This window comes from Bos taurus, chromosome 25 (assembly GCF_002263795.3).
Source record: "Bos taurus isolate L1 Dominette 01449 registration number 42190680 breed Hereford chromosome 25, ARS-UCD2.0, whole genome shotgun sequence".
Lineage (NCBI taxonomy): Eukaryota > Metazoa > Chordata > Mammalia > Artiodactyla > Bovidae > Bos > Bos taurus.
Window position 1 is genome coordinate 33,274,447 of NC_037352.1, and position 69,722 is coordinate 33,344,168.

Consider the following 69,722-nt stretch of genomic DNA (forward strand, 5'->3'; position numbering starts at 1 on the left):
GACAAAGGAGCCTGGCGGGCTACAGTCCATGGGATCGCAGAGTCGGGCACGACTTAATGACTAAACGACAACAACAAAGTGTGCTGTGTTATGTCGCGACATGACAGTGGGTGTTGGTCACGGGTGCTTGGAGAAAGAGAAGGCAGGGCCTAGTGTTGGAGGAAGGTATAGCTCGAAATCCCCAATCAGGGACTGAACCTTTGCCCTCAGCAGTGAAAGTCAGGAATCCTAACCACTTCAGTTGCTTCAGTCATGCCGGACTCATGTCTCCTGCTTTGGCAGGTGGGTTCTTTACCACTAGCGCCACCTGGGAAGCCCCAACCACTGGAAAAGAAAGTGAAAGCCGCTCAGCCATCTCTGACTCTTTGCAACCCCATGGCCTGTACAAGTCATAGAATTCTCCAGGCCAGAACACTGGAGTGGGTAGCCACTCCCTTCTCCAGGGGATCTTCCCAACCCAGGGCAAACCCGGGTCTCCCACGTTACAGGCGGATTCTTTACCAGCTGAGCCACCAGGGAAGCCCAAGAATACTATCCCTTCTCCAGCAGATCTTCCTGACCCAGGAATTGTACTGGGGTCTCCCGCACAGCAGGGGGATTCTTTACCAGCTGAGTTACCAGGGAAGCCCCTGGACCACCAGGGAATTCCCTAGAGTTTGCAATTTCAGAAACAGGGTCAGGGGAGCACCTTCTGAGAAGGTGACATTTGAGTCAAGACCTGAAGGAGGTGAGGGTGCCAAGCACGTCGATAGCAGAGGGAAGGACGTTCTGGGCAAGGGAGACAGCAGAGGTGCTGGCCGGAGATGGGGTGGCCTCTGCCCGCGAGGAATGGGGAGAGGGCAGGGTAGTTGGGTGGCTGGTAGGGGGCCAGGTAGCAGGATGCAAGATCAGAACAGCTGGTCTAACTCAGTTAAGAGGCTCCTCGGCCATGGACGGGCCTCTGGCTTGGGCAGACGGCAGCCGCTGCAGGATTTTGAGCAGATGCATGACCTGAGCTGACTTTACGTTTTAAAAGGATTGTTTTGGCTGCTGTGTGAAGCGAAGGCTGAAAAGGAGCCAGGTCAGGATGGGGAAGCCCAGTCTGGAAGCTGTGTCTGTTGTCTAGGCAAGAGTTGCTGTGGACCAGGGCCTGGACCCTGGAGGTTGGGAGGGGTGGTTGGACCCTGGTCACCCTCTGAAGGTGGTGCCCTGGGGTTTGCTGGTGAATCTGGTGTGTGAAATGGGAGGAGAGGAGGATTCCTAAGCTGCAGCCTGAACCCCTGGAACTGAGATGGGGAAGGTGCCGAGGGGCAGAGGGGAGCAGGTTATGGTGGGGGTGGGAGGGGGGAACCCATGCCACTCAGGGTTATGAGACTTTCAGGTGGGGATGTTAGGAACTGGCTGTGAACGTGCAGGTCCAGAGTTCAGGGGAGAGGTCTGTGCTGGAGGTATCAGTTTGGGAATTGCTAATGCGTACATGGTATTTAAAGTCATAAATTATGAGAAACCACAGCAGGGGGCCCCCAGGGCTGAATGCTGGAGCCGGCCAAATTTCAGAGTCTGGAGAGCTTGTGGAGTAATGAGCAAGGGATCTTTTCGATGAACAAATAAGTGATGAATCGATCTCGTTTGCCACTGCTCTTGGGCAGGTTGTCCCTCCTCACTGATGGTCACCGCAGCCCCTTGCGGTCTCTGCGAACGCACCCCTACCCCCTTCTGACCCATCCTCCGTTTTTCCTGGGCTCTGGCCGCTCCGGCCAGGCACTGCGGGCCTTCACGGGGCTGCTCTTCCTCCCTGAGAGGCCTGATCCTCCCTACTCTCTGCACTATTCTCCGCCTGGTAAATTGCTTCCTGCGCTCTGCTGTCCTCTGGAACTGGGTCCCTGAGCATCGCCCCACACCCGTGTCTTTCCAGCCAGACTCCTGGCAGCGTGAGGGCCCTTGTTCTCAGATGTGCGGATACTAGCGTCTACACGGGCAGACCCCACCTGCACTCCCAACACAGCTCCTCCTTGCCACCCTTGTGGCTTCCCCGGGTGCCCACTGGCCCTGGGGTTGTCTCTGGGGAGGACGGACACTAGCCCATACGGGCCCTGGACGTGGACTTGGTGGTTTGGGGAGGGGAGTTTGGAATCTGGTACCCAGAGTGCTCTAGAAGGGAGGGGTGGGCTCCGGGAGGGCGCATCAGATGGATGAGTGGCCCGAGGGGAGGGGGACGGCCCTGGGGAATGGGTGCAGTCAAGGGTGGTACTCAGTCTCCTGTTGAGCCAGCAGGGTGTCCCTCTTTATAATTTGTCAGGAAGCAAAGTGGTGCCTTATGCCAGGTGTGACAGGGAGGGAGCGTTGAGAGGGAAGCATGCTCCTGTTTTTCTTCGGCTGGACCATTTCTTCTCTCTTGGCTGTTCACTAAGGTCAAGGTTTGGTCTGGACAGAAGGGTCATTTTTGTTTCCTCCGCTCATCCAGCTGCAGCCACAGCATCCAGAGGCCAAGGACTTGGGTCTGAGGGGTGAGGGCTGGGGAACGTGTGTCTGGGTGAGCCCATCTCCTCGGAGGGATGAGTGCGTCAGACTGGCTTCCCTGCTTCCCCTAAAAGGGATTATCATTTTTAAAGGACAGGCTGAACTTGAAGAAGGATCCTTTCACCAGAAGTCAATGGCAGATGATTTTGGTAGAGTGAAAGTGTTAGTCGCTCAGTCGTGTCTGACTCTTTGCGACCCCATGGTCTGTAGCCCACTCGGCTTCTCTGTCCATGGGATTCTCCAGGCAAGAAAACTGGAGTGGGTTGCCATTCCCTTCTCCAGGGGATCTTCCCTGACCCAGGGATCGAATGTGCGTCTCTTGCACCTCCTGCATTGGCAGGTAGATTCTTTACCTAAGCGCCACTTGGGAAGACCCAAGTTTCCCCGAGTTTCCCTGAGCCCTGTTCCCTACCTGGACCGGCAACTGAAGGCAGATGAGAGCTTACAAAGGAGGCCAAGACACAGTTTCCTTTAAAATGTTTTCATTTATTAGTCTTTTCTGAAGCAGTTAATTCTTTTTTTTTTTAAATGTATGTTTCATCCAGAGCTATACCAAAGTGATTAAAATGAATTTTCTAAAGGGGATATAGCTCCCCAGATCAGAAAAAAGAAAGGTTTTTTGTTTGTTTGTTTGTTTTTTTCCAATAAACCACACAAGTAAAATGAAAGAACATCAACAATCAAAAATAATCCCCAAATGTCCAGGACAAAAAATAAAATATTTATTGATCTATCACAGCGAGACACATAGAGATGGGCGGGGCGGGGGAGAAATGCTCTGAAGTACAGTGGCTCGAGGAGGGGACGGGGATACAGTACTGCGTGGGGGGAGATCCAGGTTTGGGCGGAGATTCCTGCGGCCCCAGCTGGTACAGCTCTTCACACCCAGAGGCTCGGGGCCCCTTCGTAGGGGTGTGTGCGATGGGGTGGAGGCTGGGCCCAGGCTGCCATGACAGGTTAACCAAGTCGATGGTGGGGGTGCCCAGCCAGCTAGGGGTGCCGGGCGGCCAAACCAGGACAAGGATGGACGGACGGATGGACAGATGGGCGGATGAATTCCACAAGAGCAAGAGGGCTGTTCCCAATATGGGGGCGGGGGGAGTCTTCGGACATAGGGAACAGCAATGGGTCGGGGAAAGGGGGGCCAAGGAGGCCAAGAGATGGTGTGACCCAATCCAGCGTGAGGGTTTCGATGCTTGGGTACCAACTGGACTGCAGCCAGAGGTGGGTCCTGGTGGGCAGGGGGAGGCGAGACTGCCCAGGAAGTGTCTGCACCATCTTCAGAGGAGCCCCAGGGAGGGGGGGTCCCTAAGGGGCTGCCCTTCCCTCCTCCCTCCCCGCAGGAAGAGTCAGAGCACCAGCATGTAGCACCAAGTTCCCCTAGAGATGGAGAGTGTGTGAAGGGGGAGTTCCTGGGCGGGAAGGGCGTCGGGGCAGGGGGCCAAGCCCACCCACCCCTTGCCTCTGAAGGAGGGGGGGCCTCCCGGGGCCCACTTGGCCACCACTCTCTTGCCTCCTTGCCCTGTGGATTTCCAAGGCCGCCCGGCCTGCCCTGTTCCCACCCGGGGTGGGAACTTAGGAGGGGGCATGGGAAAGGGGGGTGGGGTCACAAAGGGTTTACATTCTCCACCAAGCAGTAGCACCAACGTTGATGAGGTCGTGAGTCAGGGGTCCCGGGAAGCTCACTTTCTCTTCCGGCCACAGGATTTCCCCAGGCAGGCCCCACCTGGGTGCAGGGGAGGCACGCCCCCCAGTCAGTCCTGGCCGCTGGTGCTCAAGCCCTTGCCCACTCTGCCCAACTCCAAGCTCTTCTCACATCCGCATTATCACCACGGGAAACAGAGGCTCCAGGAAGCCAGGCGGAAGCCTGGCCACCACCCCAGGCCAAACTCCGCGCCCTTTCATTGTGCAAACTCCCACTGGGCAAGTGGATGGTAGCAGGGCTCTTGCCCTCTCCTGGGGAGGATCTGACTGGTTAACCTTGTTTCAAATCATCAAGCCACCAGGGTCGGTCGTGGGGCCTGGACTAGCGCCTACCCCTGCAGGAGCAAGGTGTGGCTCGTTACCGCCACCTGGTGGCAGCGAGCTGCCTAGTGGTAGAGACACCATATCTCTGCAGAGCTCATCCAGGGTGTTTGTTGGGAAAGAAAGCAAGTAGGGTCATGGGCCGCAAGCACCAGCTGGTGCCTGACTGAGAGCTGGGCGCCTTTAATGAGGTCAGACTGCTCTGGCCTCTGTTCCTCCCTGGGCTGCCTCGTCTCAGGGTGAGGGGGGGGGGCGGTGGGAAGCAGGTGCGGGTGGAAGGGGATCCAAAGCCTGAGCGACTGCCAGGGTGGAGCTGGGGCTTTTCTGAGTCCCTTTCAGGCATCTTGGGAGAGGCCTTGAGGGTGGTGATCAGACACTGCCAGACACATGTCTGCCCCTTGGAGCAAGGGCGTGGCTCCAGGACCCCTGCAGGGTCTACCCTCCAGTTCCCTGACACCAGGGCTCCCTGTCACCTCCATCCTCTCTCTCCTCCTCTGTCCCTCCCAGTCCTTCCTCCTCCCCCCACCTTTTCTTTCTCTCGGCTTCTCCCTGCAGGAGTCGGGGTGTGGGTACCAGGCAGGGAGGGCTTGCCAGGCCTGGCCTGGGAGAGCCAGGAGGGTCCCTGGCCCACTCTCAGCTCTGAGGATCTGTTTTGGAGACAGCAGCTCCAGCCTGTCCCCCCACCCTGCCCTCTTCCAGGGGCAGAGTCTACTCACCTGGGAATCCCAGGGCTCCCAGGGCCCCTCCGAAGGGCTTGGGAGGTTTGCCTGTGGAGGGAAGGCAGGGGGTTGGGGAGGTGGCCAGGCTTCCCCACCTCTACCAGCCCGCCCCACTAGCCCGCACCCATGCGCCTGTAGCAGCAGGTTCCGAAGGCCTCTCTGCCCCCAGCCTGACCCTCCCGCCCAGCCTCGTTCCTTGCAGCCTCTGGAGGTCTGACCAGCTCTGTGGCAGCCCCTCCCACCACAGTCAGACCCCAGGCCACATTTCCCAGGGACAGCCTCACCCCCCAGCCGAGGGGCTCCAGGCTCGGCCTCCTTGACCACCTGCTTGAATAGGCCCTGTTCTTACCCAACAATATCTTTCCTCTTCTATGAGACCTCGTCAACCTCTCTGGTTAGACCCTAAGACCTGGGGTGACCCAGATCCCCGTCTCACTCCTGATGCCCAGTCAAGTGCCAGGCTGGGAGCTCTAGGAATTGGGGTCCCCACACCCCAAGGCTGGCCTTTTCAGCTTCTGTGATTCTCCCATGGGCTCCATCAAGCCCCCACACCAGAAGGCCAGCCTAGGGCTGTGGCTGCACTAACCGTTCCCTCAATAGGATGGACCCTCCCCGCCCCACACTGCGAAGGAGCTCAGGGCCCTGCTTGAAATGAGGCCCCGACTTGTGAGATTGGTAGACTCACCACCAACTCCCAGGCCCCCAGCTCCACCTGCAAGGCAAGCAGAGGGGTGGTGAGGGTGCGCGCCTCTAAGAAGCCCACCAAGCCCTCCCCGGCAGCGTGGGCCTCGTCTGAGAGGGGCCCAGTTCTGGGCTGGGGTGTGGGGGGCCCTGCCAGTGACTGTGTGACCCTGGATCCTCTCTGAACCTCAGTTTGTCTCATCTGAACATGATGTTTTGTAAAATCCGATGCTCCCTGATGTTGCACGGGAGGAAGAGAAGAAGAGGAGGCCCAGATCTGTACTATCTAAAGATGTAGGGGGCCCCCCAGTCTGTAGCCTGGCTCAGCCCTTCTGGGCAGGGGAAGAGGAGGGCTGGGGCTCCTGGCCGTACCTGGGAAAATAGGAGAGAGTCCGAAGCCAGGCCTTGCTGCGACTCCTGCAGGAGGGGTTTGGGGTTGGCGTGGGGGTGTGGGGGCGTGGGGTGGTGTGGGGTGGGGTGGGGTGGGACCCTGGGACCCACCACGGCCTGGCCACCTACTCCTCTCCGCCTAAGATCCCCTCCTCCCACTGCCCCTCCCCCACTGGCAAAACAGCTTTCTTAACAAAGTCTCATCAGCCTGGTGTCTGAGGCCCACATGTCCCCCCAACCCTGCGGCCTTTCCCGGACTGTCCCCTCCGCCCTCTCTCTTGGTTCCCTGTGCTGATACAGCCCTGGAGTCCCTGCTGCTAGCCAGCCAGGCTCAGCTGCGGATCTCACAGCAGAGGTGGCCCCTACCTCCAATTGGGAACGGCTGGCCAGCTCCTAGGACACCTCCGAGGCCAGCGGCACCTGAGAAGAGGGCAGATGGGGGTCGGGATGAGGCACAGCGTAAGGGGCCCTGAGCATCCCCTCCAGGGTCTGGGACGTGATTTCCAGGAAGGATCCTTCACAGGTATTGTGAACAGGACTGAGGCCTGAGCTGGTTCGTGGACAGGGCAGTGAGGGTGGGGTATAGGCAGCTTGCAGGCCTGGGCTCGGGGGGGCTGTGGGAGTAACTCACCGAATTTGGCTGCTTTAGCAGCTGCAGCTGGAGACACACCTGGAAAGATGGGGAGCAGGAGGGCTTAGGAATATCTCCTCCCTCCCAGAGTCGTGTCCTCCTCCTGACCACTGCCATCGATCTGCCCCTGCCCACTGACTCATGCTTTCACCATGCCTCCACCCCGCCTCCATCCATCCATCTTTCCAGAAATCTTTATTAAGCTCCTACTGTGTGACCAGACTTGTGGAGCACACGGGGTAAGAAACTTCAGGCTGGGTCAGAGACACAACGATGACCCGAGAGAGACAGAGACGTTAACACAAGGTCCACCACGATGGCAGAGACTTTGGGAAAGGGATTTTCCTCCAGGCTTTGCTTCCCTTCTCTGAACTCCCACTGGAGGTGGTTGGGCGGATTGAAAGAGAGAGGAGAGGGAGAGATTGGGACATCCAACTGCAAGGGGCAGCCCTCTCTAAGCCTGCCCTGTGCTCAGTCGCTCAGTCGTGTCCGACTCCTTGTGACCCCATGGACTGTAACCCGCCAGGCTCCTCTGTCCGTGGGATTTTCCGGGCAAGAATACTGGAGTGGGTTGCCATTTCCTCCTCCAGGGGATCGTCTCGACCCAGGGATCAAACCCATGTTTTCTGCATTGCAGGCAGATTCTTTACCCGCTGAGCCACTGGGGCCCCTCCAAATGCTGCACGAGCCCAGAGAAGGGGGGAGGGCTCAGTATAATCTTGAGTTGCTGATAAAGTGTGGGCAGGGTCCAGGCAAAGAGGACCGCCTCAGCAAGGTATGGCCAGATGGGAAAGAAAGTCAGTCTCTATCTCATTCATATAGGCTGCTGCTGCTGCTGCTAAGTCACTTCAGTATGTGCCCGTGTATGCAAACACAGACACACATCCCACGCCATTCGTTCACTGATTCCAGAACACACTTTACCTCCAAGGCCCACAGCCCCTGGGACAGCTCCAAGCCCACCAACTCCCAGGCCTCCGACTCCCCCCAGGCCTGTGGAGAGAGCTGTGTATTAAACCCTGAAAGTGAGAGCAGCTGGCTCTGTCCGCAGAGGGGTGGGGCTATCATCCCAGGTCCCATGTGGAGCCTGGGCCCCCAAGGGCCTTGGAGGGCTGGTGGGGCCAGGAGGTGGGCTGGACCCCCAGAGACAATGCCCCTGAAGGCCTTGGGGAGCAGGCCAGGAATATATGCTTCATGGCATGTAGTCAGACACCCTCCACCCCAACTCCCAGGGCAGCTCCCACCTCACACCCGTGCTCACCAAATTGGGCGGCTTTGGCGGCAGCTTTGGCGGCGGCCGCGGCAGCAGGTCCGACTCCTGGGGACACAGAGGGAGCTCAGGGAGGGAGTCTCCACAGGTCAGTCTCCCTCAATGCCCAGCCCATCCTGGGGTTTCCACTAAGGTAGGTACCATTAGCCCCATTTCACAGATGAGAAAACTGAGGCACAGCAGAGGTTAAGCAATGTGCTCAAGGCTTCATGGGGTTTCAACTCACCTGCCACACCACCTGGAATGCCGGCTCCACCAAGATCTCCAACCCCTCCAAGGGCCCCGACCCCTCCTGGTCCTGTGGAGAGAGGGCGGAAAGTCAGTCCTTCCCCCCCTTCTGAAGGACGAGGCTTCCCCACCCCAAGGTCACTAGGCAAGTAGACAGGTGGTGAAGGCCACGTGACCCAGTGGAAGGAGCAGAGGACAGAGGTCCATTCCCAGACACACGGGTCTGAGTCCCGGCTCTGCCCTGACCCACTGGACAAAGGCAGACCCCGTCTTGATCCCTGACCTGCCCACCTCCTCTCCTTCCTCCCAGGCCGGCACTGGGAGCCGCGGGTGGTCCCAGTGGTGGCTGTGGCCACGAGCTGCCAAGGGTGGAGGACTAGTCTCAGGCCCTGACAGCCCTGGGTTTGAATTCTGGTTTCTTTGCTCATCAGAGCTGTCACCTCTCTGACCCTAAAGGGGATGACGATCCTTTCCCTGTTCACCTACAAGTGTTTGGAGAGTGAGAGGACGCTCTCTGTGTGAAGGCCCTCTGAGTGTGAACCACTGTCCAGTACAGAGCTGCCAGGAGTTACAGCTAGTGCTTTAGGGGCACACTCATGGTCAGTGCTTCATGCTCGTTAGCCGGCTTATTGTTTCAGGCAGCAAGGAAGGTAGGTACCGTTAGCCCCATTTTGCAGATGAGAAAACTGAAGCACAGCAGAAGTTAAGCAATGTGCTCATGGCTTCAAGGGCAGGAAATGACTTGGGAGCCAGAGCCCTTAGCTGCTCCGTTTCCCTGGCAATGGCTGTCGAGCTCAGACCAGCAGGGCCGCCAGCAAGGAACAGGAGAGAGGCCTGTGGGTTACCAGGCCCGCCACGGATGGAACACTTTCCAAGGTGGAAAGTGGCCCCAAGTGGACCGGCCAGACCTGGTTGGCAGTTCCCTGGCAGAGGCCCCGGCCCAGATCCTAGGAGGCCGGAATGCAGGGGGACACAGACAGCATGGGTCTGGCCAGGCTGGGGCTGCCTAGGTGCCAAGTGTCGGGGGGTGGGGGCAGGCAGGCCTGCCACGTCCTCGTGGCGGGCACGGTCCTGCTGACAGCAAGGCAGGGGCCCAGATGAGGAGTCCTGGCTTTGCTGGGACATCAGCCCTGGTCCCTCCCTGGCCTTGGGCCCCATGAAACTGTCATGGTCTGAGGGGCCTTAACGACCATGGTCCTCACCAACATGGAACTGCCCCCCCGGGGGGCTGGAAACGTGAGGGGCGGTTTGGGTTGTCCTGGGGCTGTAGGCACGCTAGGCATTTAGTGGGTGGGAGCCGGAGTCTGCTGAGCTGTCATTAATGTGTCCTAGAAACTGCCTTTTTCCACGCTGACCATCACAGCCCTGTGATGTAGGCTGTAGGCACTGGGTCCTGGCCCAGGGGGAGAGGAGACAGGTGACCAGGTGTTATCAGGGATGGTGGGGCAGCAAGGGTATCAACCACTGTGGGTGGTGGGTTGAGGGGCTCTTACCGAACTTGGCTGCTTTAGCTGCGGCCAGGGTTCCAGGTACTGGGGAAAAGGGCAAAAGGAAGAGTTGGGGAGGTCAGTAGCTGAGCTCTGTGCCTGGGAGTTCTGCTTCCTCCAGGGAGCCCTCCTTGACTTCCTCAGCTTTCTTTGTTTCTCTCAAAGCCCTGAAGCCGTGGCTTCATAGCTAGGAGCTCACTGGGCCAGGGACAGAGCTCTGGTATCTAACTGTGTCTCTACCAGTCTGGTCTGGGGGTGCTTGAGGGATTAACTGTGCCTCCTCTTTCCATTCTATCCTCTGCTGGCTCCTCGAGGACCAGCATGGTCTGTCTGAGGCTGATGTAACTAGAAGATGAAGAACTAGAGTTCCCCGTGGCCCCCTTTCCTCCACACACTGCTGAAGGGGAGCTAGGTGGGCCCAACCACTTCCACTGACCCCAGGGACCCCCAGCCTCCTTCCTTGGGCGGTGGGCTTCCTTTCAGCTTGGAGCCCTTCACCTGGCCTTTCCCCTACCTCTTATCCCAGTTGTCTCGGACTGCTCAGGAGGATCTAACAGAGCATGTATCACACGCCTCGGTGCGAGAGTGCTGGAGGACGTGTTGGGGAGAGAGCCCTGCCTCCTTTGGGCTCGGGGAGCATTGCTCTTCAGCCCCCAGAAGGCCCCTTACCTGCCCCAAGTCCAGGAACTCCGGCCCCGACTCCAAGGCCAGGAACACCAACGCCCACTCCAAGGCCAGGAACTCCAACGCCCACTCCAAGGCCAGGAACACCAGCGGGAAGGCCAGCAGCAGCCCCTGCGGGAGATGGGGGGGTAGGGTGACAGCGGCAGGCAGGAAACAGGCCCTTTTGGGGGTGTCCTGCCCAGGAAGCTGAGTCAGGGCCCAGGAGAAGGGGCCCAGTCTCTTGCAGGGGCCCCTATCCCTTTCATCTTCCCTCTACACCGCCACCAGTTCTCCTAAAACTCACACTGACCGCCAAGTCCAGCCCCTCCCCAGACCGGCTGCACACGCTGGACACTGCTTCCCTTTTCATCCTCACGTCCTGTCCCTCCCTCTTGAATGAACTCATTTGATTCCCCTAACAAGCCTCCCTGGCATGTACCCTCGGTACCACACAGGGACATCAGAGGTCACTCGGCTGGTGTGGGGCTCAGGACACGAACGCGGGTCTCCCTTATGCTAAATCTGTTTCTAATGCCCATGTCTGCCGCCTGGGGGGCCTCGGGAAGCTGGAGGGCAGGTCTGAGAGGTTGCGTGTCCAGGGACCCAGCTCAGGCTGGGGTCACACCAGACCGAGAAGGCAGGCAGGACACTCACGGAACTGGGCTTTGGCGGCGGCCTTAGCAGCAGACTTGGCTGCAGCTGGGACCCCTGCTCCTGTAGGGAAGAGGATGAGGTTTAAGGACGGCACCCATGGAGGATTCAGAGCACCCTCACTCAGGCCCACTTATTCACACGGCTTACCTATGACACCACCGGGGCCCAGGCCAATGCCGGGAGCCACGCCGACACCGGGAACCACACCGACGCCAGGAACCACGCCAACGCCGGGAGCCACGCCGACTCCAGGGCCTAATCCTGCAAAAGCGAGCAGAGCCAGTCCTTAACCGAATCCTAACCAAGGAGGACAGAAGCTGACGGAAAGAGCAGCGGGCTGGGGGGTCAGGAACCCTGGATCCTTGCTCCAGCTGGGCACAGACTTGCTGTGTGACCTTGGGCAAGTTACTTTCTCTTGATGGGCCTCAGCTTCTTCATCCCTAATAAGAGGTCTGTGCAAGATCAGGAGCTCAACTTTTGGAGTTCCAGGGACCCCTTTGAGACTCTGAGGGTGATACAGGCAGACTCATGCAGCAGCTAAACAACTGCAACAACGTGTAGTAAAGGGAGTTTGGCAAGACAGGCAGGCCTGGCTTCAAAGCTCAGCTCAGCCACCATTTAGCTACGTGAGTATGGGCAAGATACTTAAGCTCCTGGAGACTCAGTTTCCACATCTGCAAAATGGGTGCAACAGAACCGATCTCATAAGGCTGGTGTAAGGATTACCTCAGCAAACGCTGAAAGTGTTAGTAGCTCAGTCATGCCTGACTCTTTGTGACCCCATGGACTGTAGCCCACCAGGCTCCTTTGGCCATGGAATTTCCCAACAAGAAAACAGGAGGGAGACTCCTGGCCCAGAGATGGAACGCACATTGCAGTCAGATTCTTTACTGTCTGAGCCACCAGGGAAACTCTCAGCAAATAGTAGTTTTACAAACATGAGTTGCTGTATCTGAGTTTAGGAATCACTGGTGGCTCAGTGGCAAAGAAGCTGCCTGTCAAGGTAGGTGACGTGGGTTCGATCCTTGGGTTGGGAAGATCGCCTGGAGAAGGAAATGGCAACCCACTCCAGTACTCTTGCCTGGGAAATCCCATGGACGGAGGAGCCTAGTGGGCTACAGTCCATGGGGTCACAAAGAATCAGGCACGACTCAGCGATTAAACAGACCTGAGGTTAAGATTTCTCTGGCACGCAGCTGGGCTCTAAAGTGAGCTGTTTGGCTGTGCCGTATTCAGGAGGGTGTGGGAGCCTGGGGCTGCCAGGGTGGCCCCCGGCTGAAGCAGGAGATGCAGAGCCTGGTCAGGGAGTGAGAGCCCTGCTGTCGCTCAGGGTGGGCAGGAGCTCAGAGAAGCCCAGCGTTGGCTCCAGAAATGGGGCAAGGCCCCAGCTGGACCGGAAGGCAGCAAGGGCTGTGGGAAGGGTAGGGGTGGGTGCTGGAGGGCTCTCCGGCATCTCTTCTCTCTTTGTCTTCCTGCTCAGAAACTTCGCTCCCATCCCTCAAAGTGCTTGGATGGGCCGAGACCTTTGAGGAAGGCCCAGGCCCAGAATGTGACAGCTTGGAGAGATCACGTTGGAGAGGGGTGCTGTCAGACTCCAAAGCAGAGATATGAGAGAGCAGTGCTCTGGGATCAGGCTCGGAGGCAGAATTGGCAGGGGGCTTCCCAGGTGGCTCAGTGGTAAAGAATCCATCTGCCAATGCAGGAGATGTGGGTTCCATCCCTGGGTCGGGAAGGCCCCCTGGAGAAGGAAATGGCAACCCACTCCGGTATTCTTGCCTAGGAAAATCCCATGACAGAGAAGCCTGGCGGGCCGCAGCCGTGGGTCTGCAAAGAGCTGGACACGACTGAGGGACAAAACAACAACTCTTACCAAACTGGGCGGCTTTGGCGGCAGCTTTGGCGGCTGCAGCTGCTGGAATCCCGACCCCTGGAAAGGCGAAGATTAAGGATCCGGAGCCGTCCCCAGCACCCCTCCCCTCTCTCTTCCATCCCCCATGGTAGAAAGACTTCGTGGAGTCCACATCTCGGGAACTGCCCCCTCTCCCAGGCCCGCACTGTGATGGCCCGCCAGCCGCTCTGGGCATGCCGTCTCCCTGAGAAGCAGCTCTGACTCTGTGGCTATTGGAGGAAACGGCTCATTTCTTGGGGAGAAACGCAAGAGAGGAATGTCCCTCCCCCCGCCCAGAAAGAAGAAGAAATGCAGAAGAGAAATCTTCTGGTGGGGAAAAAAACCACAAACCGACAAGGAGGATTGTAAGTTAATCTCATTTCCTCCCTCTGGAGAAAGAGTGCCGGTAAACAGAGACTAACACAGGCCCTCCCACCCGATCAGAAAGCAGAAAGGCCCCGTGGGGTGAGGGATGAATGAGGTCTCCCCAAACCCCAGCCAAGCGGAGTTCTGCTGGCTCTCAGGCTGACATCCTGAGCATCCCTGAGGGCAGGGAGGAGACTTTCTGGGTTCACTCAGCGATCTGGAATCCCATGGAGACACTTCCCTTCAAAGTATGGGAAATCCCTTTTTCTCTACCCCTGTCTCTGGGCTCAGTCTTGCCATCTGTAAAATGGGACCCTTGATCTACATCAATTCCAGGGCCCCTTCAATGAGATAAACCAAACCCACGTCTGGGCTGGGACACAGCTCACCTGGCACCCCTCCAACACCTGGCACGCCTGGTATTGCTCCTGGGGCGCCTGGCACCAGCCCTCCCAGGGCTCCTACTCCCCCAGCACCTGGAGTGAGGAAGAGCATCCAGCTTTGCCCTTGAAGCACCCTCTTCTTGGGGGAGCCGAGGGTGGAGGTGGGGGTTGCATCGTGGCCGGGTATCATCTGGGCACCTTTAACTCACTGGTGTGGGATGGGGGATGATGAGCCAGGTACCAATGACCCCAACAGTGGGCAATTGCAAAGGCCAGAAATGTTCACTGTGGCTTTGGAAAATGGGGCCAGGGGCTTCTGACTTAACCCAGGCCTTTTCGGCCCCAGAGGCCAAGAGTATGAGGTTGCTCTGATTTTTGAGCCTTGGCCCCCACAGGAGAGCCTGGCTGTGGAGGGGAGGGGGCAGGGCTTGGCCGTGGGGGGAGGAGTAGGGGGAGGAGGGGAGGCGGAGGGGGCAGGGAACGCAGGGCTGGGGCACTTACCGATTTTGGCTGCCTTGGCGGCGGCAGCTGCCTGAGCTGCTGCTACGAGGAATCGAGAAAGAAAGAGATTCAGAAACCTTGCTGGATCTCAGCTGGGCTGTGCTGACAGTGCACCTGCCCCAAGGGCACCGGAGGCCCACCCTGTGCTCTCCCCCACGTCTTCCCTGAGTTCCCAGAGCTCAGTCTACCCTCCCCAGCCTCCCATAGCCCGACAGAAGATGAGCCTCCATCCCTTTCCCTGTCCCCACCACCCCCCACCACCTGCCTTCATGGAGCTAAGGCTCACGGGAAAGGCCAGCTCCTAGAATACCTGCGTCTCCGATGCCAGGAAAGCCCCCAGGGCCAACCCCAAATGTGGGAATGCCTCCAACTCCCACTCCGCCTCTGGCCCCTGCAGAGGGAAGAGAATCAAGTGGTAAAGGGTCTAGTGGGAGAGGCTGGGGCAGGCTCTGGGGGATGCTGGATGGGGGACAGGATGCGAGCCTCCCCCCAAGTCTGGTCCATGAAGGACAGGAAACCATGAGATGCCTGAGCCCCACCAATTCCCTCCCTACTGACACCCCCTAGTGTGTCCCCAGCCCCTCTCTTCTCTGAGCAGTTGGGGAAGGGTCTCTTTGTTGGTGATGGGCGGACTGTGCAGTCTTATCCTCCGCCAGGCTGAGGCTCTCCTCTGAGTGGGTCCTGGCCAGGACAGGGAGGTCAGGGACACTGTCTCCACTGGGAATGACATACTGGGACTCCACTATTACTCAGTCCCTTGGCCTCATGGTGGGAGACACCTGGGGGACACATCGTCCTGAGGCCCAACAGGTCCAAGTCCCAGCTCTGCCAGTGACTTGCTGTGTGGCCCTGGGCAAGTCCCTCCTCTTCTCTGGGCTGCACAATGGGGAGTAGAAGATGAGGGTCCTGGAGTCCAAGTAAAGGCCAGAACAGGGCGGGGCGGAGCTATCCGCTTGGCACTCACCGAATTTGGCTGCTTTGGCTGCTGCTTTAGCAGCTGCGGCTGGGGACACGGCCCCTGGAGAGACCAAGAGAAACACAAATGCTCAGGGGAGAATGGAGTGGACACTCAGGATATGTATATATATCCCTCTGTCTTTCAGTCCATCTTCTATCTATTGAGCCAACACAGGGTTGTCCATCCATTTACCCACTCATATCTCCACTTACCCATCTGTCCATCTGTCTACCCAGCCACCCATTCATCCATCTGCTGACCTTCCCAAATGTCTGTCCATTTGTCTATCTTTCAATCTCAATCTACCCACTCAACCACTCAGCTCTCCAGCCACCCACACATGCATTATCCATCCATTTATCCACCCGCCTGCCTATCTATCTTTTCATCTAAATGTCTAACCAACTATCTATTTTGTATTGGCCTTCTACCCACCCATTCATCTGCTCATCCACCATCCATTCATTCACCCATCATTCTAATCACTTGTATTGTCCCCACCTGCTTATCCATCTCTCTTTTCATCTACCCATTTATCTTGCCATCCACTATTTTGCCCATCTTATTTATCCATCCATGTAACCACCCATCTTTGTATCTCTCCATTCATCCACCCATCACCCACTCTCTCATCCATCAATATGCCTACTCATCCACCTGGCTGTCCACCTACTTCCCCAGCTGCCCATTTGCCCATCCATCCATCCATCCATCTCCCCAGACATCTATCCATCCATCTACCGACCCACCCATCTATCCACCATTTACTGAACACATATTCTGTGAAGGGCTGGGAACACAGAGATGAAAAAGACATGGAGCATACTGACAACCAGAAGGTAAATTGAAGAAGATCAGAGGCTGGCAGTAGTTAATTATAGCCCAAGAGAGAGAAGATGACCAAGGGTATGGAGAGAAAAGGATAGAAGGGTGATGTGTTAAGGAGAATCGGAAAGTCTTGGCAATAATTTCTAACATCTCTCTCTTGCACACACAAACACATATGTGCACACATAGCCAAGCTCAGCTGGTCCACCTATGATATCCGAGCACCCAATACCTGGAACTCCAACACCAGGGACCCCAACACCAGGGACCCCAACACCAGGGACTCCAACACCTGGGACTCCAACACCTGGGACTCCGACACCTGGAACCCCGACACCAGGGACCCCGACACCTGGAACCCCGACACCAGGGACCCCGACACCAGGGACTCCAACTCCTGGGAAGCCTCCAGCAGCACCTGTGGATGGAAGGATTACTGTTCTGGCCTGGACCCTGTGGGAACCTCAGGGGGGCCTTTGGGAGCATGACTTTGGGGAGCTTCAGGAGCCACAGGTCCTGTGTGCAGGATGCTAGCCTGAGGGGCATAGCCTCTGCGTGGATCCAAGTCACCCGAGAGGAGGTGAGGGAACTGAGGGAACCCCGACAGAGCTCTAGGGGTTTGTTTGGATCTGTGGCTGGGAAGAGCAAGGACTATGTCTAAAGCAGATTCATAATGCTCTACTAGGCCCAGGCAGTTGGTACAGCAGCTGTGATTGGCCCAGGGCGTAAAATGGGAGGAGTCAGCAGGGTCCCTGCCCACAGCGCTGGGCCAATCAGTGCAGAGCAGTGGACAGAGCCTCCTGGACAGAGGCAAGGAGGCATGACCATGATGCTTGGGGGGGTTGGGGGGGAACAGTGCCCCAGCTGGACAAAGACAAAGTCCATCCAGCCTTATAGGCCTGGAGCCTTCCAAGGTGCATGCTGAGGCTGGGGCTGGCTGCAGCCCTGGCACTGCCCATTCCGGGGACACTCACCGAATTTGGCTGCTTTAGCGGCGGCGGCGGCGGCAGCAGCAGCATCTGGAGCCCCGACCCCTGGAGGGAAAGCGGCAGAGGGTGAGGCCCTTTCCCTGCGACCTTCTCAAGGACACCCCTCACCGCCTGCTGGGATGGACCCTACCTGCAATGCCTCCGATGCCAGGAATTGCGCCAGGCGCACCAGGAATGCCAGCACCACCGACGCCAACGCCAGGGAGAACTCCGGCTCCTCCAGCACCTGTTTGGAGTGGGGACAGTGAAGAGGTGGCTCCCAGGGGCCCCTCCTGAAGCCAGGCAGGAAGGCTGCTTGGACGCTGGTGTTTTCACCGCTGCAATCTCCTCTGGGAATGAGGCCCAGGCATCTCCGGCCGGGCCTGCTTGGGAAGGGGCCCCCACCCCACTGTTCCTTGACTCACCCCTAAAGTGTCCATTTCAACAGCCTCATTAAGTGACTCGTATGTTTTCAGACAAATCCCATCCTAATCACTGCCACATACTGAGAAACCACAAGCGGCCGCTCCCCGGGCCAGAGGGGCCCCTGCAAGAATGTTCAAGACTTCCTCTCTCTGTGTTCCGAACACGCGGCCAAGTTTGTAATCCAAGCGCCCAGCCGCCTGGCTCTCGCAGCCCCTCGCTGCCCCTCGCCGCCCCGCTCTCTTGCTCCCACATTCCAGCCATCCCCTCCAGCCTTGGGGGCCTGGAGGAGGACCTCTGTGTGGCAGGCCTCCAACTCACTGCTTCCCTCCACATTCTCGCCCCCTTGGGCTAGTGGGCAGGCATCTTCCATCTCATCATGGCTGCAAGAAGGGGCTCCCTTGGGACTGGGGCTGAAGGTGAAGACTTCACCCCCATGATCTAACTCTGAACTGGGGAACCGCCAGGGGCCCACTCGGCCCATGCATGGGCCGAGGGAAGGCCGTGCCACATCGACTAGCCAAGGGATCGGGGCTTGAGGAGCTAGTTAAAAGTTTTATAGTACATATTAAATTGATACTCAACTATTAAACTGTTTAAACGCTCATACATGTACCACCTAAAATGATCATTCTAACCACTGCTGTACCCACTCCCTCTGCTTGCTCCTTCCTATTTTAACCGCCTGGCAAACTCTCTACCTATATTTTAAGGCTATGAATCAAATATCATTTTCTCTGAGAACCCTTCCTGATTATCCCCAGGTAGAAGCAACATCTCCCTCTTCCTGAGCCCCATGACAGTGCTGACATTCTTCAGCAGAGCCCTTATCTGTCCCTGGTTTCTGAAACGGAGGGCGGGACAGAGGAGGAAAGGATGGAGGGATGGATGAACAGATGGATGGAGGGATGGGTAGATGGATGGATGGAGAGATGAATGGGTGGATAGATGGACAGAGGGAGGGGTGGATTCATGGCTGGATGGAGGGAGGAAGGACCGAAGGAGGGAGGGATGGGTGAATGGATGGGTGGAGGGGTGGGTGGATGGATGGAGGGATGGAGGGTGGATCGGATGCACAGGGGGAAGGAATGAATGGAGGGCGGGAGGGAGGAACGGGTGGCATTGAAACAGCCGGATAAACAGGAGTGTGGTGAGGAGGGGCCACCTTGGTTAGTTATCTGGGATAACTACGCTCTCGGTGGTAATAGGCATGGTGAGGCTGGAGGGCTGGCAGCTAGCAGGCAGGGGGTCCAGGCGTACTTACCAAGCTTCGCTGCTGCTTTAGCCGCTGCTGCTGCAGCCTGGGGGCCAACCCCTGGGGGAAGAGGAAGGGGAGAGCCTGGAAAGTGTGCCCCGGGATCTCCGGAGCCCGTCTCTTCCAGGCCCAAGAAAACCAACTGGTTCATATCTGGGTGTGGATGTGGGGCATATAGCAAGCAGAGGCTGGGAGAGCTGCCCCAGCTTCCTGCCTTGCCCCACCAGGGTCCTTCTTTAGACTCAGACCAGGGTCTGGATATAGGCTAGCTTTCTGGAGCCTGAGTTATTTGGCTGGTGGAGGGGTGAGGCTCTCCTTACCTGTCCCCGTTGGATACCCAGCCTTGCCCGCGGCACCAGCCACTCCTCCAGGCCCAAAGCCTGCGAGAGGAGAGGCTCAGTGGGCATCCGTGCGATCTCACGGTGGCTGCCCCCTCCCCTGCCCTTCAAGGACCAGGCCACCCAGAGCCTCCACCTGTCACCCCCAGCCAGAGTTAAATACAAACATGTGTGGAATGGTTATTCCCATTTTACAGATGAAGAGACTGAGGTTCTGAGAAGAAAACCTGTTTTCTCAAGGCCTGGTGATAAGTGCGAGGGCCAGGATTGAGAACCAAGCTGTCTTGAGTCCCAGTTCCACGTCCCCCTTCTTAGGGGGCTCCCATTCTGAGACTCCACGCCCACCCTACCCCCCAGTTGGTATTCTCCTAGCCCTGGACTGGGGCCATAGCTCCCTTGCCAGAACCCTGCAGCTGGAAGGAGCCAGAAGCCCGTCAGTCTAAGAGGGCCTTACCATAGGGCAGTTTCCCCGTGCTGTAGGGCAGTCCATAGCCACCTGAGGAGATGGAGCGTGGGCTCAGCGGCTGCCCCCTGGCGGCCCCACGCCTCACCGGGCCCCCGGCTACCTGGGCAGACAGACCTAGTCCCCACACGTACTGAGGCCTGAGGCCTCCTTCTGTCCACCAGGGTCCTGAGCTGCTTCCAGAGGCTCTCAGGAGAGCCAAGGCCTTGGAGGAGGAGAGGGGAGAGGATGCGCCGCTCCAGGGCACAAAGGGATGGCCATTCTTCTACCTGCCATGGCCCCCAAGCCTGAGGGTCTTCCTTAGTCTCTTCCCCAGCAGGAAATAGCTCATCATCGTGTGAGCTTGACAGCTGGGGTGAACTGACATCAGAGGTTTCTTTCCAGTGAATGGTGTTTCTTGCCATCAACATATATGGCTTCCCATCAGGGCTATGGGTCTCTGTGCGTGTGTATGTGTGTGTGGACAGGGATGCATGTGTGTGTGTGGGAGGCCAGCACCTGCAAGATGTTGGTCTGTCCCCGCTTTCCTTCTTTTTTAAAAAAAATATTTCTTTATTTGGCTTTGCAGCATCTTGGTTGAGGCATGGGGGATTTCTAGTTGCAGCGTGCCCGCTCTAGTTCCCTGACTGGGGCTTGAACCCGGCCCCCTCCCTGCATTGGGAGTGTGGAGTCTCAGCCGCTGGACCCACCAGGGAAGTTCGTTCCTCCCTGCTTTCTTTTGCTGGTGACCAGAAGTGGGCAAAATTACTCAGGTTTCCTGACTACCCTCTCCAGCCACGCCAAGATACAGGTGGACAAACAAGTCCCCTCCCAAACTGACCTCCCAGCAGGGAGGCCCAGTGAGTGGTGTCTCACAAATCCTCTGCCTGCCTTACCTGGCAGCTTGGGTGCCTTGATGGGGTATCCCAGCGGGACTCCAGGCTGCTGCCCTCCGAAGGGTCCAACTCCTGCGGGAACAAGGAAAGCAAAGCAATCAGGCCCCAGCCACGTGGGCCAGAAGCCCCTGCGAAGCCTCCAGCCTCCAGTCCCACTTTCCGCTCAGGCTAGAATGAGCTCCCATGGCATGGGAATATGGAAAGCATCCTGCCCAGAGGGCCTTCCTGCCTCTTTATGTCATCAGTCAGCTGAGCAACCCCCAGCGACGGGCCGCTTCCTCCAGGAAGCTGCAGGATGCACCCCTTCCTGTGGCTTGGGCTACACTCGGAGACCGCAGCCTTCTCGCCATTTGGCACAGGCTGCTGCATTTTCTGGGCTCCTCTGGGCTGCCAGACAGGAGTGGGGGCAGGGGAAGCAGGCCTGTGACGGATGCCACTTTGTGCGAAGCCAGTCCAAGGCCTGGAGCAGTGGGAGTGCTCAGCTCCTCCCAAGGCAGGAATCCCTGCCTGGCTGCCCGCCACCGCCCCCCAGGCCTGCCCACCCTCCCTGGCGTGGAGGGACCCAGCCTTGCCTTACCTGGGATTCCAGCAAAAGCTCCGCCCCCACCTGTAATGACAAGGAGCCATCATTGCAGCTTGGCCACCACAGGCCCAGGGCACCCTGGCTCTGGTGAGGGGAGTGCTGGCCCAAGCCGTGGCCAGTTCTGCCCAGACCTCCCAGCTCATCACAAACACATCAGGGATTTCGCACCACCCATCTGGGCCAGCTGAGCCCAGGTTCCCCACCCCACTCAACCCAGGACAGAGGGGACTGAGGGTGATCGGAGAGTCCCACATACCTGGGGCCTTGGGCTTGACTCCTGCTCCAGTGGGAACCCCGGGGAGCACCCCTATACCCGGGAACCGAGCTCCTGAGAGAGCAAAGAGGGGGCTGGTGGTGAGGGTGGGGAAGGTACAACCTGGAAGGGCCAGCCTGGCACTGCACCCACCCTCCATGACACAGCTGGCTTCCTTCGATGTCAGCTACTGGCGTGGCTCATGGGGTGGGTGGAGGGCTCCTCTGGTGGTGACTTCTCTGCCCTGTCTGCCCCAGGGTCAGAAGTTTTAATCCTATTTCCTGTGCTTCTGTTGGCCTGTCTCTTAAACTGGAGTTAATTTCCCATCGCCCTGCCCAGCCTCATCAGAGAAGGCAGGCAGACAAGGGAACAGGCTGCAGGTCGGGGAGGCCTGTGCCCTTGGCGGGGAGGGGCTCTCAGTGGATGTGATTCACAACCAAACACGAAACCATCATCTGCTCTGGCTGGGAGGTCTCCAGCGTTTAGTGCTGCCACCTCTCCTTTCTCCCCACACCGGGGCTGGGCCACCATAGCAGGCAGGGGCTCGGCAGGGGCCACGGGGGACCCTCTGCCAGCCAATCCCACCGAGCCAGCCTGAGTCTGGGGTTTTGGGGGAATTCAGGAGGTCACATGTTGCGTAGGGTGGCCAGGCCCTGGCGGGGAAAGGAGGTTGAGAGGGCAACTCCGAGGGTCTCCTGTAGGGCGGATGTGCTGGGCGGGCCCCCCGGTGACTCATGGCATTTGGGAAACCGCTGGCCACTCTGGGGACTCGGTCTGTCCCTGGAGACCCACCGCAGGCTGTGACGTTGGTCTGGGTCTGGGCCTAGGCTTGGGGTTCTGGGGGGGCTGGGGGGAGCTTGCTGGTCTTCCTAGGGGAAAGACAACCAGAGCTATCTTTGGTCTGTGGCCTGAGCTTTAATGCTTAGGGCAACAGTGCCCGTCAAGACTCCGGTGGCCACAGTTTGGGGGAGCTGGGGGCCCCCTGGGAGGCTGCCAGGGGCTGTTCTCCTCGCTCTAGGGTCCCTCTTTTCCTCTTTGCTCTCACCTGCGCCTGGAAGCACTCCGCCCGGGTACACACCTGGGAGCCCCACACCTACGGCCAAAAGAAAACCGTGTGAGCAGCAGCCGTGCCTCCAGGAGCCTCTCGTGGTCCTTCCCTTTGCGGCAGTCCCAAGGCTCCCGAGCTAGCCCCCCAGAATCGCCCTGGGGAAGAGCTGGGGACATGTGTGTGGTGGCTGCAGGCCCCCCTCCCACAAGTTCCGGAAGTCATCTGCAGATCCTTCTGTGCGTGGATTTGTCCCGTCTCCTGGAGCCTGTTTACACGGCCGGACACGGTCGGCCCAGCCCAACTCGGGGCTAACAGCTTCCAGATGTTCCCTTCCCGCTGTGCGGACTCAGGCCGCCTTCAGTTGAACCTGAAGTCACTTCCTTGAGGGCTCGGTGCAGAGGGACGGGCACCGGATGGGGCTTCACCCCAGCCCTGCCGGGACTGGGCGGACCCTGCTGCACTGACTCCCTGCTCTGCGCCTCAGTGTCCCCATCGGTCACCCGAATGCCTGCCACAGAGCCTGTCTCTCAGGTCTGCTCCAAGGTCCTGGAGGAAGGGCCTGGAAGGACGGCCGGAGTCCCTCGCCCCTGTCTGGGACCCGGCATCACGCTCTGGGCCTGCCTCTGCCCCTTGACCCCTGCCCCGCTGCAGCCAGGCCCTGACCTTCCTGCCCCTGGGGGGAGCTTGGGAGCTCTTGCCTCTCCCTGACCTCTGCCCTCCAGCCCCAGGGACTCCATCCACTGACCTGGCACTTTCCCAGGCTTCACTCCAGCCCCGACTCCGGCTCCAAGTTGAGGCACCACTGCACCTGGAGGGGAAGGGGCCACATCAGAGGGGGCTCCCCTCCTCCCACGACTTCCTCCCGGGCCACCCAGGTCTCGCCTCCATACCTGTAGACACTCCTAAGCCGCCAACACCACCAATGCCGCCGACCCCGAGACCAGCAGCACCTGCAGAGGCAGAGGCGGGTCACACCAGGAGCCGTGAAAGGCAGCAGGACACTGGACTGAGGTCTGGCTCCGCCTCTGCCTCACTTTGAGACTCAGACATAGCTAGTTGCCTCCCATCACCCCCAGGAGACTGGAGCTGAGGATCCTGTTCACCTGCCCACCCGCTACCCAACTCAGGAAAGGTTTTTTGCAAGGTGGAGAGCCCACAGAGGCCAGAGGGCTTACGGCACATCCCAAAGGGTAATACTCACCGGCCTTGGCAGCGGCTTTATAGGCTGCAGCAGCGCCAGCCGGGCCACCGGGCACCAGAGCCCCTGGGAAGGCGCCGGGCAAAGCCCCGAGCCCTGCAGAGAGGAAGATAGGTGAGCTCCTGCTCCCAGCCCGGCCCTGGCCCACCCCGTCCAGGAGGTACATCTGAGGCTCTTCTGCTCCGTGCAAAGATGTGACTGGGTTCAATGTCAGAGATGCAGTACGGCCCAGGCTGCTCCGCTCAGCCTGACAAGCTACAGGGATCTTTTGGAGTCAGACTTCCACACCTCCCTCCTTCAGGAAGCCTTCCTGAAGCCCCGCTGAGTTGGGTGACTTCTTTGGGCTCCGGGGGCTGCTTCCTTCTAGCTCTTCTTGCTTGCTGCCTGCTAAGTTGCTGCAGTTGTGTCCGACTCTTTGGGACCCCATGGACTGCAGTCCACTGTAGCTCCTCTGTCCACGGGGTTCTCCAGGCAAGAATCCCGGAGTGGGTTGCCATGCCCTTCTCCAGGGGAATCTTCCCGACCCAGGAATCGAATCTGCCTCTGTCTCCTGCATTGGCAGGCGGGTTCTTAACCACTACTGCCACCTCGTCAGTATGTTATAATAGCGCCAAGACCCAGCTGTCATTCCCGGGGCCCCGGGCAGGTGGTCTTAACATCACACCCTACACCAGTGCCCAGAAGAGGCCTGGTCTGCACCCAAAGGAGCATCTTGCCTGGATGTTAACACTAACCTGCTCCAAGGCCAGGGCCGGCAAGCCCTCCGACACCTGTAGGGAGAAGAACACAGAGCCAGGTGAGGGAAGGCTGGTGTGGGTCATCGTTCCTGGGCCCAGGGTGGGAAGGGACTCTCGGAACCCGGCAATGCTGGGATCCGTGTGTGGCCACTCAGGTCTCTAAGCTGAACTCAAGTTTTCGGTACTTGGAGGCCAATCCTGGTAAGATAGTCACCACTGCTTAGTAACCAACTGCTTTGTGCCATGTGGGTGCCACTGTGTTGATCCCAACCAGACCTCTCAGTTTCCTTAGAAGTCCCGCCAGCTAACGGGGGACCCAGGAGGGCTTTCCCTTGAGGCTGGAGCTGAGCAGAAGCTGCCAGCAAGGCCAGGCCAGGCCCTGCCCTGCTCCCACGTCAGCCCCACCCCAGGCCTTTCTTCGGCTTCCTTGCAGGAGTCCCCTGGTGCAGCCCACGCCCTCTCCCTTGTATCTGGAGCCCTTTTTGTCATCCATCTAGCCTGCCCTGCAGTCTGGGAGCCTCCTTGCCTGCAGACAGATGCTAAAATGTTTATAAAAAGCCAAATGGGTCCCTCTGGCTCTCTCCTTCCCACATCTGGGCTCGATCTCTGCTTTTCTCCCTCCAGGAGACATTCCACGGCTTTGGCCAGGACCGATGGGCAATCAGGTTGGAGTTCACAACCGTGCCGGCTTTGTTTCCAATTATATGAGAATCTCTCCCACAAGCGCCAGTCCTGGTCACCAGGGTCCCAAGCTCAGAGGCGGCCTCTCTGGGGACCGACCCCAAACAAGCAGGACAGCTGAGTCCCGGAGAGTCCACCTGCCTTTCTCTGGGTGTGGTCCCCTGGCCTCACTTCCTACTTATGTGAGCTGGCCCGTCTGAAAGCCAGCCAGGCCCTCTGTGAGATGGGCCTCTGCCTCCAGCCCATCTCCCTTCCGGGCAGGTGTGGTGTGGTCTGGCCGGGCCTGGGGTGTGCCTGGGTTCACTTCCCAGCGCTGCCGGCCCCACCCCGCCCCAGCTCTGGCCTATTTCCTGAGGTCCAGCAGGGCAGCAGACACCCTCTGGCCTTTCCTGACCACAGAGGGGCCGGGAGGAGAGGATGGGGACCGGCCAGGAAGCAAGAAGAGGCTGGTGGGTGGGGTGGGGCAGGTGGCTCTCTGCAGCCATCTGCCCTCTTCCAGGGCTCCCCTCCAGGGTCGCCCCTGAGCAGAGTCCCACCCCTGCTCCCCTTCTTCCCGTGGACTTCTCTGGCCCAAATGCCCCCAGGAGTCCAACCCCTGGAAAGAAGGAGAGAGGGGTGAGGAGGAGAGAGGGGTGAGAATGGCCAAGATTGGGAGCCCCGAGAGGCCTGGCTTATCCAACCGTCACTCTCCAGAGTCACTGAGCTCTGGATTTAAATCTTGCTGCCCCATGTTACTCCTTGCATGAAACAGCAAGTCACTTGCCCTTCACTTTCCCTCAGTTTCCCCACGTACAAAAAGGCTGGTGTGTCCCCAGCCTTCCTGGGACCACAGGGCTTGTGAGCAGAGAGCATGTTGTGTCTGCAGCCTGTTGGGATGACCGCTGGATGTCCCCCCCCTGCTCTTTCCTAGGCTCTTGGGTGGGTGACTGGCCTTCAGCCGGTGCTGGGGGTGGGGGTGGTGCTGGCTCCCAGCTGCCTGGTCCCCCACTGAGAGCCCAGGCGGGGCCAGCTCCCGAGGCCCACGAGCAGCAGCTGCCAGGCCACCCACCCTCTACTCGCCAAGGGATTAGTTGTTCCCAGGCATGACACTCGCTGCCTGTGCCCAGTTCCATCTCTCCTGGGTATGCCTGGATGTGGGGAGCTGCCCTGTGTTGGGGGGCACTGTGGCCCAGTCCAGGCCTTTGGAGCCCGGAGACCTAAGGCTGAAAGATAAGCTCTGGGAGGTCATGGAGTCCAGTCCCTTTTCATCAGTCGAGGTCCTGACTTTCCTCTTGGTCTACATCTTCACTCCAAGCTGGAAGTCCTTTTGGAAGTCTACGCTAAATCTTTCATTACTCAAAGCTTCACTTTATCAACTGCGACTGTGTGCAAGTTTCTGTCTTCTCTCTGGTGTTTCATCACCACCGACCGTGCGTCCCCGGCTGCCAACGGGATCAACCAGTCCCTCCTCCAGCTCTGCAGTCACGACTTCCTCCATTTGGGTCTTCCCAGATACGTGCGATCCTAATTCCACACCCTTGCTTATCTAGCCTTTCCTCTCTTCTCTCTCCACCATCAAAGATGCTTTTAAGATCACTCACTCCTCTGAGAAGATAGGAAACAGGTTCTGGCGGGAAAAGCAGTGGATCCCAAAGGGCTCCCAGCCCTGCAGACTCCTACAGACCCCAGTAAACCCCTTGCCCAGGCCTCCTGCCCTCCTGTGTCTCTCTCTTGCCTGGCCCCAGCCCTAGAGTTTCACAACCCAGATGGGGTTGCAGGGAAGGGGAATCTGGGTTTTGTAGATTCATTTGCACTTGAATCATCGAACATTGTTGGAGGGGGGGTGGATTTCGTAAGAGCTGTTGGACATGCAAACTGTCCTGGAGTCTCAGGCTTCAAAACAAGGGAGACACGGAGTGGGGCGGGGTAGGGGGGCGGGTGGGGGGAAAGGCTATATCTCGTGTTGATCAGATCATAAATCCAGACAGAGACACCCCTTCCTCCACCTGCTCCTTATCCACCAGGACTTCCTGGAGGAACCCACCTTCCCTCTTTCCTTGGCGAGGGGGGTGTGGTGTGTTCTCTGGAGCTTAGTGGACCTAGCGGTGGATTGGAGCCCTGTGGGCCAGGACACAGCCAACCACATCTTACTGGAAAACTCCATGGTCGGAGCACAGCTGAAAGGGGCCTGGGATCAGGAAGGAAGCTCATCTGGGGTCAGGGTTAGGGTGCAGCCTAGGGTTAGGTGCAGGGCTTTGATCTGGGGTCAAGGCTCAGCCTGGGGTCAGGATAAGGGCTCAGAATGGATCATCAGAGTCAAGGATAGCCAAGATCTTGGCCTGGAGTAAGAGAGGGCTTCATTTGGGAGTCAGGGATCATTCAGGCAGAGGCTGGGGTCCAATTATCTGTGTCTGAGCCCAGAGTGACATTCACAGGCTTGGTGGCCACTGGAGCATCAATTCTGACCTTTGACCCCAGCACCAGGGCTGTTTTCTGGGATCTGGTGCAGAGGGGACTCTCGGGGGGCACAGAGGCCTGGGCAGAGTCGGTGCCGGACACCCCACCTTCAGGGAGGACTGTAAGCTGCCTCTAGCCTCCTGACCCTGGAAGCCCCAGAGCTCGGTCCTAGCCTGGTCCTGGGAGGCGTTGACTAGAGGGGAGGGTCCATCCACCACCTCACTCCCTCCTCCCATCCACAGGCCCGGTTCAGGGGTCTGTGGCCCCTTCCCTCCCCTGCCCCCTCAGTGCTCAGAGGCTGCAAGGCTTACCTGGCTTAGCTGGTTTGACTCCAGGGCCCAGTGCTACAGAGGGAAGGAGGGAAGAGATGGTTGTTAATGGGGAGTCCTAGCCCACCTGTCCCACTACGATCCCCACAGGGCACTGTGGGGTCTCACTGTGGGGTCAGTGTACAAGGAGCTGCTGGGAGCCCAGCACCTAGATGCCTGGGTGGGGGCCCAGGTCCCTTCCTGACCTGGGGTTTCCCCCTCTCTCACTGTTTATCAGGCCTCTGAAGGGGGTGATGGTTCCCATTCAGCTGGATTTGCATGGATATTACTAAGGATCAAAAGAAATGTGAAAGAAGGCAGGGGCCCCCAGGGAGAAGAGACTAGGGGCAAGGGCTTAGGGGGCTGAGGGAGATAGTTTTTAGAAAAGTCCCTCTCCACTAGATGCTCAGTCTGGGAAAAGAGGGACCCCTTAATGCCTGAGTTTTCTGAGGTTTGAGGTCCAAGGATATGTGTGGGTTAGGCTGAGACCCAGACCCCATTAGCGAGGAGCCAAGTTTGGTGTTTGAACTCACCTCCTACTCCCAGGCCTCCAAGACCAGCCCCTGTGTCAGCAGGATAGAGAGAGAGAGGGAAAGGCATCAAGGTCCCTGCCAAGAAGCCATCGACTGACCCATGGTCAAATCCATTGCTGCCTAGCCACATGATCTTGGGCAAGCCTTGAGCTCTGCGAGCCTCTGTTTCCTCATCTGTCTCATCTGGCAAAAGTCTCCTGCCTCTGTGTGTGCCTGGGAATGTGCTGGTGGCTTCTCTCACTTCCACATGAGTTCTGAACGCTCAAACCCTTTTATTTTTTGTGGGTTTTTTTGGCCATACTGTGCGGTATGAGGGGTCTCAGTCCCCTGGACCTGGAACCCATGCCTCCTGTAGTGAAAGCGTGGTTTCTAAACCACTGGACCATCAGGGAAGTCCTTTAAACACTTTTTAAGTATTGAAAATATTATCTGTGATTTTTCAATCTACGTTAAAACATCAAGCTTTTTTTCTAAATTAAAGGAAGGGATTGCCTCCCCCTCTATCCCCGCCCCCACCCCCCCCACAACCCCGGCCATGCCATTGAGCTAACATTCTGCCCTTTTTTTTTTCTCTTGAGGTGGGGCTAATCTTCATCTGCACCTTGTTCTTGCTTTTATATTGTTTTTACTTGAAAATCACTTGACCGTAAGAGAGCATATTCATACTTTTTAGTAGTTGTATAACCTTAGATTACTTAATCACACCCTCCTGTCAAGCGGGTTTCTTGTTTTGCATTTTTGCTAGTAACATTCTTATGAACCTTGGGGCAGATGGCTTTTTTTTTTCTCTCTCTCTTCTTTTCAATGATTTCCTTTGAATGGATTTCCAAGAGTGGGGTTAATGGTTCGAAGACTAAACAGCAGAGGATGGGTGAGGCGGCCACTTTCCTACCGTTTTGCAAGCACTGAGTTTCATCTTTTAGAAAATTTATGCTCAGTAGTTGTAGAACAGCATCATGTAAACTGCTTTTTAATATAGGAGTGACTGATGAGTCCTCTGCGGTGGGCATGCCAATGTTTTTTCCTTTTTAAATGTCCAAATGTCTGTCTCTTGCAAATTTAATCAGCATCTGTCTTACCTGGGCACGTGCAAATTTCATGTACATTACCTGGGAAGAAGACGCCTCCAGGAACTCCACCAGGAACAGCTCCTGGGACCCCTGGAAGGAAGGAGGCAGAGTCCCCCATGAGCCAGAATGAATAAAAGCGTAATGATAAAAGATAGTCTTGGTGAGTCTTAGTGAAGTCGCTTAGTCGTGTCCGACTCTTTGTGACCCCATGGACTGTAGTCTACCAGGCTCCTCTGTCCATGGGATTTTCCAGGCAATAGTCCTGGAGTGGATTGTCATTTCCTTCTCCAGGGGATCTTCCCAACCCAGGGATCGAACCCAGGTCTCCCGCATTGTAGACAGACGCTTTATCGTCTGAGCCACCAGGGAAGTCTAAAGTCTAAGATAAAAGATAGGGATGATGGCAATAATCCTGTGTGTCTACAAAGTAACCAGTGTCGCCCAAGCACCTTATGTTTGCAAAGCATTTTCTCTTTCCTGCTCCTCAAAATGGTCCAGTGAGTTTGGAAGGGCAGGGATTATTAACTTCAATTTAACAGATGTGAATTCAGGCTCAGAGATGTTAAGACACGGGCCGGGGGTCACACAGCTGCAAATAGATGTAGGCTGGATTCAAAGCCAGGCCAGTCCTCTGAGCATAATGGCTCGTGCTGTGTTACCTGGGGAAGGCCTGGCCAGGGACTGGGTCTGAGCACCTTTGGCCACGTCTCTCCAGTCCTGAGCAGCGTGGGCAGGACCCAGCGTCGTGGGAGAGCAGGCCTGGGCTGTGACAGCAAGCGGTAAGGAAACGCGGCTGCTGCCAGCCGAAGCCCAGCCATTCCCACACTGATAGGAAAGCGTGAGGTCAGCGTCCTTAGCTGCTGGGCAGCAGAGCTTGGGTGGGGCTCTGGCTGTCTGACACAGAGCTGTCTAAGGAGGCGCGGGGGCCCAGAGGGGGACACCATGAATGAGCAAAGTGAATAGTTTCCTAAGGAAAAGCTAATTCACTGGCTGGGCCAAAGGGGCCGTCTGCCCAGCCCAGATCACGAGTTCAGTCCCCATGGACCCGTGAAGCTCTCACAGGGGAACACTGGGAGGCCGGGCCCCAGACCCAGCCTGTGTGTAGTCATGGCAACAGACAATCCTGGTGCAGACCAGGCCCTGACTCCATCACCACTGAATGGCCCCTTGACAAGCTGCCTTGCCGGTGCCCCAGCCTGAGCCCCGGCACCACCCAGCTGAACATGGCTGAATGAATGGGGTAAGGGGAGAGTGTAGGGCAGCTTCCCGCATGCCCAGCAGACATCTGGCCTCTGTGGCCTGGCTGTGCTGCACAGCTGGGCCTGCTGGCCCCAGGGCCTGGTCAGCCTCAGCCACGGCCCAGCAGGGTGGAGGATGCCAAGCTGTCATGGTCACCCTGTGCCAAAGCCCCGGCGCCACCCGCCCCTCCCCCCCACCCCCCGCCGCCGCCCCAGGCACTGTGATCCAGGCCTGGAGTGTCTAAGTAATCTGCTCAGAGCCTTGAGGGGCTCAGAGCCGTGGCCCAGGAGGCTGGGCCTGCTGGGAATGGGCGCTCGGGCCCTGTCATCGACTGCCAAGCGCACACATGGTCCTTTGATGCCTTCTCTGGCTCGGGCTTCCAGCTCTGAGCACTGGCTCGTGTGCCTTTCCCTGCCTGGCCTCTCTCCCTCCTCCCCTTCCTTCCCCTCCCCCTCCTCTCCTCTCCCCTCGGCTCTCTGGCTCCAGAGTTGGGGGAGGGGGGCGCTGGGTGGCTGCAAGAACAATGTGGTGGGCGGAGGGAGCAAAGGGCTCAGGACAGACCCATCTGGTCTGTAATCCCGGCTGTGCCAACTTCTTACCATCTGTGTGACCTCAGGCAAGTCACTTAACCTCTCTGAACTTCAGTTTCCTTTGTAGAAACGTGGGGCTAATAACTTCTGCCTTGCCAGGTTGCTGCGGAGTTGTCAAAGAGTTCCAGAGACCTGCCCTGGGCCTGGCGCTTGCTCCGTAATTGCTCCAAAATAAGTAAATTAATTAATGACTGACACTTTGTTTCTACTTCACAGTACATGGCCTGGGGCCAGGGAGACATAGGTGCTCAATAAAGGATGGGTGAATTTGGTGGAGGGGAGCCAAGGAAGTTGCCTGGAGGTCTGGTCTGACCTCTTCCATCCCCAACGGGCTTACGGGTCTCCCCACCTCAGGCTGGTCTGATTGAACCCCCAGTTCCTCTCCTGGGGTTCTGTTCTCCCCCCAGCGCAGGGGCCAGGCCCGTCCTGTGATCAGCCAGCTCCTCTTCTGCTTTCACTCTCCCCAGGGCCTACCCAGCTCTCCCCAGCTCTCTCTTCTCCCCACTCTCCACCTCCATGATTCAGAGCCCAACAGTGTCTGCCAAACTCCATGCCTGAACCATGACGGCCCACAGAGCCAAAGGTTTTGATCCCCATTCTGCAGTGAGGAAACGGAGAAGCCTTAGTGGGCGTAAAGGATCCCCGCCGGGCCCCTCTTTGAGTACAGGAGAGGGGAGAACAGAATAAGACTGGTGGTGATCAAAGGTTTTTGAAAAGGCAGCAGTCTCCTCTCCTGCCCCTCATGCGAAGGGTCATCCTGCTTCCCACCTCCCCTCCTTGGCCTGAGCTGTTCCTCCTGCCAGGAATGCCCTTTCCTCTCTCCAAGTCCTACCCTTCCACCAAGACTGGGCTCTGCTTCTCCCCCCTGCCGTCTCTGAGCCTGTGGTTCCCACTGCTCAGCTGCCCAAAGCAGTTGGCCTGGAGCATACTTGTCTTGTTTTATGTGGGTTTGGCTTGTTTCACCGGCTAGCCCAGGGTGGAACTTGTCTCTTGCATCTTAGAATCATGGTCCTAGACTCTCAGGGATCATAACAGTCTTTTGGCCTGGGTTGAAATTCCTCTGCGAACATCCTGTGTTTCTGCTTGCACGCCTCCAGTGACAGGCAAATCACCACCTCCTGATGCTATCAGCTCTACCAACAGAGATCTCCCTCCTACTGAGATAGAATCTGCTCTTCTGTCTCTCCAGTTCTGCCCCCTAGAGCCCCAAAGACCGAGGCTCACCTCCCATCCACAGAAGCCCCTCAAACATTTAATTTTCTTTCAAGATTTAACTCAAATGTCACCTCTGCCATGAAGCCTTCTTGGATTTCCTCTGCACCACCCTCTCTCCCAGGCTTGTCACCTTCCTCCGTTACTGCATCTCTGTTTACACATGGGCTGCCTCCCCATTAGACAAAATGTGGCGTGAGTAGCAAGAGAAAAATTAAACCTTATAAATGTGTATGAATTACAAAGGTTGATATTAGTTCACACTAGCAAATCTCCAGTAAGAGAATATATGGTTTTTAAAATTTGCATTCCCATAGTCCTCTTGATGCATTATTTGCAATATGACATTGCTGGAGCCACCCACCGGCCCTAGGAGATATGCTGGGCAAGGATCTTCTCCCTATTTTACAGCCAGGGAAACCATCCATAAACCAGAGAGATGAAATGCCTGGCCAGGTACTCAGAGCTGACCCCAGTCACACACAGGGCCTTCTGCCTGGGCCCTGGGCTCCAGGTTCAAAGAGCTGGGAGACGGCTGTTCGGGAGCAAGCAGAGGGCCAGCGGGCCTTGGCAGGGGACTTTGCCAATTTCAAGTCCAGGGGGGCCGGCCTGGGGAGCAGATAAGACCACACGAAGCTGTTTGTTGTTTGCATGGAGAAAGGCTGCCAAGGGCTTTTCAAAAACAATCCGCCCTTCAGTGACTGAGTCTGTCCCCTCCCTCCCCTCGGGCATGCCTGCCTTCCTGCCTCGGCCCCAGCAGACTCAGAGAGCAGCATCAACCCCTAAACTGGGGGTCCGAGGCCCTGGAGGCCCCTCAGAGTCACCTGGGCAGCAGCTTTAACAAGACCTACATGTCTGGGTCCCTCCTCAGACCAAGTAAAGCAAGAATTTGGGGGTGAGACCCCATGTCAGAATGGTTTCAAGTTCCAATAGGCTGAAAAAAAATCCCTGTTTCAAAACCATCTTCAGTTCCAAAATCAGAAAAACAAAAATGAAAAACCACCCAAAGCTAAAATGATAAAATTTCTGGGGGTTTGGGGCAGCTGGTCCCAATTATAACTGATTTAATTTCTCTCTCTCTTTAAATGGCAAGGGAGTCTGGGGCAAATGATCTTCAAAGCTACTTTTGACCCATCTTAAATGGGTCCAGACAACCCTTCCATCGCAGAGCCTTCCTGGGTTGTCCCGTTTTTGTCTCCACTGGCAACGTGGTTCTTTGGGACTAGGGGACCCATAGGGGTGACATCCTTCAGGATAGCCGGGCAGGTGTGAGAGTGTGTGTGCTTGTGTTGAGCCTGTGTATGTGCGAGGGGGCCCCTCCTTTGGGAGGCTCTGGGCACAAACCCCAGAAGAACGCATCAGTTCACACACCCCTTATTTGGACCCGGCTACTCTACCACCCAGGACAGAGCTGAGATTTATGTTTGCAAAAAAAGAACAGGGCCAGCGGAGCATTTAACCCGGTCATTGAGGGTGCATTCTTCTTAGGGCAGGCCCACCCTGGAGTACTCAGGCCCAGGCCTGCCCCCTCCCAAATGCCACTTGGAACCTGGCCCCCACCTCCCTCATCCTTTAGCCCAGGGACGAGCTGGCTGGTACTCACCCCCTGGTGCTGCCTTAGCCTGTCTCAGCCTCAATCTCCCTGTTTGTGGAGTGTAGATAAAAATTCTCTACTCTCAGGGTTCCTGCGGAGGCTAGGCGTCATGCTCTAGCGAGGAGCTGTCTCTGGGAAGGCAGGTGTTCAGGGGCCAGACTCCGGGGAGGAGGTTCAGATGGGACCCAAGCTGCCATCTCAGGCCCGGGGACGGCTGCTCCCTTGGGATGGTCTCTCTGGCCCCTACGGGACCCCACCTGATGCTGTGCCAGCATCCCTCGGCTTTGTCCAGACTTGGGAGCTGACCTCTGTGCAGGAAGCCCCTGCTCCCAGCGGTCCTGCCCTGCCGGTCAATCTCACGGAAACAGCTGCTGCCTCTGCCCAGCTCCTGCTCCTGCCCTCTGGCCTGGCCCTGCTCCACCCAGTGGCCCCCCCATCCCGACACTGGCCCCCACTGGTTCTCACGGCAAAGAGGAGTCTCCTGGAAACCAGACCCCACCCAGGCTACCCCACCAAAGCTTCAGGAGCCTGCCTGCACCTCTCTCTCCCCACGGCCAGGAGCACCTTCAGGGGACGCGGGGGGACCACTCCCAGAGTCCCCCCAAGGTGCGTAGCACCTGGAGAGGGACGTCCTCCGGGACCACGGCAGGGAACATGCCAGGTGGCCCGGGAGTGCCCCCAGGTTCGTGCAAGCCCCCAGCACTCAGGCCTCTCCCTCTGCCAGGAGACGGATACCTTCCCCAGCTTCCCTGTCCTCGCTGGTGTTCCATAGCACACACACTCGCACGCACACACTCACACGCACACACATGCTCAATGACGAACCACACCCAGTGACGCACCTGGACACCAGATCGCCTCTGGGATGCGCCTGTTGGGTGGCAGGCTTTTACACATGCTAACAGGCACTTTCACATATCCTATGAATATATCCTATAACATGCTTCCCTCCAACACACACACACACACTCTCACGCACGCATATGCACAATGACAAACCACACCCAGTGACACACCTGGACACCAGATCGCCTCTGTGTACATGCCTGTTGGGTGGCAGACTTCTGCACATGCTAACAGGCACTTTCATATATCTTATAACACCCCTCCTTCCAACACACACACACACTCACACACAAACACACACACCTGTCCAGGGATGAACCTGTGAACATTCATCCCCTTGCAGAAACCTCCTCCTTTATCTGATGACACGATTGGACATATACAGACCATGCACACCTGTACAAGAGCATGTAACACACTCGTGCACACACGTACACTTCACATACTTACACACATGCTCAGAAGTCCCAGCCTTTCTCACCAGGGACAGACCACAGCGGCAGCTTTCCAACCCGCAACCCTGTAATCAACTTAACCCTGACATCACCCAGAGCAGGTCCCGACTTCCCAGGGGACAAGGAACCTGCTGAGGTCAGAGAGCTCACTCCTGCAGAGCTGGCCTCCAGCCCAGGTCCCCTGTCCCTGGGGCACGTGTACACAGCCACTGGGTCCACAGGTGTGCAAACCGCTGGTGCTCACAGACCCGACCGGACCTCGCCGGCCCTTCCCCAGCGTGCTCAGGATCCCCATCCTGGGAGAGCCCCCCAGGACAGAGCAAGGTTCATCCACTCTGTCGGGGCAGCAGAAGCCGGCGCTGATCTGGGACCATCACCGTTCTTAGTCTCGGGGCGAACGTATGACAGGTTTCTGCTCCGCACGGCTGGCTCCCGGGAGGGGTGGTTCCGAGGGTCCAGTGGCTGAGGGGCTCCTGCCTGGGAGCCCCCTGGAGGGTGCTGGGAGGGCAGGGAGCCCTCTTGTCGGTCGGTCCAGCCACCTGAGCGGGCGGCCCAAGGGCTGCGGGCCCTTGGGGGGAACAGGGGGAGGCCTACCTCCGGGCTGCGAGGGCTGGAGGATGCACAGCAGGAGCAGAAGGACTCCGGGCCGCCGAGCCGCAGCCGTCAGACCCGCCATCTCGGGGAGAAATGCCCCAGCCCGCTCTCTGCGCCTCGTTTTATCCCCAAAGCGTAATTGCTGCCTCGTCGGCTGCGAGGGAAGGAGGGAGGGAGAGAGGGCGGGCGGGAGGGCGGGAGAAGGGGGAGGCCTCGGGGAGGGGGCCACGGGGAGGGGGCAATTACGAAAGGCCGGCTCGCAAGCCTCCCAGGCTGGGTCTGACTGGACTGGACTGTGGGCTCTTTTTTTTTTTTTTCCCTTAAAACACACGCGCGCACATACACACGCGCACACACACACACACACAGTTTCCCCCCATCTCTCTCCCGCTTTCCCTCTGCGGCTGTTCTTTCGCTGCTGGCCCTGTTCCCGCCAGAAAGTGCGAGGGGGGCCTCTGCCAGGACAGCCCTCGGGAGAGGAAGCAGGAGGGAGGGCCCTGCAGCCCGGCCAAAAATCCGGCTCCAGCCAAGGCCTGAGTGGCCAGGCCCCCGCCCCTCCGGCTGGGCCCCGGGCCCAGTGTGGGGACACAGGCCAGCTGTCCTGCGCCTCTGCCCCCCCACCCCAGCCCTCCAGACTCCCTCACCACTCCCAGACCCGGCCAGAGACAGGCCAAAGCTGGGGAGGGGGCTGGGGTCTGGGGTCCATCCAGGCCAGGGTCTGGAGAGGTCAAGGGACTGTGGGCAGAATGGCTGGGAAGGTGAGACTGTGTTGCTGCTGCCCCCGTGGGGCATCTGGGTGCAGGGAAGGGGACCCTGATGCCCTGCAGGGCTCCATTCTCTGTGGGTTAAGGTCACAGCCTCCTGCCTGAGGCTGGGGAGGGGGTGATGGGTTGGTCTAGGATCCGGGTCTGCAGAGGCCAGGTGGCTGCGGGCAGTATGGCTTGGGGGTTGAGACCCTGTTGGTGTCATTCCCTGGGGCATCAGGGGGTCACATTGGAGACTCTGATACATCAAGGGGCTCCGTCTGTCATGGATGAAGATATAGCCCCCTGCCGTTTATGCGGGCCACGGTGTCTGGTTAAGGTCAGGCTGGATCCCCAGGTGCCCTGCAGAGAACCAGGGGGACGAGGGAGCCCACTCAGACTGATAAGTGGCCCAACATCCCCCACCTTTATCACTTGGCCCCCACCTGTCCGAACACCGAGCATCCCTAGGACCCAAACCAGACCTGGTAGCCCTCAGACTACCAGGCCTCTCCTTGCCCCAGGAGAATGCCTGGGGCTGACGTTCCTCTGGCGGCCAGGAGGGGGAGGCCCTGTGCTGAAACAACTGGGACCAGCATTTCCAGAAGGACTTGGGCTGTCCTTGCCTGACTATGGGATCGGGACCCTGGGGATTGAGGGGTGAGATGGGGTGGGAAACGAGGGGGTCATGCCTCCCCACCTAAGTGGGGAAAATTTAGGGGCCAGAGGATAGGAGAGGGAGACGGGTACCTGACTTCATCCCAGCTTTCGACGGGGAAAAGTCAAGGCCGTGAGGTCTGAGAGCTTTTCCCTGCCCCCAGAGGGAGGATAAGAGGAGAACACAGTCACAAGTCCGAGGACAGGAGTTAAAGGACCCCTCCTCCAGCCAGGAGCACCGAGGCAGTCGGCAGGGCCAGTGGGGGAGGCCGGGGTGGCAGGGGCCAGAGGCCAGGCATTGGGCTTGGTGGGACCTAGGACTAAAATTCTGGCTCGAGCACTTTCTATCAGGGTAACCTCTTCAAAGGACTTCGGTTTCCTCATCTGTCATATGGTGATAAATACTCCTGCCTGGGAGGTTATCGCAAAGGTGAGTGAGATGAGGTCATATATTTCTGTACCGTGCTGCAGTTCCGAAATGCTCCGTGCCCTGGTCTTAGCTGCAGTGCTGCTGCTGTTAACATTAGTTCTGCAAGCCCCACTCCATGTAACTATTAGACCTGGCTCTCTGCTGGGTCACCCTGGGACCCCGGGCTCTCCCCTTCCTCTCCCTGCTCTTAGGCAGTGGCTGCTCTAGGAGTTTGGAAGGTGGTGGGTGTGGGTGCTAGAAGAACTGTCTTGAATCTGTGCATGCACAGTAAGTGTACAGCTCTTACTTCCTGTGTGTGTTACTTGGGGATCCTTTCAGGGGGCGTCGCTGATGAGATGATGAGCCCAAGCCAGCCCTTGTTGTTGAGGGTAGGGGGTGATCAGGGTTAGGGGCTGAGGCTCGGGGCCTGAGATGTGCCTGCTGGGGGAAGGGAGGGGAAGCCAGGGGGTAGGGTGGATCTGAGTGCCTGCCCCGTCCCGGGGAGCGGGAAGGACAAGGGTACTGGGGAGAAACTGGGCCCCACTCCTCTCAGGGCAGTGACGTGGGCAGGAACCGGCTTTCAGACTTGCAAACCGCAGTCTGCTCAGAGTCTTTATTAATTCCAGGACTGGGAGGGAGGCTGGAGCCAGCGGGAGAGGACTTGCTGCAGGGGTAGTGGTGGGGGGGGGGCCAGGAGAGGTGTGGGGGCGCCTGCAGGGTACGACTTGAGGCTGCCGGGCCCAGCCTCTCCGCTGTGTCCTGTCCCCCACCTGCATCCCTGAGTCCCCCCTTTTCCTTAGCATCCTGTATCACAGCAGCTCCCTGAACTCATATCCCACAGGCTTTCTGTACACCTCCAAAGAATCAAACCCAGTAGACTGATTATCCAGTGCCACTTAGTCCAATGCATTCAAGGCATAAAATGTAAGAACTGGGGGTTACAGTGATAGACCAACATTCATTCATTCAAGAAACACAACAGTCCTGAATTGCTCTCTACCCACCTGCCGGCATAGCTGTACAGATAAGCAATGTAAAAAAAAAAAAAGAAAAGAAAATGTCAAACTGCCTGGGGCACCAAATGTTGCAGGGGCTTGGCTTTACTGTTACCACCAAGTGTTACCCACCCACTTGGTCCAGAGCATCCAGGTGAGTCATTGATGGGCCACCAGCCTCTCCAGACCTTTAGGAAGGACAGAGCCCCAGCCTCCATTTGGCTCTCAGTCATGGCTGTGCTCAGAAACCCTCAGAAAAAGCCTCTCAGACAAAGCCCGGATTTCTGAGCATGTCCTTCAGGGCCTTGCCCGACCTGGCTCCACTGCTCTGCCTCTCTCCTCCCCTCTGGCTGATGGAGCGGCTCCCCAGCACCTGGACTCGTCCTGGAGGGCTGGGTGCTGGACCTTTGCTGCTGGAGTTCACTGGTCTCAACTTCCTCCAGCTCCGTGCCCCTCGACATGCCTGCCCCCAGAAGCTCTCTGAAGGTTCTTGACTTGAACTTGGTGCTTCATTCTTATCCTCCACTGGCCTGGCCATCACTGAGGGCAGTGTGAGGACGGACTCATTTCTGCTTCCTTCATGGTTGAAGAGTATGAGAGGACAAACACAGACGTGCACTCCAGGAGATGGGGGCAGAGTTCTGGTGATAAGGACAGACCTCCAGAAACCCGGGAGGTGTGGTTTCTGTTTTCTTCCTTATCTACACACGGTCCTTTTGTCCACTGAGTGCAGGATGTGCTATCTATCTGCACGGGACCTTGGACCAGAGAGAGTAAGCGTAGGCTGCCAGCTAGCCTGGGAAGAGCTCGATGTCATCCCAGACCTGGGACCCCCTACTGGGGTTCCCTCAAATGAGGGGGCCTCAGTTATCAATCATTTACACCTCCGTGTGAGCGAGCGTCCCCCCGGCTGGTCCCATGGGAAATAAGGTCCTCGTTACACTAACAGCGGGAACAAGAATTTCTCAACCTAAGTGAGGTTTGGGAAGGACTTGCATGCTGGTTGGGTAGTGTGGGCTCCAGAGCAGACCTTCTAAGAGAGAAGCAGCAGGAAGGCAGAGTGAAGGCCATACATACACACGCTGCCCTGGCCCATCCCTTCTCACCCATGAGACCCAGCTGCCAATGACATTAAGGTCTGAGCTTTCCCCTCTTCTGATTTTAAATTTTCTAGTAGCTTTGGAAAGAAAGCTATGACAAATGTGACAAACCTAGACAGCATATTAAAAACCAGAGAGATCACTTTGCCAACAAAGGTCCGTGTAGTCACAGCTATGGTTTTTCCAGTGGTCATGGATGAATGTGACAGTTAGACCATAAAGAAGGTTGAGCACTGAAGAATTGATACTTCCGAACTGTGGTGCTGGACCAGACTTTTGAGAGTCCCTTGGGCAGCAAGGAGATCAAATCAGTCCATCCTAAAGGAAATCAGTCCTGAATATTCATTGGAAGGACTGATGCTGAAGCTGAAATTCTAATACTTTGGACACCTGATGCGAAGAGCCAACTCATTGGAAAAGATCCTGCTGCTGGGAAAGATTGAAGGCAGGAAGAGAAGGGGACAACAGAGGATGAGATGGTTGGATGGCATCACCGACTCAATGGACATGAGTTCAAACAAACTCTGGGAGATGGGGAAGGACAGGGAAGCCTAGCATGCTGCAGTCCATGGGGTCACAAAGAGCTGGACATGACTTAGCAACTGAACAATAACAAGTAGCCACTTGAAAGAAAAGACAAATAAAATTAATTTGCTTAATAAGCTATGCTAAGTCACCTCAGTTGTGTCCGACTCTGTGCAACCCCAGAGACAGCAGCCCACCAGGCTCCCCCGTCCCTGGGATTCTCCAGGCAAGAACACTGGAGTGGGTTGCCATTTCCTTCTCCAATGCATGAAAGTGAAAAGTGAAAGTGAAGTCGCTCAGTTGTGTCCGACTCTTTGCAACCCCATGGACTGCAGTCTACCAGGCTCCTCCATCCATGGGATTTTCCAGGCAAGAGTACTGGAGTGGGGTGGCATTTAACCCAATATACCTAAAAGATTGTATTTGGAGCAATTAATGGATACAAAAAATTATTTAAGAGATATTTTGCATTCTTTTTTGTACAAAGTCTTCAAACTGGAGTGTAGGATACACTTTGACTATCACCTTGATTTAGATCAGTTACATTTCAAGTGCTCAGCAGCCTCCTGTGGCCAGTGGCTGCTGGGTGGATGGTCCAGGGTGAGACCACGAGGAGTCTGGGTCTGGTGGGGAATGAGCCTGACTTGGGACCAGCGAGGAGGGAACACTGGGGGTGGTTCTTGCTACTGAAAGGTTACCAGTGGGACAGGGCATGAGGAGAAGGGACAGAGGGAAGAGTGCAGTCCTTGGGGGCCCTCAGTGGGAGGCCCGAGGAACGCACAGCACAGGGGAGAGGCCATTGTGTTGGTGACCGAGCCAGGGAGGCCGGCCTCCTACCGAGGGGCACCAGGCAGCATTTCATCTAGGAGAGGAGAGCGGCCTTCTGCAGCTCAGCCTCCCCAGAGGCGGCTGGGACCCCCGCAGCGGACTTTCCTGGGGATAAAGCATCTGCAGCTGAAAAAAGACTGAACGCTGCAGATCTGGGCCACTCGTGGAATCTTACTTCATCACATGGGATCTGCCCAAACCCGGGTAAACCCAAGGGAAGTACAGCCTGTGCTCAGAGCGGGGTTTGGGAGTTGGGAAGGCGGGCTAGCATTTCTACAACCCCCCAGGCTGGGGTGGGAGGGCAGAGGGGCCAGTGGCTGTCACTGTGACAGGGATTAACGCTGATCAGTGTGTGAGCTGCGACAGATCACCTTGTAATACCTGATGAAGGTGACATCAGGAGTAATCAACCCTAAGGTGCACTCGTTTCCTTTTATGGAGACGGGACAGGGGTCTCCACAAGCCCTTATGAGGGAAAACTTCTGGCTTTAAGAGTCTAGTCCCTGGTGGCTCAAATGTTTAAGAATCTGCCTGCAATGCAGGAGACCTGGGTTCAATCCCTGGGTTGGGAACATTCCCTGGAGAATGGAATGACAACCCACTCCAGTATTCTTGCCTGGAGAATTCCATGGACAGAGGAGCCTGGCAGGCACATGGGGTCGCAAAGAGTCACACGACTGAGTGACTAACACACAGACACACACACACACACAGCAAGTACTCAAGAGTGGGACAGGGTCCACTGAAGCAGACGTTTGAGGCTGGGGGAGGAGAAGGCCAAGGAGGACCATCCCCCCTGCCCCACGCCTCAGCTCCACACACTGCCCCAGGGTGTCCCAGCTCCGGAGGCCCGCGTCTCCGATCCAGTAACCTCTGCCCAGGCCCGGGTGTTTGTATGTCTGAGTCATTTGTCAGTCTGGGTCCTTGGCCCGTGCAAGCCAGGGGGTGGGTGTCCCGGACGGGCCGTTCTGCCCCGTGCTGTTCCGCTTTGCCTCGCGGGCTGTCTGCTGCCGTCTGGGGGGAACATCGTGAGCTGGGTGCTCTGAGCACCCCTCCCTAGGGGACCCGGGACGGAGGAGTCCAGGACACGCCTCTCACGGCTTTCACACTTGACAGTTTACAAAAGCACATCTCCATTTTCGATCAGAGATATTATTAACCAAGTTTATAAACACAGGGGTTAGGAGCCCTGTCTACAAACTTGGGCTGCCAGAAAGCACTGCTATCTCTTGCAGATCTATTTAATTCTAACTCTGAGCCCCTGTCACATGGGCAGGGGCAGCGAATTCCATCCCAGTTACTGGGCCTCTCTGCCTCCTCCCTCCACCCCCAACCAAAATCCAGGCGTCTCCGCTAAGCCCTGGAGACTAGAATCGGCTCTGGCTCAACGATCGCCATGTGGGAGCCTCTGTGCCTTTGTGAACCCCGCATTGCGCTGAGGCTGGGGAGCCGGGGCCTGGGGAGGCTTTCATGGGGCAATCCCCTCCTGGGAGTCACAGGAGGATCTCCCGGTCCCCGAGAAGGACCTCTTCCCTCTGGGCCCCCTGTCCCTCTGGGATTCTGACTCAAAGCGAGGATGGCTTCAGTCTGCGTTGGCCAGCAGCCTGCTAAGCTGCTGGAGGGGAGGGATTCAGGACTGACACTTACAGGTATTCACAACCAAATAAACTATTACGCTTCCCAGAGGAGGAAACTGGGCCTTAAGAAAGCACACACCCGGCCCAAGGTCACCCCAAGGCGTTGTCACCTGGAGCTGATTTCACCCCCTCAGCCACCCTGTCTTCTGAGTGATGGAGAGCAGGGCCTTCTCTTCCCTGGTTTTGGCACATAGTAGGGCCCAGGGCTGAGCTGTCTGCCCCCAGCAGTTCCTACGGGGCTCTGGTGGGCAGAGCAGTCTGCGCACCCTGCCCTCCTCCGTGCTCCCTCTGCCCGGCTTTCTCCTGCACGCCTTATCACCTCACCTCCCCCAGCCCGCCGTGCCCAGGAGCCCTTCCAAAAGCCTGACCCATGAACACGGCCGGGCAGGGAGCTCTCTTCGCCTGAATCCTGCCAGTCTCCATCTCTACACCACGTTTGGGGCCACTCCCTGCCCTGAGCAGACCCCTCCACCCATGCCTGGAACCCTTAGCTGGCTTGATCCCTGTGGCGCCAGGCGGGTCCCACGGGGCGGGCAGGGCAGCTGCCAGGATGAAGGGTGGGAGACAGGCGAGGCCGGGCCAGGGGTCCTGCTGGGCTGGGGTTATCTACTCTGTCAGTTCTTTCTGTCCTTCACATTCCTGAGCTGCCTGCTTTCGCTGAGCATGGAGCCTTGGGAGTGGGGGACTCACAGAATGCTAGCACCAGCAATCCTGGAATGAGGAGCAATCAGGAAGACTTCCTGGAGGAGATGACGCCAGAGCTGCATCCTGGTCCCTTCTCTCAAAGGGAGATGCACTCTGGGTGGCATCTGCAGAAGCAGGAAGGCTGAAAGCCCTGGCTGAGACCTGTACCCTTCAGCCCACCCACGGGCTGCCTGCCTGACTGCCTGCGGGGGAGGGGTAGCTTCCGAAAGCATAGACCCCAGCTGTCCCCGCCCTGCTTCAGGCCACCAGTAACTGACCCTGGGAGGATGCTGGCCCTTCCTGCTCAGCCTTTCACACTCTACTAGCAGGCTGTGACCCATTGATGAGGTATAAAATTGATTTAGCGGGTCAGGAACAGCATTTTAGAAGGAGAGAAAAGAAGACATGCAAGTGTAATATACATGTGACCAAACCAGCCTTGTATCTTAACTCTTTTGTCTGGTTTTCATGTTTGCCTGGGAGGCCTAGATGAAGATGAATTCTTTTCCTGCATGTCACAGTCAGAAAGTCCGAGAGACACCATGACCATGAGTGTTTACAAATGGTTCTCACACTCTGCGCGGGGGAGCTGTGGGGAAGAGGTACCTGTGATGTGACTGAGGAACGTCCAGGTAGACAGCTGAATGGGGGGAGGGAGATCCCCCAATCCTGCAATGCCTTCCTGATACCCCTCGCCTGGCCACAGGTTGGGTTCCCACCAAGCTGATAAGAACTGAAGTCTTGGCCCCCAAGCTTGGGTCACCATTGTTCTTGGGGGTCGCTATGCCTGCCGTCTGGCTCCAAAGCCCCCAAGACTCCCCCAAGGGCCCTCCTGACGCTCTGATTCCTTTCCTGACCCTCAACATGCTCACTGCTCCCGTTCCTGAGAGCAGTCCCTCTGGTGCTGATTCTTGCCTGGATTTGCGGGGTGGGTTTCAGGAGGTGTATAAACCTCCTGATATGACATTTCAAAATGTCCCCTAGAGGACAGAAGGTCCCTCCCCTGCGCTGGCTTCTCCAAGGGGTCTTTCCTGGTCACATGGTGTTACCAGACGGGCCTACTATCCAGACGGGTGTAGGGCTGTTCTCACCCATTGCTCTCAGAACGCACTTTGAGGTCTTGTAGGGCTGGAGACTGGCAGAATCTAGGAGGGCTCCCTGCCCGGCAGTGTTCGGCTAAGCTGCCCACTCTTTGTCCATCAACCCAGACTGCTGAGAGCCCTGGTCCCTCCAGAACCCTGTGTGTGTAGAGTTTGCCGGTTAGGAAATAAAAATCTGATACTGCTAAAGCGGATTGGGGGCCGTCAAGCAGAAGAAGTGTCAGGTGGGGTCAACCCAGGAAGGCTTCTCAGAGGAGGAAGCATGTGGCTTTGGATCCAGCCGGTACTGTGCTCCCCTCATCTGTCAGGCCCCATGCTGGGAGCTTCAACGACAGTAACCTGTTTCATCTCCAAATGAATGAGGAGCTGGTGTTATTTTCCTGACTCAATCACACCTTTTTATCTGGTATTTCTGATGCTTTGCCATCTTTGGATGTTGCTGACTCTGGAGGGACCATCCTTCCCAGGGCAAGCTAATTCCTATAGATAGTAAACAGCTTGCCTGGGAGAGGGACTTTCACATATAAACCAGCCAATCCAGAGTTCACACTTCAACCACCTCCTCTATGGAGCTCTCATCCTCCGGGCCACCACTCATCTGCCCTAATCAACCCCAGGCCAGGGATCAGTGAATTCAACTCCACAAGGGCATTTTAAAGTGAGAGCTGGTAAAGAATCTGCCTGCAATGTGGGAGACCTGGGTTCAATCCCTGGGTTGGGAAGATCCCCTGGAGAAGGGAAAGGCTATCCACTCCAGTATTCTGGCCTGGAGAATTCCATGAACTATACAGTCCACGAGGTCACAAAGAGTCGGACACGACTGAGCAACTTTCACACAACATATACAGAGTCAAGTGCACAGAGAGTAGGTGGGTAGCTTGAGGGTTTTTGTTTTATGTGATTTTTTTGCTTGAGGGTTTTTAAATGCTTACACACCCAGGTCACTACCCTTCGCATCAACATACAGAGCACTTCCGGGTCAGTCCCCACCGGAGACAACCACTCGGCTGATGCCTCTCACCACAGAGTACTGCTGCCTGTTCTTGAACTTTGCAGTGGGCCTAACTGTGTCCCCCAAAGATATGGTCAAGCCCTAATGGCTGGCACCTGTGACCTTATTTAATACTAGAGTTTTTGCAGATGTAATCTAATTCAGATGAGGTCCTACTGGATTAGGGTGAGTCCTACATCCAATGACTGGTGTCTTCATAAGAAGGCCACGTGGGGACTTCCCTGGTAGTCCAGTGGCTAAGATTCCCAATGCAGGGAGCCTGGGCTCAATCCTTGATCAGGGGACTGGGTCCCACATGCCACAACTAAGAGTTCGCGTGCCCCAATTAAGATCCCGTTTTTGGGAAAGGAGTACATCAAGGCTGTATATTGTCACCCTGCTTATCTAACTTATGTACAGAGTACATCAGGCGAAATACCAGGCTGAATGAAGCAAAAGCTGGAATCAAGATTTCCAGGAAAAATATCAATAACCTCAGCTATGCAGATGACACCACCCTTACGGCAGAAAGTGAAAAGGAGCCTCTTGATGAAAGTGAAGAGAAGAGTGCAAAAGCTGACTTAAAAAGCAAATTCAAAAAATGAAGATCATGGCATCTGGTGCCATCACTTCATGGCAAATAGGTGGGGAAACAATAGAAACAGTGAGAGACTTTATTTTCTTGGGCTCCAAAATCACTGCAGATGGTGAATGCAGCCATGAAATTAAAAGACACTTTCTCCTTTTTTTTTTTTTTTTTTGACACTTTCTCCTTGACAGAAAAGCTATGACCAACCTACACAGCACGTTGAAAAGCAGAGACATTACTTTGCCAACAAAGGTCTGTCTAGTTAAAGCTATGGTTTTTCCACTAGTCATGTATGGATGTGAGAGTTGGACTGTGAAGAAAGCTGAGCGCCGAAGAATTGATGCTTTTGAACTGTGGTGTTGGAGAAGACTCTTGAGAGTCTCTTGGAGTGCAAGGAGATCCAATCAGTTCATCCTAAAGGAAATCAGTCCTGAATATTCATTGGAAGGACTGATGCTGAAGCTAAAACTCCAATACTTTGGCCACCTCATGCGAGGAACTGACTCATTGGAAAAGACCCTGATGCTGGGAAAGATTGAAGGCAGGAGGAGAAGGGGTTGAGATGGTTGGATGGCATCACCGACTCGATGGACATGAGTTTGAATAAGCTCCAGGAGTTGGTGGACAGGGAAGCCTGGCATGCTGCAGTTCATGGAGTTTCAAAGAGTTGGACACAACTGAGTGACTGAACTGAACTGATGCCTTAGCTAAGACACAGAGCAGCCAAATAAATAAAATTTTAAAAGGCCATGTGATGATGTGGGGGTGCAGACACACAGGGAGAAGATGGCCATGCGAAGATGGAGGTAGACAAGCCAAGGAACACCAAGGATGGCTGTCAACCATCAGAAACTAGAAAGAGGCATGGAAGCGTTCTTCCTTAGAGCCTTTGAAAGGAGCATGGCCCTTTCAACCGCTTGAGTCTGGACTTCTAGAATTGTGGCAGAATCCATTTCTCTTGTTTGTACACCAGGTATGTGGTCGTTTGTTCTGGCAGCCTCAGGAAGCTCACACCCTCTCAGGAATGAACTCCCACAGTGTGTACTTCTTTGTATTTGCTTTCTTTTGCTCATATGGTGACTACCAGATTTACCCATACTTTCGTCTGTAACTAGACCTCATTCTTTTTCAAGGCCGTGTCATATTCCATCTGATAAATAAACCCCAGTGTATTTATCTATTGTAATTTTAATGCACTTTTGGTTCCAATTTTTTTTTTTTTTGGTATTGTGAATAATGCTGCTGGAACATCCCTGTCTTTAGTAGAAATATGTACTCATTTCTCATGGGTATACAGCTGGAAGTAGAATTGCTGGGTTCTATGCTAAATACATGTTTAATTATTTGAAGAATTTTTGGACAGTTTTTTTTTAAAGAAGTACCATTTTACTTTCCTATCAGCAGCCTAGGAGAATTCCGGTTATTCCTCATCCTGTCAACATTTAGAATTGTCAGTGTTTAAATTTTAGCCATTCTGGTGCGTATACAGGGGTATCTCATTATGGTTTTAACTTTCATCTCTCTGATGAGTAATGATGGTGAGCTCTTTATCATATGACCTTTGGGCCTTTGAATATCTGTGTTTGTGACATGCTGCCTATTTAAGACTTCTATTCACTTTTGAAAATTGAGTTGTTTGATAGTTTTCTGTTTATTTGTAAGAGTTCTTTATGTACGCTGATACAATTCTGTGGCTAGTTGCATGTATTGTAAGGATCTCCCACTCTGTAGCTTGCCTGTCTTGCCTTCCTGTCTTTTGATGAACAGAAGTCATTGACTTTAATGAAGGCAGAGTTACCAGTATTTCTTTAGTGGTCAGTGCCTTTTCTGTTTCATTTAGGAAATCTTTGCCTACTCAAAAGTCTTAAAGATATTCTCCTATTTTCTTTTAGAAGCTTTATAGTTTTGCTTCTCACTTTTAGGTCTCAGATCTACTTTGACACAGAAGTAATTAAAAAAACAATTATTTGGCTGCACCGGATCTTCGTTGCGGCACGTGGGATCTTTAGCTGTGGCATGCGAACTTTTGGTTGTGGCACGTGGGATCTAGTTCCTTGACCAAGAATCGAACTGGGCCCCCTGCATTGGAAGCAGAGAGTGTTAACAACTGGGCTACTAAGGGAAGTCCCATTACAAGAGTATTTTAAATCTTAGCAGAGCCAGGCCTCAGTCTGCCCACCCAACCACTCTCCAAGCTTGGTGGCTCCAGCCTTTGGGAGAAGTCCTTCCCTCCTGTGCTGCCGGCTGTATGGCCTCTTTCACCAGCCCTTGCCCTTCCCTCAGGCCCTGGATTTAATAAAAGCTCCGAGCTGCCTGTGGTTTTCAGACTGAATGTTGGCTCCAACCTCTGTCAGGATTCAGGCAGCAGGTGGGGTGCCCCATCCCCTCTCCATATGCATGTCTATTCCTACCTGGGGTGGGATAAGCTCATCAGTTTCTACAACTCTGAGGGTCCCCAGACTGGGATGTGGAGCCTCTTTACTGATCCTTCCTTACTCTTCTCTAAACCCACCCCACAGCCTGGACCTTCCCCATAGCTACTCTCCATTTGTTCATAGATTTATGGACCAGAGGAGCTTGTCCTGACCAGGATGACAAATAGGCTCCATCACCAACCACATTTGATTGGCATTGGCTGCCTGAAATGGTGTTAAAAAGGATTCTGGGGATATCCAGTTTCAGCAGGTGAGAATTGCACAGTTGCTTGGTAACGTCTGCCTGGAAACAAGAGATGGGCGCTGTGCCCTGCACATTGTGTCTTTAATGCCTCTGATCCAGTCTAAGACTCTCACTAGGATTAGTCAAAAGTAGAGTTTCAATGACTCATTCAAGGGCACTCAGCTCTTAATTAAGAGAGAGACAGTTTGGAAGCTCAGGTGTTACCCATTCAGCCAAAAAGCAGCTTATTTATTCACTTACCAAATATTGATGGAGCACCTACAATATTTCAGGCCCCGAACTGGGCACTGGCATCACTGATAAATAGACATGAGTTTGAGCAAACTCTGGAAGACTGAAGAACAGGGAAGCCTGGTGTGCTGCAGTCCACGGGGTTGCAAAGAGCTGGATATGACTTAATGACTGAACGATAACAGCTGGGCATTGAGGATATAATGATGAATAAGCCCTAGTCTGGCATATCCCTCGTCTCATGATTCCCCTGATGCCAATATTCAACATACAGAATCAATGAATCAGGGGGTCTCACATGATGTTCATCTGCCATCCTGCCAGCCTGCCGTCGCTCACTTCTTCATCCTCCAGTCCCAGTCCCTGGGGTGAAATTATAGTACAGTTTTTTAAAAATGGAACTTGGTATGTACCTGAAGTTCCATGATTGAAGTGCTTCTCCCCAGATAACTTTCACAAAACTCATCCACAGATGAGACCTGTAACAAAAGGATGTGAAAATCGCTAACGAAATGGCCCAGGAGGACCCCGGGGATTCTGAAATGACTCTCGGGGCCTGTCTGGACACCATCTGACGACAACCCCCTGGTCCTGCCCCCTGGTCTGGACACCCTTCTCCCTCTGAGCCAGCCTCAGGACTCTCCACTCTTCCCTAGATGCACACACATGTAGATAGGTATGCACACACACATACACACACACAGAGGAGCACACACGGGGCCATAGACAAACGCAGGCTTAGACACACCTTCTCTGCCCCACAAGGGTCTGTGCTCACAGATCTCAAGTTAGAGCTCTCACTGTTCCACTTGTGACTCAGCCTTGGGTGAGGCAGCCTCCCCGAGCCTCACCATCCCCGTCTCTTAGAGAGGGTGGTGGGTGAGACACCCACGAGCACGTGGCACACACATTGGGTGTGGGGTTCAGCAACCGTTACGGGAGCACCCCCCAAAGCCCCGCTCAGATCCCTGGCTCAGAGCTGTTCCGAGAAACTGGAGCAGGGCGGAGGGCGTGGCCCGGCGCTCGGGGCTCTGTAGAACATTCATCACTGTGCCCCCTGCGCAGACTTTGGCACGGAGCTGGGAACATGGTAGACAGGCAATCTAGGCCTGTTACAGGAGGGAGGGAGGGAGGGAGGGAGGCAGGGAGGAAAGATCAGGGTTTTGCTCTCAATCTTCTGGTTCCTTCCCTCTGGGGAAGACCTAATTGGTTTCAGAGTCCTGAAGGAACAGGGTCTGTCTGTTTTCTGTCCCGGGTAAGCTGGGAAAAAGGCCACTGCTGTCTCGGCTGGACGAGAGGGGGCCCTGGGAGGTGAGCCCCAAGTCCGCTGCAGAGCCGCCGATCGGAGCCCAGCTGGGCCCCTGCCTCCCGCCCGGGCCCCATGTTCTCCACTTTCATCATGTCCACCGCCCTGGCTGGGCCCCCGCCAAGCCCTCACTCGCTGGTGAGGGCCAAGCCAGGGCCGTGCCAGGCTCAGCGGAGGCCCTTGGCCAAGAACAGCAGAGCCGTTCTCAGGAAAGCTGGGGGATTAAGCCGCAGGCCAGCAGGGACTCAGGTATCCGCCTCTTGTCCCCGGCCTGGAGAGGAGGGGCAGGACGACCTCAGAGCTGCCATCCTCTTGGGGACACAACACCCCCCGAGCCAGCTCGCCCGGGAACCACCTTCAAAGCGGAGCCAGGGCCACCTGACTCTGGTCCCTCTTGCCCCCTCAGTCGACCCGGCTTCGCAGCCTGGAGCCCCTCTCCTCCAGCCCCGGCTGAGTGCTGACCCCAGGCTGGACCCTGCCCCGAACTTGGGATCTCCCCTCCTCTGAGTCTCCTGGGGTTGGGATCTGCGTGGAGGAAGGGGTCGGAGGAGGTGGGGGCCTCAGGGCAGATGGTCCTTTCTGTTAAGACCACTTCTGTGCTCAGGTGGGAGACAGCATGGGATGGAGATCCCAGCCACAGCTGCCGGGTCATGGTGTGGGGCAGACACACCCGGGGCAGGAGCTGTCCTGGGTTGCCCAAATGTGTCCCCGAGGGGTGAGGCCCCGCTTGCTCTGGGGCGGGCCCCCGGGTGCCTGGGGCTTCTGTCCATCTTGCAGCCCTGACTATGGTGTGTTCCTTCTCCCTGTCCTGTCCGTACCCAACCCATCCTTCAGGACTTCTCGGCCTCCAGTGTCTTCTCTGACCCCAGGGGGGGTTGAGGGCTCCCTTCTGTTTCCCCAACCCCCTACTTCTCCCCTTCCTGGGACCTCGGCCACCCTGGGCTGCCCGCACCTGCAGACTCTTCTCAGAAGGGAGTCGCAGAGCTGGGCGCCCTCTTCTGCCACTCCCCAACCTCCCTCTCTTGACCCTAACGGTCCTGCTGCCCTCTAGGCTGTGACCGTCACTGGCTGGGTCCCCACTGGAGCAGGTGGCTGTTTGCCCCGGCCCAGTCCCTGGTCTGGGCCACCTCTAGGCCCCTCCTTGCAGGCCCGGACGGGTGGGGGTGTCTGCAGGGACGCTGACTCAGATGTTATTTTGGGCTCCCCTTGGGCCTGGCGGGCCCTGGGGCCTCAGGCCTGTTTAGACGGCTGGGCCGGATGTGACCACATCCAGGCGCTTGGGCCTCCCCGAGGCTGGTGAGAGGCAGGCCAAGGCAAACGCCAGCTGGGCAGGGGGCAGGCAGGGAGGCCAGGCCTGGCTGGTCAAGGGATCCAAAGGCTGACCCAGGCCTGGGTCTCAGTTCCAGGGGGTCCCAACTGAGGCCCTGAGCCATGAAGCTGGTGCATTAGTCCCTGAAAGGTCATTCTCTGATAAATCCCCTAAACTGAAATGCCAGTCAGAGAGGGTTGGGCTTCCCAGGGATAGCCTTGACACCTCTCACATGGACATATACCCCACGCAAGAGCCTGAGGCCCAGAGACGGAGGGACAGGCCCAGTTCAGATAGAGAAACCCACCTCAACCTGAGTCTTTGGGTCCCAAAAGACATTACTCTTTAGAGCTGCCGCAGGCTAGAAGCTGCTCAGCCAAAGGTGGAGGGCTGGATGCCCTGGGCTCCCATCTGGACTCCATGCCCGTGCCCTGTGGGCCTCAGCTTCCTCATCGGTCACCCCCGAGCCCCTGGCGCCCTGTGAGCCTGTGGCCCACAACAATCCCACGTCTCTGTGTAGACCTGGCTTTCCAGGAGCGGCCAGGTGGTACCTGCCGCTCCTCCCTGAAGTCGCTTGTCTTCGGTCCCTGCCCCAGGCCCCAGCCAGAAATGTTTAAGGAAACATGGAAATCCTGAAGCTCTGTCCACCACGTCCGATTGAAAACAGAAGGGGCTGGAGCGCTGCTGTTAACTCTGGGAGAGCCAGTGAATGGCCTGGGGCTTGGCGCTGGCGCCCAGGTGCACACCTCTGTCCCAGACTCCATCGTGGGCAGGTTCAGGGCTGGCAGGTGGGTGCTCCTTGCCAGCCAACCTCATACTCTGGGCCCAGGGACACCCAGACCCGCTGCCTCGGTGGGAGGCCTTTCTGGGGGAAGGGAGGGGGCAAAGGAGGGAAAGGCTGAAAGATGTTTCAGAGCCACCCGAGGGCCGGGCCTGGGCGCCCCCTTTGAGAGAGGAGTAGGGTAGACGGCACACCTCACCGCTCCCACTTTGCTTTGTCACAGCACAAAAGTGGGGGCCAGTGTGAGACTAAGGACACCATGGCAGGGGGCCGCTGTGCTCAAAGCAGGAAGAGGGGCAGTTTTTCAGGCAGGATGCCCACAGGCACAAAGGCTGGCGTGTCCCTGGTGTCTCGGGTTGGGGGTGGCGGGTGGTTCTAGTGAGCCCTTTTCACATGAGATGCTCAGATTCCAAGACCCAGGTTCTATCTTCAGACACCTCAGAGCTGAGAGGACCTTGCTGCTACTGCTAAGTCACTTCAGTCGTGTCCGACTCTGTGTGACCCCATAGACAGCAGCCCACCAGGCTCCCCTGTCCCTGGGATTCTCCAGACAAGAACACTGGAGTGGGTTGCCATTTCCTTCTCCAATGCTTGAAAGTGAAAAGTGAAAGTGAAGTCGCTCAGTCATGTCCGATTCTTAGCGACCCCATGGACTGCAGCCTTCCAGGCTCCTCCGTCCATGGGATTTTCCAGGCCAGAGTACTGGAGTGGGGTGCCATTGCCTTCTCTGAAGAGGACCTTGAGGGGAGCCCATTATCTGGAGGCTAAGACTGAGGCTCAGAGAGGACTGTGGCTTGCCCAAAGTCACGTGGTTGTGGCCAGAAAGGGATCTGGCCTCCATGTCTGTCTCCCAGACTCAAAGACAGTGTTTGGCCAGCAGGGCCCCGGGCCTGGGTGGGAGACCTCCGTCCCCAGCACCCTCCCCTTCCTCCTCTCGATCCAGATGCCAGCCCCAGGATATTCCCACCTGTTCTCCAGAGAGGTGGGGGGGCGGCCTCCCGGGGGCCAGTCCTCTCGGGACGGAGGCTGCGGCTGGCCCCGGGCAGCCCAGCTTTCCGGCAGCCGCCCAAGTATGTGGACGGCCGTGTGGGCAGCCGTTCTTGCCACGTTCCCAGAGCACACACCAAGGAAAACATGGAATGTTTCTTGGATGACACAGTCTCCATCCCAAGTCACGCATTCCTGTGGGAGGGCTGTGAGGAGGGGTCTCAGCTGTCTGCAGAAGCGAGGCTCTGCTAAGACACCCAGTCCTGTCTGCAGACGTGGGTCCCTGGGCTGTGTCCACAGCCAAGGACAGTCAGTGCCGGGTGGCGGCGCCGTGGGCAGGCAGCTGCCATCCTGTCTGTGCAGGCCGCCGGTGGACACCAGCCTTGTCACGGAGCCGACGCCCCGGTTCTGTGTCCTGCCCCCGGCACTCAGCTGGTCATCTCCCTGCCCCCATGGGGACAACTGGTATGACCCTGCCCACGAGTGTCTTCAGTCCTGATCAGGCAGCTGGTACAGCCTCTGCCCTTGCACTCACTGACCTTTCCCCACCCGCGTGTCCTCCCGGGTACCGGCCTGGGCTGGTTGGAGTATGGTTTGGGTAAGTGTGTGCCCCCCAACCTTTAGCCTCAGTTTCCTCCTCTTTAAGGGGCTCTTGTCATTCACATGACTGCTGTGATCAGGATAAAGTGTGATGGCCAGGACACTCTTGGTCTCTGGCCCAGGACTGGGTTACAGGGAATGACAGAGAGAATGTGGGTATGTATAGGAGGTGGATTATGCTGGAGGCCTGATCCTTCTGGCCTCTTTATAAAAGGAGGGAGCCTCTAGTCTTGAACTTGGAGATTCCGAGTCCTCATTAGCCTAAGATGGAGGTCAGGGACCCAGAGAAGGCGTGCATGAGGCCTCTGCCTTAGAGAGCCCATCAAAGAAAGAGGAGGTGGGCAAGAGTGCTGAGTACTGTGAAACAAGAGGACCAGGATGGGGTTGGGGGTTGCAGGAGCTGAAGGCAACCCCTCTCCTACCTTAGGGAGGCAGGAATGACTCTCAAGGAGGGGACTTATGGGATGGGTTTTGATGGTTGAGTAGGAGTTTGCCAGCAGATCAGTGCAGAGAAGGAATTTAGAGACAAGGCATCAAGCCTCATGTGTGCAAAGGCCCCCAAGGTGGTATGAAGTGTGAGGCACACTTAGGAAGGCTGTGCTTTTTTTTTTAAGATTCATATTTACTTATTTATTTATCCTTGGCTATGCTGGATCTTCGTTGCTGCGCGGGCTTTCTCCAGTTGCAGTGAGAGGGGGCTACTCCCAGTCGTGGTGTGCAGGCTTCTCATGGCGGTGGCTTCTCTTGTTACAGAGCATGAACTCTAGCTGTGCAAGCTCCACAATTGTAGCGCAAGGGCTTAGTTGCTCCGAGGTATATGGCATCTTCCTGGATTGGAGATTGAACCCATGCCGCCTGCACTGGCAGGCAGATCCTTAACCATCGGACCAGCAGGGAAGCCCCAAGGCTGAGATTGAGAAGGGCTATGATGAGCCAGGAAGAGGAGAGACTGACTTGAGCAAAGGCAGTGATGAAAAAAAGGAGTAGGTTTGCTTTGAGAGAGGATGAAGTGATGTGTGGAGGTGGCCATTCCCCACAAAGGAGAGGTTCAGGCCAGCTCGTGGGGAAAGGTGGGTCGGGTCCTGGAAGGTCCTGACACCTTCTGTCCTTAACCTGCCCCGGTCCCAGTGTCTCCGGCTGGTACAGGGCAGTGGGGGGCGCGGGAGGGCAGCCCCGGTGTCCGCCCCCTGCTGTTTACATTGCTCACATACTTCTGGGCTCTTATCTCCAAGGGTCTGTCGTGCGTGCCCACCTTGCCAAATGGTCCCATCACTGCTTGCCTCATAAATCAGGCCTGCCTCTCCCCAACACCTCCCATCTCTGGCCACATCCTCCCCTTGCTGCTCACCTCACCCTGAGTCCCACCCAGCTGGGGAGGCAGAGGGGGGCCCAGAGGTGAGCCTAGGGCCTGGCCAGAGCTCCCAGCTCTGCAGAACAGATATCCTGGTGACCTGGTTCTCAGGAAGCAGCCCCAAAGTTCTCCAAAGACTGCTCCAGGGGACCCCTATTTTCCTGGCCCCTGGAGGGGTGGTCAAGCCTACTGTTCCCTGCAGGGGATGATCTGGGGTCGGGGGCGGAGGGGAAGACCCTAGAGGCTAGAAACTGGCCCACACCCTCTGAGAAACTCTAGGGCCTATGTCTGCACTCCACAACAGATCAGAGGCCCTGTCCCTGCTCTTCTGGGCCTCACACCCCTTGTCTGTGAAATGGGTGCATTCACTCCTTCATCAGACAAACATTCACTGCGTGCCAGGCCCCAGGCACGGTGCAGCACCAGGCAGCATCTACAGTCTAGAGGGGACGATAGACAAACACAGAGGGGCTCCCCCAGCATCTCAAGGTCTAGGACAGATGGTACAGGGGGTGCCAGGGGACAAGGCAGAGCAGTCAGTCCTCTCTGGAAAGAAGAGGATCCATTTCTACAGTACCTGGGGCCAGGCTGGGGGATGGAAAGGGAGCTCTGGGCAGAGCAGTGTGGTGGGCGAAGGCTCGGGGGACAGAGTTTGGGGAACTTCCCAGGGTCTATCTGATGGAGTGAAGTGCTGCAGATGAGCCATGGGTGTTGAGATGCGAGGCTGGGGAGGTCAGCAGACCATGGGAATCACACCAAGGTGTGGGCCCAAGGCACTGGGGAGCCATGGAGGGTTTGAGACAGGGAGCATCATGATCAGATATGGGGATGAGCAGCTACCCTTGGGCTGCAACAGGGCAGATGGAGGGCCCTGTTAGAGGGCTGTGGGATCCTGGTCAGGGGAAATTGGAGGAGTCATAGTAGATCCCGATCAGAGGTGTTGTCCAAGACTGGTTTCTGACCCGAAGGGTCACACCGCCTTCTCTGCTGCCAAGCCAGCTTGGAGGAGAAGCTGGCTCACCCCTGCAGAGATGGTTCTCCTTTGGGGTCCCTGGCCAGGACCCCTTGACATCTTTCCCAAGCCGGATGCACCCAGGTCACGTGAACTGATGCTACTGAAATGGAGGAATGGGGGCACCTTAAGGGGAGCAGGAGGCTGTGGGAGCCCAGAGGAGGCGCTGACCCTGCCTTAGCAGTCAGAGAAGGCTTCCTGGAGGAGGGCGCATTTCAGCCAAGTCTTCAAAGACAAGAAGATGTTTGCTAGTTTAAAGGGAGACAGGGACATAGCAATTAGGGTAACCACAATTCAGAAAACACACAAGCCAGAAATCGAAGGCTGGGCTTTGAGTAGGGTGCCTGAGAGTGGCAAGTGGAAAGAAAAAGGCGGGGAGGCCAGCAGGCCGGATCCCTCCAGACGTGGCTTTTATGGAGGCGAGTGGGAGGCATGGGAGGTTCGAAGCAGAGGGGCCATAAGACCAGACTTGCATCTTCGGATGGCCTTCAGGGCATCACCTCCTACGTGCAGAACACCACCCATTGGTACCCAGGAAGGGGCTGCAGGGTCCAGGAGGGGCCCCAGGAGTCTTTCGGGATAACTTCAGCGATCCGAGGGGTGGACTCTGAGAACTCAGGTGGTGAAGGGGAGGCACAGGCCGTTGCCTGCATCAAATAAACACGTAAACACTGGCAGCTACACGCGATGGCTTTGATGAGCCTCAGACGTAAACGGGGACATATTCTAGGATTCCAGTTACATCCAGTTCCGAAACAGGCAAAATTTGTCTATGGTAAGAGAGGCCAGCAGAGTGGTCATCCTGGGGTGGAGGGGGAGCAGTCATCAAGACGGAAAGGGGGTGTGAGGTGGCTTTTGGGGGACCCGGCAAAGGTCTCTATATTGATTTCGGTGCTGTCAACACAAGTGTGCTCAGTTTGTGAAAATTCACATTGGATTTGATGAGAGTTCACATATGATTTTTGTGCTTTTCTAGAGGAACAATGGTGGCCAAAAAGTTCATTCAGATTTTTCCATAAGATGGTATGAAAAACCCAAACGAACTTTCTGGCCAACCCAATAATATAATACTGTAATTAAAGAGTTCAAAAATGAGTCACAGTATTTGAATATATATGTATGTACATATGTGTGTGTATATACAAATCTGGGCTTCTTTGCTGGCTCAGCAGTAGAGTCCACCTGCAATGCAGGAGATGCAGGTTCGATCCCGGGGTCAGGAAGATCCCATGGGGAAGGAGAGGGCTACCCACTCCAGTGTTCTTGCCTGGAGAATTCCATAGACAGAGGAGCCTGGTAGGCTACAGTCTGTGGGGTTGAATATAACTCAGCGACCAAGCAACAACAAACAAATCAAATGTTTGTTAATTTATCTGCCTGTCTGGGCTTCCCAAGTGATTCAGTGGGTAAAGAATTGACCTGCGATGCAGGAGACACAGGTTTGATCCCTGGGTCAGGAAGATGCCCTGGAGGAGGGCATGGCAACCCACTCCAGGATTCTTGCCTGGAGAATCCTATGGACAGGGGAGCCTGCTCGGCTACTGTTCATGGGGTCACAAAGAGTCGGACATGGTTGAAGCGATGGAGCACACACACATCTATCATCATTTAGCTATGTGTACTCGAGAAAACTTTGATAACACTTGCATGTTGGGTTCCCTGCAGGGAGGTGGGTGAAGGGAGGTAAGGACCAGGTCCCCCCTCCCCTACTCACCCGGAACAAAGACCCTCAGATCTGACACCCCTCCGCCGGAAGGGGAAGGGCTCAGGGTTGTGTTGTTGTCTTTGAGCTACAGAGACAAATAACACTGCTGGCCAGAGCAGACAACTTCATCTATATCCTCCTCCTGGTCCCTGCAGGCTGGCAGACCAGGCTGTAAGCCCCTCAAGGCCGACCTATACGCCCCTCAATAAATATGTGCTGATCCACTGACTGCCCAGCTTGCAGACTGCTGCCCAGCACTGGCCAGAATGCCCAGAAGCAGGTGGGGGACACACCATCTCGTCCCACTCATCAGGGACCTTCTGGGAAGAGCAGTCAATACAGGCGGCACAGACTCGGGGACAATACACGAGTCAATACACGGTCACAGACACACCTGGTGTGGACCTGGGCACCCAGGTGTCCACGTACCCTGCTTCTGAGAGGGACTCAGCCCACCCTGGACTCGGAGTGCCCCGGGGACAGGGCTGGTGCAGGGAGACCCGAAGGGTGACACAGATACGGGATACGCCCCAGGGAGGTGCCCAGGTGGAGCATAGACACACTCAGTCTGGCTGGAAGAGCTGGTAACAAAAAACCGGTGGAGAAACTGGAGAGGATGCTGGGAGGTGGGAGGGGGTGCAGAGGGAGTCCCAGCCTGGGGATCCTGATCTAGGGCTAGACTGCCACACGTGTCCCTGTTCCCCTCACCCCAATGACAGGAGCCTCGCACCTGTGGCCCAGCCCCAGGGGCTGGCAGGGTCGCTCAAGGCCTGCTTTGTCTTCCACTCCCACTTTGAAAGGGCAGCGACAGCTTTGCCAGTGACCCCTGACCTCTCCCTGACCCCTGCCCCCCTCCCACCCTCCATCACATCCCCGGCCCTGACCTCATGTCTGCAGAGCCTGGGCGAGGGCGAGATAAGCCGGGCATTGCAGGCTGCTCCCGCCTGGGGACGGACGGGAAGGGTGGGCCAGGCCGCCAGCCTCGAGAGCGCCCATGACTCACCAGGTGGGCAGGGTCCAGGCTGGCATCCGGGAGGAAATGCCACTTCCCCTGGATAAGGCTACAGGGCCCGCCGTTTCTGCCTTCAGATCTGTGCTTCAGGGCTTTTGTTTGAAGAAGTCCTTCCCCACTCCTGTGTTACAAAGCTATTCTTCAACAGTTGATTCTAGCAAATTCAGAACTCTGCTTTTTTACATTTCCGTCTTTAATCCATCTGGAGTCACCTTTTTACGATAGTATTAAACAGGGATGAGGTTGTAATTTGTCTCGGTCAAGTGAGCCCATCTCCTCAACCCTATTAAGCCCTCCACCCTTTCCCCGTGGACCTGGAGTGTGTTAAACTCTGCCCCGAGCTTGCGTGTCTGCTCTGTCACCCGCTTCTCTGTGCTCACGCCCACACCAAATTGTTTTCTCCCAGTGGCTTTGTTCTGTGTGCTAACGTTGGGCAGGACAAGTGAATGCTTCACTCTCGGTACTTCCAAGTCACCTGGCCATTCACGGATCTGTCTTCTGTGTCAATTTTAGAGTAAGTTTATTGAGTTCCTCAAAAATATCCAGATGGAACTAGGGGTTCTGGAAGTGACAGACGGGAGGATGATGACATATCGTGGTTTTTAAGCAACAAGAAACTGGGACCTGAAATAGACAAGGAATGGCTGTAAGGCAAGGAGAAACAGACAGCAGCTCCAGTAGAAAAATGGGCCAAAGGCTATGAACGGACCGTTTGCAGAGAAGACACACCCAACTAGAGAACAGGGAAAGGGACTCAACTGCACTTATAATCAGAGAAATGCTAATTAAGACAATGAAAGCGAAACTTGCTCAGCCGTGTCTGACTTTTTGTGACCCCATGGAGACTATAAAGTGCATGGAATTCTCCAGGCCAGAATACTGGAGTAGGTAGCCTTCTCCAGGGGATCTTCCCAACCCAGAGATTGAACCCAGGTCTCCCACACTGCAGGCAGATTCTTTACCAGCTGAGCCACCAGGGAAGCCTTTAAGCCCAGGGAATTAAAACAATAATGAGATATATTTTTTTTTCAAACTTTATTTATTTATGCCTGCCCTGGGTCTCCTTCACTGCACAGGCTTTCTCTCGTGTGGTGCGCGGGCTTCTCATCGCGGTGGCTTCTCATCGCGGTGGCCTCTCTTACTGAGGAGCATGGACTCTAGGGCCTGCAGGCTTCAGCAGCTGTAGCTCCTGGGCTCTAGAGCACACGCTCAACAGTTGTGCCACACGGGCCTGGTGGCTCCACGGCACGTGGGATCTTCCTGCACCAGGGATCCGACCCGTGTCTCCTGCACTGGCAGATGGACTCTTCACCGCTGAGCCACCAAGGAAGGCCAATGATGAGATATGTCTTAACATTCATCAGACTCCTGGGTATTAGTGTGTGCTTAGTCGCTCGGTCATACACAGAGTACGACTCTTTGCGACCCCACGGACTGTAGCTCGCCAGGCTCCTCTGTCTGTGGGGATTCTCCAGACAAGAATACTGGAGTGTGTTGCCAAGATCTCCTCCAGGGCATCTTCCCAACCCAGGGATCGAACCCAGGTCTCCCTCATTGCAGGCAGATTCTTTACCATCTGAGCCACCACAGAAGGCCATTAGAGAGCCATGTAATGCTAAATACTGGCATGGATGTGGGCAGGAGTGATCAGCCCTGATGGCGGGCCATCTAGCAGGGTTTCGTTAAGTGCACATGTGCCTTCAGACCTGGCAGTATCATCAAAACATTGCCACCCAGGCCCACAAGGGGGCATCCACAGCCACACTGCTCTTGGTGGCAGGGAGACGGGTACCCTTGGTGCCCACGCTGGGATCTGGGTGTATGATGTAGGTCACCATGCAAAGTGACCAGCCCGATGGAGACAAGTCCGTGCTGTTAGATCTTAAAAACAGAGCCCTGCATGGAAAAAGTAAAAAAGAAATATAGCCCACAGCCCAATTCCACTCAAGTAAATAAAAAATCCCCCCAAATAGTGATGTACATTTTAAAAAATTGACCTAAAATTCACATAACATTAACCATTTTTTTTTATTATTTTAAATTTAACTTAATGTTATTTTTGGTCATGCTGTGTGGCATGTGAGATCTTAGTTCCCAGACCAGGGATTGAACCGGTGCTCCCTGCATTGGAAGCCAGGAATCTTAACCATGCACCACTGGGAAGGTTCCCCCCTATTTACCATTTTAAAGTGTGCAATCCAGTTGCATGATGTTGTGCAATCACTCCCTCTGTAGTTCTGGGACATGTCATCCCCCTGACAGGAAGCCCCGCACATACTAGGCAGTCACTGCTGCTGCAAAGTCGCGTCAGTCGTGTCCCACTCTGTGCGACCCCATAGATGGCAGCCCACCAGGCTCCCCCGTCCCTGGGATTCTCCAGGCAAGAACACTGGAGTGGGTTGCCATTTCCTTCTCCAATGAATTAAAGTGAAAAGCAAAAGTGAAGTCGCTCAGTCGTGTCCGATTCCTAGCAACCCCGTGGACTGCAGCCTACCAGGCTCCTCCATCCATGGGATTTTCCAGGCAAGAGTACTGGAGTGGGGTGCCATTGCCTTCTCCAAGGCAATCATTAGTCGTCCACATTTGCAAGAACACTTGTGAGGAAAAGGACCTGCGTTAGAAAGATGACCGGGGAGGGCAGGGCCATGGGGCTGAAAACGACAACGGAAATGAACCATCTGTGATTGAGGGCCAAAAAAAGATTGAAAAATTAAAACATAAGGCATCCCTAATGACTCAGTTGGTAAAGAATCCGCCAGCCAATGCAGGAGACACAGGTTTGATCCCTGGTCCAGGAAGATCCCATAAGCTGTAAAGCAACTAAGCCCATGTGCCACGACCGTTGAGCCTGTGCTGTAGAGCCTGGGAGCCGTACGCCTGAAAACCCATGCTCTGCAACAAGAGAAGCCACCGCAATGAGAAGTCTGACTATTAGAGAGTAGTCCTGCTCACCGTCACTACAGAAAAGCCCGCACGGCAACCAGGACCCAGCACAGCCAAAATTAAATAAGTAAATTAAAAAATTATAAAACAAAATAAAATACAAGCTGGAAGTTCATGTTCCCTCTACTTTAGGGACTCAGGGAGCACAGACCATGAAAGAGAGAGACTCGGGGGTCCTGGGGAGAGTCTCCCATTGCTTCCTGACTCCTGGCACATGTGGAGAACAGGCTGAAGGTGGTCCTTGGGCTTGGGAGGGAGGCGGTGGGGAGGAGGAAGCAGGCAGAGTAAGGCTGGAGCTGAGGGGCTGGATGGTAGTAGAGGGGGATCCCTTTTGGGGTGCATGGTGTGGCGCTGTTGGGGTGGAAGCCGACGGGAAGAGCAGGGACCCGGGGGCTGTGTAGGGCCACACGCTCTGCTGATCCCCGGGCTCCAGGGCAGAGTAAGAGACCCAGACGTGCAGTTTGCCAGAGGTCTGGGCTTTCTTGGATTTGAGAATGTATTTATATGAAAAGTCTCACCAAGGTATAAACATTCTGGGCCTTTGCACATGCGGCAAGCTCAGCTGGAATGTTCCCTGCAAGCCCCCTCCTGCTCTGTGTCTGCCTGGTGAACTCCAGTCACCTCCTTGAGGCTTTCTCTGACTGAGGTCCGTCCCCCCCACTACACACACACAAGCACTCTGGGAGGTCGCTCTCTCCTAGGGGAGCCACAGCCCCTCACGTGCCGGTCACCCGCTGTTTCCACATCAGCCTTCATTCCATCCTGACTTGGAGGCAAGCGTGTGGGTGCTGCATACATGTTTAGTTACATGCTCAGGGGCTCACAGCTGGAGTAGGGGCTGCCTTGTCAGCACCGAGTCCTTGGGGTTTGAACCATGGGGGTCTCCAGGCCTTGCCTCACCTCTCCTAGGCTACCCCAGGAGGCTGGAACGAGCCTGTTCTCTGCCAGAGGGTCTGGGGCCAGGACCCGTGACAGGGAATTCTGGCCCCTGGGCATGGGGCCTTCCCTGTGGGTAGGTGATTGAGACCCCCAGACCCCAGAAGGCAGAGGGGAGACTGGGTGAATCAGGCGCCCACCACAGGGGGCTCTGGCCCAGGCACCTTTGTCCGTCTCAGCTGCCCTTGGTTGATCAGAAGGAGGGGCACCAGTGGTAGCCGGCCCAGCATCCCCAAGGCCCAGTGGGGCCTGCCGTGCTTGGGGCTTATCAGTGGGGCCACTTCCAGACCCTCCGTGGGCCCAAGAGACCCTCTCCCCCACAGCTCTGCAGGCTTTGCCTCTGAGTGGGGCTCATCTGGGCCTGTCTGGAGGACCTTGTTTGAGCACAGCCCCCCTTTTGGGAACGTGAGAGAGAGAAGGGAATTTTTAAAATGCATGTACTTTGGTTTTCTGGGCTCCCCCCCTTGCTTGGCAGTGCTGCCCGCCTCGTGCTGTTGACCTTGGCTGTGGGTTTGCGGGGGCTGGAGCTCTCACACCATAAATTCCTGTCTTCTAGGAATCCAGCCTGGGAAAGAAAGGAAACACCGAGGAGAATACTTGATTAACATTTTTCCAACGTGACCACATCACAGAGACGTGTGGCCGGAATTCTCACCCTGGACTGGGCAGGGTGGGACTCGGCTCGTGCCCAGATACAGGAAGGGTGAGCTGAGCCAGGGGGCCCTGGAGAGAGGGCTGGAGTGGGGTCTGGGTTGGCATTGCCCCTAGGGGTGGAGGGTTCCTGGATAGGAGCTGGGCCAGGTCAGACAGCTGGAGTTCAGAGCATCTGGGAGAGCTCACCTTTGTCCTCAGTGGCTCTTGGGCTGCACCCTGAGTTTGGGGTGAACCCCAGGGGTGTGGGGCTCTGACCATGTTTTAACCATCTGCTCCCCAGTCTATGTATGTGGTAATAGTAGACTCAGGTCGCCACGCAAAGTAGGGTTTTCCTGGTGCTTCAGATGGTAAAGAGTCTGTCCGCAATGTGGGAGACCCAGGTTCAATCCCTGGGTTGGGAAGATCCCCTGGAGAAGGAAACGGTGACCCACTCCAATACTCTTGCCTGGAAAATCCCGTGGACAGAGGAGCCTGGCAGGCTACATTCCATGGGGTCGCAAAGAGTCAGACACGACTGAGTGACTAACACGTTCACACTTTCTCTCCCCACTCTAGATAGGACCCTCTCTGCCCCTGGATTGAATCTTGGCCCTAACTCCAGACTCAGACCTGGCTCGAGTTCCACAGTGACCTCTGACCCCAGTCCCAGGCTGATTCTGGACTTGCCTCTGAGCTCTTAAACAGAAATCCTTCAAGTCCTCATCACAGTCCCCAAGCTCTGAGCCTTTACGCACAGCCTGAGGCTGGTTCCACGGACCAACATCAACCTGCTGTTTCCAAGCCTCTGGCTGTCTGTCCGCCCTCCTCCTCTCCACCCAGGCCAAAGAGACCCTTCCTCCCAAGGTGCCTGGCTCCCCTCCCCTTCACCTGCTCAGCATCTCAGCCCATCCACCTCTCTTAGGTTTCCAGCACCTCTCTTTTTATCAGTCCCTTCAATGGCATGCAGACATTCCATCGACAAAAAGAAAGCCTCCCTTGAACCCCGCGTCCACCTCTGGCTGCCCCTGTCTCGCGCCTCCCTGTTACAGCCAAACCCTCCAAAAAGCTGTCTGCACAGTTGTTCCCACTCCTCACCTCCCTCTCACTCCTCGGACCACTCCTGTCTGGCTCCTGCCCGCACCGTGCTGCCCACACAGCCCTCACCGCGGTCAGCGGTGACCCCACAGAGCCCCGCCCCAAGGGCAACATCGCGGGGTTTTTTTTACCCTACCCGCCATCGCGGTTTTTTTTTTTTAACCCTACGAGCCGCGGACCACCCGCCCCCTAAAACCGTTATCCTTTCTGGCTCCGAGGACCCCACTCCACCCTCCTTGGTCCAGACAGGCAGTGTCATCTCTGCTGGTTCTCCCTCGGCACCTGAACTTCAGTCGTCCAAACCTGGAGTCCTCCTCTTCCCCTAAACTGCTCCCTCTGCAGTGCTCACATCCCAGCCGCTCAAACCCAAAGCATTTCCCATGCTTGCCCCCTCCTCTCCATCTCAGGTCCAAACCAGGACCGTGCCCTGGGGAATCTGACCTCATGAATCCCTCGAGCACTTGCCTCCTTCTGTCCCATGCCCATCCCCTCACCACCCTGCACTGTCTGGTTACCGCCACTCATGCCCACCCCATCATAGCCATGGCTCCTCCCACGTCTCCCTTCCCCTGCCATCCTCACAGCTCATCACTCCCCAAAGCATCCCCATCACCCACCCCTACCACCTTCCCATCGCCACTGCTCCTCCACCACTGCTCCCACTGTCCCCCGACGCCTTCCTCCTTCCCTCCCCCCACCACCACTGCCCTCCTCCAGCATCATCCCCCGCACCTGACCAAGCTGCCGTCACTTTCACCTGCCTTCCTGAGATAGCTTTCCAACTCATCTGCCATCAGCCACTCCTGCCCCCTTCTAATCCAGCTTGATCTTTAAAAAATGCCAAGCTCATCCTGCTGCTTGCCTCAAACCCACCAATAACTTCCCACCACCAGTAGGATAACCTGGGAAATTCTTTCCACGCCCACAGAGCCCTGCGTTATCTGGTTCCGGTCGACTGCACCAGTCCAGCCATCCCGGATGCACCTGAGTGTCCCATGCTGCCCTCTCCGTGGAGCCCTCTGTGCCTCGTATCCCTCCAGCTGTGCCCCGTCTCCCTCCAGCTGTGCCCATCCCTGCCACGCTTCCCATCCCTGCTGCCCGCTCCCGTCCTGTACCTGAATGAAGCCCCCGACCCCAGGACCACTTGTATGTCGATCCAGCAACTATTGAAAGAGTGAGGGAGGGGCAAAGGTTGGAGGGAAGTCGGTTTTATTTTCCTTCGAATGCCATCAAAGCATCCTACATTTCATCTGGAAAAATACAGGCTGAACTCTTTTTTTTTTTTTTTCCCAGAAATTCAAGACAAGAGAAGAAATGAAATCGAACAAGACCCCATGCACATTGCTAATATGCGCAGCACTGACTGTGTATCAGGCACTGTGCCGAGTGCTTCATGGGCATTGTCTCACTGCATCATCACGGGGGCACATGTGAGGGTGTCATCAGGGGCCAGTCTCCATTGCCACCCCAGCTCAGATTTCTATCTGAAGGCATGACAGCTAGAGGATGTTCCAGTTCTCTCTGCATTCTTGTTTCTCCTCTCTCAGGACACTTGTATTTTCTGCTGTGCTCAGCAGTAACTTTATGAGGGAAGCCTCTGCCTGGCAGGGGTGGGAAGAAGATCTAGGATGTCTGGCACTACCAATGACTAAGGTTTAACTCTATCCAAGTCAGGGAGGTAGGGTTAGGGTGCCCACTGAGGCTTCGTTTCGTTATTTTTCTAACCATCATACCTTTTTTTTTTTTCTTGCCTTATTGCAGTGGCTAGGTTCTCCCGTACAACATTGAACGTGAATGGTGACAGCAGACAGCAATTCACAGTCATAAGGTTAATGCTGTCTCTGATGGATTCCTGCAGCAATCAGTTTTTTTCTGAACTGGTGAAGAAGATGTTATTTATAGGCCGCCTCAAGGCTATGCTTTTTCCAGTGGTCATGTATGGATGTGAGAGTTCGACTGTGAAGAAAGCTGAGCGCCGAAGAATTGATGCTTTTGAACTGTGGTGTTGGAGAAGACTCTTGAGAGTCCCTTGGACTGCAAGGAGATTCAACCAGTCCATTCTGAAGGAGATCATTCCTGGGTGTTCTTTGGAAGGAATGATGCTAAAGCTGAAACTCCAGTACTTTGGCCGCCTCATGCGAAGAGTTGACTCATTGGAAAAGACTCTGATGCTGGGAGGGATTGGGGAAGGAGGAGAAGGGGACGACAGAGGATGAGATGGCTGGATGGCATCACCGACTCGATGGACGTGAGTGTGAGTGAACTCCGGGAGATGGTGATGGACAGGGAGGCCTGGCGTGCTGCGATTCATGGGGTCGCAAAGAGTCGGACACGACTGAGCGACTGAACTGAACTGAATACCCCATTTTACTGTGAGGTAACTAGCCCAAGGTCACACATCTATTAAGTGGCAAAAAGTTCCTATGTAAATCTCAGTCAGTTTGACTTCAAAGGCCATAATCATAATTACTATGCTATAAAGCCTTCAATAAAACTTGTCCTCTAAGAACAATAATTTAACGGTGCGGTAAGATTAGAAACATGCATCACTGGAATAGAATACAAAGCAGTCATTATATGTAAGGACCACTTCTACGGAAAATGCAATGCACGGTAAAGCAAGGATTATAAGATGGAGGGTCAGCACTCGGGGTGGGAGGACATTAGCTAACCCGTCCCATTTAACACTAAAATCATCTCCAGGCAGAGGACAGAGTTAAAACTTATATAAATAAGTAATAAAATTCTACAGTAGCTAGTAGGAAATACTGAAGATTTTCTTCCCTCTGGAAAAGCATTTATACATATTCCTTAAATTCTTTAACTTTTCTTAAACTTCCTGAGGGGTTTTATAAGCTTCTCAGCAATAGAAGAAATCACAAGGAGAAAGACAAATCTTTCTGGCTGTGTGTTGGGTGAGGTCAGGGGAAGGAGCAGAAGGTACTCTCCTGGGCATGACCGTGGGGGGCGAGGGCACAGCAACTAGTGGTGAAGACTGAGAAATAGACCAACATACGGCTGCCACGTTGCTGGTACCTGGAAACCCCTGGCCACCCTTGGATGCTCACACCAGCTACACCTTCAGGGCACACTCACACCTGTGTTGTGCACTACAGCCCTGGTTGCACTCTCACAGCCTTGGATTTCCACAGAGGCATCTTCTCTTGACTTCATGCACCCCAATTTGTGTCCCACAAATGTGCTCACCCCACTGCCCCCTCATATTCCCAGCCTGGCCCACCTCTCCAACCCAGCCAGTACTGTGCATCTGCAGGCCTTGAGGGACAAGTGGCCTGTCCTAGGCAAGGTCACAGGATCCCCTTCCCCTGCAGGTTCAGCCCTGTTCTCTAAGCCCTCCTACCTACGCAGGCTGGGAGGAGGCATCACCACCTGCTGGGGGATCTCCAGGGAGCAGGACTGGCCTCCATCCTGTGTTTCCCAGGTCTGCTCCTGCCTGGCAAGCACACACCACCCTTTACCCCTCTCCAGTCGGTCCAGTCCCAACCCCAGCATCTGCCTGGGCTTACTCCCCAGACCCAGCCCTTCCCTGTAGAATTTGAGTTCCGCCCTGAGCTCCGTCTTGGCTAAGCCCAAGTCCTATCTCCAAGCCCTTGGAAGCGCGTTCCTTGGAAAGCTAGACCCCCTGCCCCACCTCTGTGCTGGAGGACTCCAGCCAGAACTGAGCACAGTGCCCGGCACATAGTAGGTTCTCAATTAATATTTGCCAAATATTTGAGTCAATTAATTTGAGTCAATTCCTCAAAAACCCCTCGAACACTCTAGTGATCTGCTTGACCCATCCCCTCGGCTGGACCCCAGGGGTGGGCTGCTTTGGGCCAGGAGGTGAGTCCTTGCTCAGGGCAAGTCTGCTCAAGCCCCATCCCGCACCCTCCCAGGCATCCCTGTGGAGGGGTCGTCTTTCCTGACTCGAAGCGCCTTCTCCTTGGCGCTCAGAGCAGGGCCCAGCACCACCAGCTTTCCTGGACCTCACCCTTCCTGTTGCCCAGGGGTTTTCTGCCGGCCTGGCTCAGCCACTGCTTCATTTGGAGGCCCGGGCCTCCCACCCTGCCTCTCCTGTGCTGAGTTTCCTCAGACCCCTCTGAGGATGAGTGAGTATTTCACTCTCAGAGCTTGACCAAGGGTTTCCAGGCGGCATCAAGTGCTCAGCACTCTCAGCCTGTCTGTGCAGAGGGGCGGGTACCAATGCTGCTGGGCACCTGCCTGTCTCTGCTCCTCAGCCAGCTCTCCATTCTCCCTCCCTGTGCTCCTGCAACCTTGTGATTAGAAAGTAACAGAGACATCGAGGCAGAGGGGTCATCCTGTGGGTCAGTGCTGCTCTGAGATTTACAAAGGTTGTTTTTGGTTGTTTTATTTATTTGTTTATTTGGCTGCCTGGGGTCTTAGTTGCAGCATGCGGGCTCAATCGCTCTGTGGCATGTGGGATCTTAGTCCCACGCGTGACCAGGGATAGAACCCGTGTTCCCTGCACTGGAAAGTGGATTCTTAACCACTGGACCACCAACGAAGTCCTTGTGTGTGTGTGTGTATGTTAGTCGCTCAGTCATGCCCAACTCTTTGCGACCCCATGGACAGTAGCCCACCAGGCTCCTCTGTCCATGGGGATTCTCCAGGCAAGAATACTGGAGTGGGTTGCCATGCCCTCCTCCAGGGGATCTTCTCAACCCAGGGATCAAACCCAGGTCTCTTGCATTGCAGGCGGATTCTTTACCATCTCAGGCACCAGGGAAGTCCAAGGAAGTCCCTACAAGGGTGTTAAGGTGGGCAGGACTCCATCTCCAGATGTACCGCTGAGGGTCTCCCAGCCTCACCCATCCGTGACCCCAGCAGCTCTTCCGCCGCCCTGCCATTGCGCCCTGAGCAGCTGTTCCCTCAGTGATGCCCCATCCAGAGTGCCCGCAGCTGGACAGAGCACTCCAGGGAAGCTGCCCGGTGTGGGCAGATGCCTCTACTCGTGCCACTCCTGACACCTGGCTGGGCTGTGTGTCCCCAGACT

At 56.1% G+C, this 69,722-nt stretch overlaps 1 protein-coding gene across 12 annotated transcripts; it reads right to left on the reverse strand.

Moving 5' to 3' along the window:
• Window positions 1–2,964: 2,964 nt before the first annotated feature.
• Window positions 2,965–36,018, reverse strand: ELN (elastin). 12 transcript variants are annotated; one of them, XM_010819614.4, is made up of 36 exons: window positions 35,871–35,970; window positions 29,380–29,430; window positions 28,271–28,300; window positions 27,741–27,773; window positions 24,310–24,345; window positions 23,579–23,671; window positions 23,268–23,327; window positions 23,123–23,185; window positions 22,375–22,422; window positions 21,333–21,404; window positions 21,071–21,100; window positions 20,494–20,565; window positions 19,610–19,651; window positions 19,138–19,197; window positions 18,827–18,877; window positions 17,291–17,386; window positions 17,146–17,205; window positions 16,404–16,589; window positions 15,350–15,403; window positions 14,696–14,776; window positions 14,386–14,424; window positions 13,891–13,977; window positions 13,118–13,174; window positions 11,395–11,508; window positions 11,248–11,307; window positions 10,600–10,725; window positions 9,937–9,975; window positions 8,442–8,513; window positions 8,207–8,263; window positions 7,870–7,938; window positions 6,946–6,984; window positions 6,681–6,734; window positions 6,297–6,341; window positions 5,929–5,955; window positions 5,241–5,291; window positions 3,200–4,225 (listed from the first exon to the last, which is right to left on the reverse strand). In XM_010819614.4, the coding sequence occupies exons 1-36, from the start codon at window positions 35,950–35,952 to the stop codon at window positions 4,182–4,184; spliced, it is 2,280 nt and encodes a 759-aa protein (XP_010817916.2). In that variant the 5' UTR covers window positions 35,953–35,970; the 3' UTR covers window positions 3,200–4,181.
• Between the last annotated feature and the right edge of the window lie 33,704 nt (window positions 36,019–69,722).

Coding starts and splice junctions, on each gene's coding strand:
- ELN (XM_005225254.5), bottom strand. CDS start 35,952: ATGGCGGGTCTGACGGCTGCGGCTCGGCGGCCCGGAGTCCTTCTGCTC. Junction 21,101..21,332: donor AGTCAAGCCCAAGGCCCCAG/GTATGTGGGACT, acceptor TTGTCATTACAG/GTGGGGGCGGAGCTTTTGCT. Junction 7,939..8,206: donor CGCCAAAGCCGCCCAATTTG/GTGAGCACGGGT, acceptor CTCTCTCCACAG/GCCTGGGGGGAGTCGGAGGC.